This window comes from Taudactylus pleione, unplaced genomic scaffold (assembly GCF_031769625.1).
Source record: "Taudactylus pleione unplaced genomic scaffold, aTauple2 ptg000762l, whole genome shotgun sequence".
Classification (NCBI taxonomy): domain Eukaryota; kingdom Metazoa; phylum Chordata; class Amphibia; order Anura; family Myobatrachidae; genus Taudactylus; species Taudactylus pleione.
The window spans coordinates 3,690,802-3,762,890 of record NW_028285164.1 but is presented as its reverse complement, the minus strand read 5'-3'; the positions used below and the strand labels follow the sequence as shown (position 1 = coordinate 3,762,890).

Genomic DNA, 72,089 nt, shown 5'->3' with positions numbered 1-72,089 from the left:
GTCTGTCATTTCTCCTGGGACAAATGCTGCACTCACGCTCTCATCCCCTGTTTGACTTAGACAGGGGAAAGCAGAAGTGACTCCACATTTTTTCATCCCATGCTTCACTTCCTTCAGCAGTTTCTACCTATATGTGTCTATTTTATATGTATTACGATCTCATTAAATGTTATGTTTGATACTGGTTCATTTCTATACTAAGTACATGTACCAGATAATCTGATAAGTGATCCATAACCTTTTTTGTGGGTATATAACACTACATAATTACACTACATAATTACACTACATAATTGATTGTTTCTGCTGATTAAAATGTGATCAGATAGATTTTATCAAAAAGTATCCCACTTGCCTGGCATGGTCGTTTCAGATACGACCATACCAGACTGGGCTTTCCCTGAGACAGTCATATCTGATACGACCAGTCAGGAAAGCTCTGTGGGCGGCTGCTGGAAAATAATTTTCTAGCAGCCGCCAATCACAGAGGAACCTCCTGGTCCCTCTGCACACTGTCCCTCCCCTTGGGCCGGCCGATCACTTCTAGCAGTGATCGGACAGCCCAACGAAGGCGCACCCACCCCCGACAGCAGCCCGGCGGCTGCTGGCAGTGCAGAGAAGGCAGCACTGATAGCGCTGTCCTTCTCTCCCTCCCCCTCCGGAGAGCAGCCACCAACAGGGCAGAGAAGGCAGCGCTGATAGCACTGTCCGTCTCACTCCTCCGGAGCTAGCAGCAGCCTGGCAGCTAATGGCAGAGCAGCCGCCGGGCAGAGAAGGACAGCGCTATCAGCGCTGTCCTCTCTCTCTCTCCACCCCACCGCCCTGTTAGCGGCTCCCGAGCAGCTGCAAATAGTAGAGGGAGCAGCCGCTGGCCAAAGAGCCAGCCCCTTCTCTCCCTCCTCCATTTTTGCAAGCCCCACCCCATTTATATATATAAACAGCAAAGCCCTAGATGTATGTGTATATATATTATATATATTATTTATATATATATATATATATATATACATATAAATACATACACACACACATACTGTATATATATGTGTGTGTGTATATATATATATATATGTATATATATAAAATGTGTGTGTGTATGTATGTATGTATATATATATATATATATACACGTGTGATCTATACACATGGATATATACATATACTGTGTATATACAGTATGTATATATATGTATGTATGTATATATATATATATATACGTGTATGCGCGCATATATATATATATATATACACATAGTGTGTGTGGAGCCCCAACCGATGTCAAACAATCGACTGTTTCTATTGATGGTTGAATCTATCGGCCATCGATGGTACAGCTGTCAATAACCAGAATTACAGTTTACCATAAAAATTAAAATTTTTATGGTATATGGTGTTTAAAAAAAAAAATTGCATTGAAATAGTTTTAAAAAGATGTTCTAGACCTAATTCAATCATAAAAAAAAAACGACAATTTTGGAGCGGTTTTGGAAAAAAAATTTGTCAGTTAAGTGCTTAAATACTTTCATTCACATTTGACATAGGACATAGGGCCTGATTCAGAGCCGCTCGTAAGCGGCTGCTCGTTCGCTCCGAGCGATGTTTGCCCAACTGCGCATGCGTACAGATCGTTATACGCATGCGCAAACCAGTCAGTGCGGTCGAAATTCATGTGCTCGCAAAATAGCGAATGCCTGATAATTTGAGTGACAGGAGGAGGCGTATGTGGGTGGTAACGGGGGAAGGTGCTTGAAAACGGGGAGTGGAGATCCGAACGCAGGTGTGCTTAAAGGTCAAAACAGGCGTTTTATGGGTGTACATAATTAAAACAGCAGCGTCATTGACCACATCACTGGGTTATTTTATAGCCAGAACTGCTCGCAAAATTGTGGTAGCAAAAACCAACCGCAAGAATAGCGAGCAGTTCATACCCTGGTCGATGTACTCGATTAATCTAATAAATAGCGGACATGAAGTAGGATGCGAGCGGCCAGGGGGCGTATTTTTTCAAAAAACGACCGCAAGTTTTGTTAGCTCGTTCAGACCTGGAGGCGTGAACAGACCGCAAAGAGCGAACGGTTGATTTAAATAGCCACCCCTATTTTCTGGACGAGCGAGCGCTAATTGCGTCTGGCTCTGAATCAGGCCCATAGATCTCAAGGTTGCAATATGTTGATATAATTAGCAAATGTAATTTATGCTTGAAATTGTTTACTGTAAATAAGCATCACGAGTGCTATCTCAGATTCTTACTCATTAGGTGTGTGTTTATTTTAGGGGTGTGCACCGGCCACTTTTCGTGTTTTGTGTTTTGGTTTTGGATCTGGATCTTTCTTCATGTTTTGGATCTGGATTGGTTTTGCCAAAACCACCCTTCCGTGTTTTGGGTTCTGGGTTTTGTGTTTTGGATCTGTATTTTTTTGAAAAAAAGCATAAAAACAGCTAAAATCACAGAATTTGTAGGTTTTTCTGCTCTTATGCTATTATTAACCTCAATAACCTTAATTTCCACTCATTTCCAGTCTATTCTGAACACCTCACACCTCACAATAGTGTTTTTATGTCCAAAAGGTTGCACCGAGGTAGCTGGATGACTATGCTAAGCGACACGAGTGGGCGGCACAAACACGTGACCCATCTAGGCGTGATACTGCAGTGGCAGACAGGATGGCAGTTAGAAAAACTAGGCCCCAAACTGTACATAATGCAAAGAAAAAAAAGAGGTGCAAGATGGAATTGTCCTTGGGCCCTCCCACCCACCCTTATGTTGTATAAACAGGACATGCACACTTTAACAAACCAATCATTTCAGCGCCAGGGTCTGCCACACAACTGTGGCTGAAATGATTGGTTTGTTTGGGCCCCCACAAAATAAGCTGGCAATTAATGTGTCCCTGCACAAACTGGCTCTACGGAGGCAAGATGTCATCCTCATCCTCCTCATCCACAGATTCCTCACCCTCTTCATTGTGTACATCCTCATCCTCACAAAGTATTAACTCGTCCCCACTTGAATTCACCACCACAGGTCCCTCTGTACGTTCTGGAGGCTGGTCTCCCTGGAAGAGCTGATAATTCATTTTGATGAACATCATCTTCTCCACATTCTGTGGAAGCAACCTCCTATGCCTTTCGCTGACAAGGCTCCCGGCTGCACTAAACACTCTTTCGGAGTACACACTGGAGGGGGGGCAACTCAGGTAAAATAGAGCCAGTTTGTACAGGGGCCTCCAAATTGCCTCTTTTTCCTGCCAGTACAGGTATGGACTGTCTGACATGCCTACTTGGATGCTGTCACCGATGTAATCCTCCACCATTCTGTCAATGGTGACAGTATCATATGCAGTGACAGTAGACATGTCAGAAATTGTTGCCAGGTCCTTCAGTCCGGACCAGATGTCAAAACTTGGTCCTGCCTGCCCTGCATCACCGCCAGCTTGTTGCTTAGGATACCTAAGTTTTTTCCTGGCAGCCCCAGTTGCAGGAGAAAATGAAGAAGGAGCTGTTGACGTGTCACGTTCCGCTTCAGCTGACAGTGTGTTCACCAGCAGGTCTTTGCACCTCTGCAGGCTTGTGTCGGCCGGAAAGAGAGACACCACATAGGCTTTAAACCTAGGATCGAGCACGGTGGCCAAAATGTAGTGGTCTGATTTCAACAGATTGACCACCCTGGAATCCTGGCAAAGCGAATGAAGGGCTTCATCCACAAGTCCCACATGCCGAGCGGAATCGCTCCGTCTTAGCTCCTCCTTCACTTTCTCCAGCTGCTTCTGCAAAAGCCTGATGAGGGGAATGACCTGACTCAAGCTGGCAGTGTCTGAACTGACTTCACGTGTGGCAAGTTTGAAGGGCTGGAGAACCTTGCACAACACGGAAATCATTCTCCACTGCGCTTTAGTCAGGTGCATACCCCCTCCTTTGCCTATGTCATAGGTGGATGTATAGGCTTGAATGGCCTTTTGCTGCTCCTCCATCCTCTGAAGCATATAGAGGGTTGAGTTCCACCGCGTCACAACCTCTTGCTTCAGGTGATGGCGGGGCAGGTTCAAGAGTGTTTGCTGGTGCTCCAGTCTTCGGCACGCAGTCGCTGAATGGCGAAAGTGGCCTGAAGTTTTTCGGGCCACCCAAAGCGTCTCCTGCACGCCCTTGTCGCTTTTCCAAAAATTCTGCACCACCAAGTTTATTGTGTGAGCAAAACATGGGACGTGTGGAATTTGCCCAGATGTAATGCCCGCACAATATTGGTGGCGTTGTCAGATATCACAAATCCCCAGGAGAGTCTAAGTGGGGTAAGCCACTGGGCGATGATTTCCCTCAGTTTCTCTAAGAGGTTGTCGGCGGTGTGCCTCTTACTGAAACCGGTGATACACAGCGTAGCCTGCCTTGGAACGAGCTGGTGTTTCTGAGATGCTACGACTGGTGATGCTGCTGCTGTTGCTGCGTAAGGTGATACATCTACCCAGTGGGCTGTCACAGTCATATAGTCCTTAGTCTGCCCTGTTCCACTTGTCCACATGTCCGTGGTTAAGTGGACATTGGGTACAACGGCATTTTTCAGGACACTGAGGACACTTTTTCTGACGTTTCTGTACAGTCTCGGTATCGCCTGCCTAGTGAAGTGGAATCTAGACGGGATTTGGAACCGGGGACACACTACCTCCATCAATTGTCTAAATCCCACTGCACTAATGGCGGATACCGGACGCACGTCTAACACCAACATAGCAGTCAAGGCCTCAGTTATACGTTTTGCTTCAGGATGACTGCTGTCGTACTTCATCCTCCTCGCTAAGGACTGTTGGAGGGTCAATTGTTTAGTAAAAGTAGTGGTGTTCCTACTTCCTCTCTGGGATGATGAACGACTCCCAGCAGCAGCAACAGCAGCAGCGCCAGCAGGAGGCGTAGCAATGCAGGATCCTCCAGAGGAATCCGGGATAGGAGAGTCAGTCATGCCAGTGACATGGCCTGCAGGACTACTTCCGATCCTGACTAAGGAGGAAATTGACGAGGAGGGAGTTGATGGTGTGGTTTGCAGGCACTTGGATACAACAGGACAACGGGATTTAGGTGTCCCTGGACTGCTTACGGTCTTAGCCAAAGTTTCTGAACTTGACAGTAACTTATTATGAACGCGCTGCAGGTGCCGTATAAGGGAGGATGTTCCTAGGTGGTTAACGTCCCTACCCCTACTTATTCCACCTTTACATAAGGTGCATATGGCAAGACAGTTGTTGTCCGGATTTGGATAGAAATATTGCCAGACCAAAGAGGTGGAATGTTTGGTCTTCTGCCCAGGCATGACCGTGATGGGCTTTTTCATCCCACGGACAACAACTGTCTCCCCCGGAGCCTGATTTAAACAAACCACATCACCATCAGAATCCTCCTCGCCAACTTCCTCCTCAGCGCCAGCTACACCAGTATCCTCATCCTGTTGTACTTCAACAGTGACATCTTCAATTTGCATATCAGCAAGTGGACTGTGGGTGCTCCTTTCAGCACTTGCAGGGGGCGGCAAATGGTGGAGAGAGCCACCTCTTCCCGTCCAGTGCTGGGAAGGTCAGGCATCGCAACCACCACCACACTTGGACTCTCCTTGGGCATTTGTGATATCTTCTTAGAAAGCACAGTTCTTCGCTGTGCTTTTGCCAGCTTAACTCTTTTGATTTTTTTAGTGGGAGGAGGGCTTCCATCGTCATGTGAAGCTGAACCACTAGTCATGAACATACTAGGGATCGACCTTAGCCGTTCCTTGCCACTCCGTGTCGTAAATGGCATATTGGCAAGTTTACATTTCTCTTCAGCTGATTTAAATGTTTTTTTCAAGGTCATTTTGCTGAACTTTGTCATTTGGGATTGTATGTGCCCTCTATTATGACATTGGGCATCGGCCTTGGCAGACGACGTTGATGGCATGTTATTGTCTATGTCATGACTAGTGGCAGCAGCTTCAGCACTAGGAGGAAGTGGTTCTTGATCTTTCTCTATTTTATTTTTATCGGAGAAAGTTTGGTCCTCCATTTATGTTATATCGATTTGATATATACGTGCGGCTAAACACAGAAAATATTTCTTTATTTTTGCTGGAGAGTAGTGCACTTTGTGGGTTACACCAGCCTTTAAGAAATGAGCCAGCCGGCTCTTTACTTATGGGACACAGGCGCACGCTTGGCGCTGCTCCTTTGTTGATGCACGTGCGGCTACTGCGCACACAATTCACAAACACAGAAAATAATTTTGTTTTTGGTTTGGACTGGAGTGTACTTTCGGGGGTTACAGCAACCTTTAACGGTCAAGCCAGCCGGCCCTTTACTTATGACACAGGCGCACGCTTGGCACTACTTTGTTGATGCACGTGCGGCTACTGCGCACACAATTCACAAACACAGAAAAAAAAATTTTTTTTGGTTTGGACTGGAGTGTACTTTGGGGGTTATAGCACCCTTTAACGGTCAAGTCAGCCGGCCCTTTACTTATGACACAGGCGCACACTTGGCACTACTTTGTTGATGCACGTGCGGCTACTGCGCACACAATTCACAAACACAGAAAATAATTTTTATTTTGGTTTGGACTGGAGTGTACTTTGGGGGTTACAGCACCCTTTAATGGTCAAGCCAGCCGGCCCTTTACTTATGACACAGGCGCACGCTTGGCACTACTTTGTTGATGCACATGCGGCTACTCCGCACACAATTCACAAACACAGAAAATATATATTTTTTTGCTTTGGACTGGAGTGTACTTTGGGGGTTACAGCACCCTTTAACGGTCAAGCCAGCCGGTCCTTTACTTATGACACAGGCGCACGCTTGGCACTACTTTGTTGATGCACGTGCGGCTACTGCGCACACAATTCACAAACACAGAAAATATTTTTTTTTTGGTTTGGACTGGAGTGTACTTTGGGGGTTACAGCACCCTTTAACGGTCAAGCCAGCCGGCCCTTTACTTATGACACAGGCGCACGATTGGCACTACTTTGTTGATGCACGTGCGGCTACTGCGCACACAATTCACAAACACAGAAAATAATGTTTTTTTTGGTTTGGACAGGAGTGTACTTTGGGGGTTACAGCACCCTTTAACGGTCAAGCCAGCCGGCCCTTTACTTATGACACAGGCGTACGCTTGGCACTACTTTGTTGATGCACGTGCGGCTACTGCGCACACAATTCACAAACACAGAAAATAATTTTTTTTTTGGTTTGGAATGGAGTGTACTTTGGGGGTTACAGCACCCTTTAACGGTCAAGCCAGCCGGCCCTTTACTTATGACACAGGCGCACGCTTGGCACTACTTTGTTGATGCACGTGCGGCTACTGCGCACACAATTCACAAACACAGAAAATAATTTTTTTTTTGGTTTGGACTGGAGTGTACTTTGGGGGTTACAGCACCCTTTAACGGTCAAGCCAGCCGGCCCTTTACTTATGACACAGGCGCACGCTTGGCACTACTTTGTTGATGCACGTGCGGCTACTGCGCACACAATTCACAAACACAGAAAATAATTTTTTTTGGTTTGGACTGGAGTGTACTTTGGGGGTTACAGCACCCTTTAACGGTCAAGCCAGCTGGCCCTTTACTTATGACACAGGCGCACGCTTGGCACTACTTTGTTGATGCACGTGCGGCTACTGCGCACACAATTCACAAACACAGAAAATATTTTTTTTTTTGGTTTGGACTGGAGTGTACTTTGGGGGTTACAGCACCCTTTAACGGTCAAGCCAGCCTGCCCTTTACTTATGACACAGGCGCACGCTTGGCACTACTTTGTTGATGCACGTGCGGCTACTGCGCACACAATTCACAAACACAGAAAATATTTTTTTTTTTGGTTTGGACTGGAGTGTACTTTGGAGGTTACAGCACCCTTTAACGGTCAAGCCAGCTGGCCCTTTACTTATGACACAGGCGCACGCTTAGCACTACTTTGTTGATGCACGTGCGGCTACTGCGCACACAATTCACAAACACAGAAAATAATTTTTTTTTTGGTTTGGACTGGAGTGTACTTTGGGGGTTACAGCACCCTTTAACGGTCAAGCCTGCCGGCCCTTTACTTATGACACAGGCGCACGCTTGGCACTACTTTGTTGATGCACGTGCGGCTACTGCGCACACAATTCACAAACACAGAAAATATATATTTTTTTGCTTTGGACTGGAGTGTACTTTGGGGGTTACAGCACCCTTTAACGGTGAAGCCAGCCTGCCCTTTACTTATGACACAGGCGCACGCTTGGCACTACTTTGTTGATGCACGTGCGGCTACTGCGCACACAATTCACAAACACAGAAAATTATTTTTTTTTTGGTTTGGAATGGAGTGTACTTTGGGGGTTACAGCACCCTTTAACGGTGAAGCCAGCCGGCCCTTTACTTATGACACAGGCGCACGCTTGGCACTACTTTGTTGATGCACGTGCGGCTACTGCGCACACAATTCACAAACACAGAAAATTATTTATTTTTTGGTTTGGACTGGAGTGTACTTTGGGGGTTACAGCACCCTTTAACGGTGAAGCCAGCCGGCCCTTTACTTATGACACAGGCGCACGCTTGGCACTACTTTGTTGATGCACGTGCGGCTACTGCGCACACAATTCACAAACACACAAAAAATATTATTTTTTTAGCACTTGGGGGGAGCACCCCTGATGGACAGAGCACCCCCTGGACAACACTACAGCACCCCTTTAGGACTGGGACACTGCACAGGACTTTGGAGTGGACACAGCCCCTATGGAGAACTGACGGCACAACACAGTCCAGCCAGCCCCTATGGAATTTGAAGTAGTGGACACAGCCCCTATTAACAACAGCAGCACAGCACAACACAGCCAGCCCCTATGGACTTTGAAGTAGTGGACAACAGCAGCACAGCGCAGCACAGCACAGCACAACACTACTCTGCACTACACTACACAGCCCAGCCAGCCCTAACTCCCACCCTCCCTCTTCACTGTCCACAGCCGAGTGAGAAAATGGCGCCGACGTGGGTACCTTATATAGGTTCCAAAACCCGCGAGACTCGGAAGGCGGGATGATGACGTGTTGCCTCGATTTCAGATCCGAGTCAGGCGGGAAAAGTCGAGCCTGACTCGGATCTGCCTCGGATCGGAGGGGCTCGGGGGGGTTCGGATTTCTGAAATCCGAACCCGCTCACTCCTAGTTTATTTATAAACATGCTGATCAGGAACAGAGATCTAACATATTAATATTTTCGCCCTATACAACCGTTTTATATTGTAGTAAATGATGCTTCTTTATAGATTGTGAACATATATAGTGAACCATCTTGCTGTCTCAAATAGAACTATTGGTGGGCAGCAATACATGGTAGTGACAATTCACTCACCCTCAAGAGGAGCATTTTATCTACTACCATTGATCCTGATTGAATAATCTGTTTTTTCCTTTATATTTATCATGTGTTGTAGTACAACGCGCTTACTTCTGAATTCCGAATAACAAGGCAAACTATCCTGCTGTCATCACTAGAATCATCTGTCTATAGTAATACATGGAGGTAAAAATTTACTCACCTTAAATAGGAGCATACTATTTACTACCACCTAACCCTGATTGGACGAACTTTTGTCTTTTATACATATGTATGTTATGTGATTTATACTCTACCCTTAGGGGAGAATTTCTTTTAAAAGGTTCTATATTAAACGTTACGTTTTATTAATATCAATAACATCACCATTTCGGATTTCAATATGTATCTTGTGTAAGCGTGCCCCAGCAAAGTCATATTTGTCCATTTTCTTTTACACTCTGCAAAAGTATCTCTAAAACATCTATAACATCTATGACTGGCATGGGCACTATAACCAGCAATGAAGTCCTGAGGGTATTTTTAACTACCCAATGAGCCAATCAGGATGCACGGTTAGGACAGGCCCCCTAATGCACATATTAAGCTGCAGATGTAAGCAGGGAGGCGGAGACTGCAGTAGAAGAGTGTCCTATACCGGCAGGCAGTGAGGCCGCTGTGTCATACAGTGGCCCTGATTCAGAGCCGGACGCTATTTGCAGTCAATAGTTCACAAAAAAGGGGGTGGCTATTTAAATGAACCGTTCGCTCTTTGCGGTCTGTTCACGTCTCTATGTCTGAACAAGCGAACAAAACTTGCGGTCGTAATTTTGAAAAATACGCCCCCTGGCCGCTCGCACCATGCGTCATGTCCGCTATTTATTTGATTAATCGAGTACATCGAACAGCGTATGAACTGCTCGCTATTCTTGGGGTTGGTGTTTCCTACCACAATCTTGCGAGCAGTTCTGACTATAAAATAACCCAGTGACGTGGTCAATGACACTGCTGTATTAATTATGCACACCCATAAAACGCCCGCTTTGACCTTTAAGCACGCCTGCGTTCTGATCTCCACTCCCCGTTTTCAAGCACCTTCCCCTGTTACCACCCACATACGCCTCATTCTGTCACTCAAAATAGCAGGCATTCGCTATTTAGCGAACAAACGATTTTCGGCCACACTGACTGGTTCGCGCATGCGTATTACAATCCGTACGCATGCGCAGATGTGCGAACATCGGTCATAATGAACGAGCGGCCGCTTACAAGCGGCTCTGAATGAAGCCCAGTGTCCCTGTCAGAAGCAATGGTCAGGACCAAAATATGTGCTTGTGTGTGTGTTTTAATTGGTTATATATAAATATAAGATTATCTGCTACAGTATGTGTATTTGTAACATTTTTCTGGAGTAAATTTCAGTTATATTAATGAATGTATTATGTATATGTGTGTTCAGCCTTTTATTAAAAAAAAAAAACATTTTGTACATACTGTAAAAGTTTTTTTAAAGTAAATTATGAAGAGGTTAGTAGTAATATTTAAAGGCCCCCATACAGCAGAGATTGATTGCAACAATCGTGCAATTTGCAATCGATTGTGTATAAAAATCATTCCCTTTTTCAATCGATTGCAAAATTGCCACAATCGATTGAAAAAGGGAAAGATTTTTATACACAATCAATTGCAAATTGCACGATTGTTGCAATCAATCTCTGATGTATGGGGGCCTTTAGATGCATTTGGCTTTACACAATGACACAATTTCACTCCTTTACAGTGGGAAATTAGAGTTAATATTGCATTCCTTATACATTGCTTAATTAACTTCAAACCACCTTATAATACTTTACTTAAACTAATAAATAAAGACACGGACACATTACAGCTTGGTTAAAGGTCACAGCTTTTATTTATTATTAAATGATTAACCTAAATGAGGTGGCCAGGAGATGCTGGAAACTCAGGGCCTGATTCAGACCCACTCGCAAGGCTGCGTTCGCATGTAGCCGTCCGATTTTCGCAATCTGTGCATGCACATAAGACGCCGTGCGCGTGCGTGAACCAGTCACTGCGATCGGGAACCTTTCCACGCTGTACATAGACGCCTGAGATGCCTGAGCGTCAAAACGCTGTTTCAGGGGCATGCATAATTAAGACGCAGCATCATAGTACATGTCACATGGCTGTATTAAACACTGCAGCCTTCGCAGTGCTTGCTGTAGGGTATGGTCAACCACAAGTGCTGTGTATGGGTCCGATGTTACTCCATGTTACCGATTGTTGCATACACTTCCTGGAGATGACGTGTGTTACAAAGGAAATGTGGGCGCCTAAATACATAACGCGATCGCATGCAAAGACATAGTGGGCGTACTAATGTCTTGCTGTGCGATCGCGGGATTTGCATTCTTTGGCAGCTTTCGGCTGTGTGCGAACACATCTAGTGAGCGGATCTGAATCAGACCCTTAGTTCTAGCCTCCTATCTCTGAAACACTCAGGGAATTACTTAAAAGTCCCCCCTATAGACACACTTATAATGGGAAGGACTCGGGGCCTAATTCAGACCCGCTCGCGAACGGGTCGATGGTGCCCGAATGCGCATGCGCACTACGGAGGGAGCTCCGTCGTGCGCATGCGCGAGACCCGGCGAGCGACGAGGAATACGTCGCTCGGGGTCTCGCACCAAAGGGGGCATGCTGTCGATGGTGACTGACAGCACGCCCCCTTTGGTGGGTGTGGCTGCCAGACGGAGGCGTTCCCATGGAACGCCTACCGTCTGGGGCCGGCCCCACTGACATCACAGATGCAGCTACTCTGACATCACAGATGCAGCTACTACTTTGAATGCATCGTGCAATGTATATGCATACCATGTTTTCAGATTAAGGTACACGCTCGAGCGGCTTGAGATCGCCAGATTTGTCCAACTGAGAATCAGGCCCTTTGTATTTTCGGATAACAGATCCTATACATGTGCAAGATGTACTGAACATTTGCAGTTATTTATGTTAACGGATTAAAATTAAACATCAAACTCATCAAGCGTCATATAAATAAAAATGTTAAAAAAGGAAATTGCGCTGTAATAAGTACATACATACCTCGGGAGGATAAGTTGTTATATCAAAACATACAGAAGTGTCGTCATCCACCATGGCCGAAGTCGCACCAAACAGTCACTCTCAGTGTGTCAGGCCCTGTGCGACTCAGCCGCGCCGAGCGTCTTATTGGATCAAAATGCACGTCTTGATCGCACTAATAAATGAACTTGATATGACAAAACTATTTTCCTAGATCACACAGATTAATTTAATGTGCGACTTTTGTACATCTGTCTGCGACTGAGCCTGAATCTGTATACAAAGTGCAGAGATGCAGCGGCCGCAGCTTTTTTTTCGCAACAATTTCCATTGAGCTTCACCTGCGACATTTCACGAGTTTAGAGCTAATTCCTGTGCGGTCAAAGTCGCAGTCCAGCATCTCTAGTGCACTGTGCGTGGTGTCTCATTGTGTCTGCGATGCGAATAGCATACAAATTTTAAGGATTAATTCACTACTTCAGAGAATGGACAAGAGTGTGATGTCAAAATGAGCGTCACTGTGGATGCTATTAATGTTATGAGTATCATGATTCTTTTCCCATTTCCTCCTCTCCACATCTACTAATTCTACTGCATGGATTTCTACATTACGTGATCTTTCTTATACACATAGGGCTCTATTTATTAACATTATTTTTACTAAAATAAAGTGAAAAAGGGTGTTTTCACACCCTTTTCACATTATTTTAGTATCACCTATAGTTACTATAGGACAATTGGAGTAGAATTCGTAAAATTCTACTCCAACCCCTAAGTATCACTTATTTTTAGTAAAGCAGATCGCATTTCCCATAACTGTAATGGGAAATGTGATCCAAGCAAAGTTACTAAAAATAAATGTGAAAAAAATATCGGGGAAAGCCCTGTGATAATAACGCCACCTGGAGGTGGCGTTATCCAGGGTCTCCCCCTGTTACCAGCCTCCTGCCCTGCTCTAATGGGGAGAGCAGAGCCGGGAGTCGGTCCCTGTAATCAGCTGTGTGGTCTAAATAGACCGCAAGCTGATTACTGTAAAAAAAAGAAAAAAAAAATAATTAAAAAAAAAATTTACTTACCTGACTCCAGGGACCGGTGATCGGACCTCCGGTGATGACTTCCCTCCGGTCAGCTGGTCTCCCACAGTGCACTGCTGCCCGGTCATCAGGTGGTCGGGCCCCAGTGCAGTATGGGAGATCACCTGACCGGAGGAATGGAGAACATCACCGGAGGCCCGGGGAAGGCAGGTAAGTGTAAGTAAGGGAGAGGGGGGTCGCGGGGGGGAGGGGGGGTCACAGGGGGTTCTCGGTCGCGGGGGCGGGGCTTAGCATGGGGCGGGGCTTAGCGCCGGAAGGGGGTTAGCAGCGGCGGCCGGTCGGCACATGCTCGGGCACTTAATCACGGTATTTTTTGCGAAAATACCGTGATAAGGCTTCGAAGGGGATTCGCAGGGACAGAGTTTTATCGCAAGCTCTGTCCCTTCAAGGGATTTGTAGTAAATCCCTGTGATATTGCCTGAATTTGCAATGCGAATTCAGTCGGTAATATCACACTACAATCTGCATTACCAATGCGGATTGTAGTAAATAGAGCCCTTAATCATTTATTCACAATGGCACTAACTGTTATATTCTGTCTACTGTACTGGATGAAACATTATAAGATTAGCATATGTTGATAACACCCTGAATAGCAGGAGGTCCTTCTGGATCAACAGTGTATTCTGGGCCTGATTCAGTCCCGGTCGCAAGCACTGTGCGCTCGCAACCGGGTCGATGGTGGACCAGTGCGCATGGTCGCAACAAAGGGGGCGAGCTGTCGATGTTGAGTGACAGCACGCCCCCTTAGGTGGGCGTGCCGGGGACGTGGCTGCCCAGACGGAGGTGTTCCCATGGGAACGCTTACCGTCTGGGGCCAGCCCCACTGACAACACAAGTGATGTCAGTGGGAGTGCTCTCGGCTCTGATAGAGCCGAGAGCACTCCAGGGCTTGCGGCAACGAACCCTACCACAAGGGTCTCGTCGCAAGCCCGATGGTCTTGACCATCGCGACCATCTCTTTGGCCGCTCGCTATAGCTGTGGGCCGCTCTAAAAAAAGAGAAGGACGGCCCTGATTCAGAGCGAGCGCTCTGTCAGAGCGTCCGGCTCTGAATCAGGGCCTCTGTTCATTCTATCTACTAATTGTGACAGGGTCAGCATAGTTCCACATGAAGTGAATGTGGAATGTCCAGATATCCTAGGTTTGGCAGAGCAAAGGCATTATGATTGTGTAAATGTCCAGTTCAGGTGTTGCCTCAATCAGTGCCTGGAAAGGCAGCTGATTACAGACACCTGTAAGAAGCTGGTTTAAGAGCTGCAGAGACACTGGGGAAACTGACAGTGAAATAGTCACCCAGCTTATAGGCCCGAGGGTGACTAGTGTTAGGGTTCCTGGACCTGCGAGTCCACTGAAGACATATTGCTGTATTGGAAGACTTTGTATGACATTTTGCCTGTGAAACTGCCATATCCTGTGTACCTGCCTGTGTTGAGCAATAAAAGCTACTGATGGATTTTACCCGGTCTATGTGATTCTTGTCACATTTGGCGCCCAACGTGGGGCCTTGCTGGATACTGCTACGCAGCAAGAGCCCAGATACAGTGACCGGATCCACCCACAGAAGCTTACTACATCTGATGACATTGGAGCTTTTCTGTGCACCTTTGAATGTACTGCTGCACGTTTAAAATGGCCTGAGGAGGAGTGGGCTGCCAGACTTTCTTCCTGTCTCACAGGGGAACCTCAGAGAGCATATGTTGATTTAAACGTGACTGAGGCAAACTCCTACCGCACTTGAAAAAGGCCATATTAAGCAGAGTTGGAGTAACTGGACCTAGCAAAGCTCATGAGTTTCAGGAATGGCGGCTAAATTCATCTGATGCTCATCTGAAGGGTCCAGCTGGCCAAACTAGCCAGGTGAGTAAGACGTGGTTGCAGCCAGATAAGAACTCTGCTCAGAGTATAGTAGAGGTGGTGGCTTTGGACCATGCTGTGCAAATACTAGATCATGTGGTGCATTTGAGGATCTACAGGCTGATCCTCAAATGTTTCAGGAGTTAGCTGTGGGGATTGAATGATACCTGACTTTTGGGAAGTTAAACAAAGCCAAAGAGGGATTCCAGCCAGTTCCCAAGCCTAGAACCCAGGTCCCAGGTGTTAAAGCCAACAACCCACCTCCAGTGATGTGTTTTAACTGCAGAGAGCCCAGTCATTTGCGCCGGCACTGCCCAAAGCAGGGCGAGCCAATGGACTGTAGGGCTGGAAACACAACTCGGCCAGTTGTCAGCATGGCTGCTGGAAGCACTTCACCGGTGCAAACCACCTTGTTTTGTTTGATGGCGCAAGTGAAAAGCTGGGAGGTCTGGGCCTTAGTGGATACTTGCAGCAAATTAACCATCATCTCTGCCAACCTGGTTTCACCTGGGGCTGATCAGATACTACCCCCGGTAAAGATTATATGTGTACATGGGGATGTAGAAGAATGCCCCAGAGCACACCTCCCAATAGTGATCAAAGGGTGATCCCTGAAGGAGGTAGCTGCAGTAGCCGCCAGGCCACTCTACCCATTGATCCTAGGTCGGGACTTTCCGTTGTTACAAGAGGTGGTTTCTTGGCATGATGACAGCAGAAGGTCCACATCAGAGGTGTCCCAGGAGCCAAGCTCTGCTGTTTCCCAAAGTTTGGTGGCTGTATCTCCCTCCTTGGCCAGTGAGCAACCGGAGAGGAGTGGGATCGAGACACAGTGGGTTCCCAATGTCAAGGAAGTGTCCTTGCAGGACTTTGGCCAGGATCAGCAGAATGATGGGAACTTGATAAATGCATTTGAAAATGTTGTAGAGATAAATGGTAAAGTAATCACGGCTTTACCAGCAGAAGGTGTACCATACTTTGCATTGAAAAATTATTTGTTATATTGTGTAACCTATTTGCAGGGTGAGAGAGTAGACCAATTGTTGGTTCCCCGGAAACATGAGCAGTTGGTGTTAAGGGTGGCTCATACACACCGGTTAGGTGTCCTTTAGGGGGAGGAGAAAACTCTCCAGCATATTCAGTTAAGATTCTTCTGGCCTGGCATTCATGCAGCAGTAAAAAAGTATTGTCAGGAATGTCCAGTGTGTCAGAAGACAGCACCCCAGCCAGGGTTTCGGGCACCCTTGGTTCCCCTCCCTGTCATTTCTGTACCTTTTGAGAGAATTGGTATGGATCTGATAGGGCCGGTGGAAAAATCTGCTTGTGGGCATCAATACATATTAGTGGTGGTAGATTATGCGACTAGGTACTTGGAGGCCATCCCACTTCATAACATGGAACATAGCACTATTGCCCGGGAATTGTTGATGCTATATACCTGTTTAGGAATACCAAAGGAGGTCTTAACGGAGCAAGGTACCCCTTTTGATGAAAGATATGTGCCAACTGTTAAAGGTGGCTAGGATTACCACCTCAGTTTACCAGCTGCAAACAGATAGGCTTGTTGATGTTATGGCTCAGCACTAGCAATGGGGAATTGTCCTGCACAGCCTTGAGGGCTGGAATATCTTGGCTGGATGCGGCTGTGCAGTTGCCTTGAAGGCTGGAGGTGTTAGGACAGAATGTGGCTTATGAGCCAATTGGTTGTGATGCAGGCTTTGGGCCGGTAGCAGCCTCTAGGCTGGATGGGCCTCTGGGCCAGTAAGTTGTGATGCAGCCTTTGAGGCGGTTGCAGCCTCTGGGCTAAATGTGACCCGTGGGCCAGTAAGTTGTGATGTGGCCTTTGGGTCGGTAGCAGCCTCTGGGCTGGTTGAGGCCTGCGGGCCAATAAGTTGTGATGCAGCCTTTGGGCTGGTAGCAGCCTCTGCACTGAGTTGCTGCCTTGGCAGGATGCGGCCCCTGGGCCGAGATACAGTCACTAAGGGGTGATTGCAGCCTTGAGGGCTGAAAGACTTGACTGGAAGATTCTGAGGTGCGCACAGTGTCGCTGAGATGACACCAGTGGTTGTACACAGGGTTGCATACACAGGACACTTAGGTGTACTTAATGCCGCCAAGATGACACCAGCGGTTGTACACAGGGTTGCATACCCAGGATGCTGAGGTGCACTTTATGCCGCCAGAATGACACAAGCGACAGTACACAGGATTGCGTTCTCTGATGTGTGGCCTGTGCCACCAGGTACACGAGCCACTGGACACTGGGTTGCACTCTCTGGACTCTGAGTGGTTCTATGCCACCTGGATGACACAAACAGCAAAGGCAGGACTGTAGATCGCGCCGCCAAGATGACACAAACGGCAGGTGGTGCAAGTGCAGACCGTGCACACCGTGCCGCCTAGATAACACAAACAACAGGTGAAGCAAATGCAGACCATGCTGCCTAGATGACACAAACGGCAGGAACAATGGAGATTGCTTGATACTGGAAACTTAACTGTGAACAGGAGACCAAATGACAACTGGAAACACGTGAAATGCTATCACTGGCATGGAGTGAAGGGCTGGCTGGAATTTAACAGAAACAGGGCCCAACCAGAGCAAGCCTTCCTAATGACAGACTAGGGTGCATCTGGGCTGTGCACAGACAGGAGAATCAATTAGTGTGCACCTGATACTGCACCCAGACAGGCAGTAATTAGTGCAGTGCCTCAGTAGCAACTAAGAATGAAAACTGCAAACAATATGATCTGCTAACTGCAGATCCTAACAGTACCCCCCCTTTGACAAGGGGTTAAGGAACCCCTAAACCCTGGTTTGTCTGGAAAGTCCAAGAAGAATCTTCTCTTCAGGGCAGGAGCATGCAAAGATCTTTCTGGAACCCAAGAACACTCCTCTGGTCCATACCCTTTCCAGTGAACCAGAAACTGAAGATGTCCACAATAAAATCTAGAGTCCTGAATCTTCTCCACCACAAACTCTTGGCGCCCCTGGACGAGGGCTGACTGGATGCCTAGAAGTGAACCTGGAGGAAAAGAACACTGGCTTAAGGAGAAAACAATGAAATGTGCTATTGATCCTAAGTGTCTTTGGTAACTTCAGCCTGAATACTATGGGTTTAATCAGAGCAATGATGCGAAACGGGATGATAAATTTAGGTCCCAACTTCTGTGACTTCTGGTGCAAATTGATGTTCTTGGAAGACAGCCATACTAAATCACTGACTCTGAAATCACAAGGTCTCCAATGTTTGTCCGCCCGCACCTTGGACTGACCAGACGACTGAAGGAGAGCATGGCATACCTTCTTCCATACTGACTGTAGCCTTGAAACAGAAGATGAGGAATGAGTTCCAGTAGTTGAAGCTTCAAATGAATTACTCCGAGGACATATCCCATAGGTGCAATAAAAAGGAGAGACGAAGGAAGCAGAGTGGCAGGAGTTGTTGTATGCAAACTCCGCAAAGGGCAGAACCCAATTGTCTTGGCATTTGGAAATGAAACAGTGGAGGAACTGTTCCAAAGACTGATTGGCCTGCTCCGTCTGACCATTGGACTGTGGATGATAGCCAGAGGACAAGCTGATGTTGATACCCAGATCGGCACAGAAGCATCTCCAAAACTGGGCAACGAACTGTGTACCACGGTCTGAGATGATATCCACTGGAAGTCCATGGAGCCTGAAGATATGGTGAAGAAATAGTGTTGACAACTCCTTAGCAGATGGTAATTTGCCCAAGGGAATAAAGTGCATAATTTTTTAGAATCGATCCACAACAGTCCAGATGACAGAACAATGTGAAGACACCAGTAGGTTGACAACAAAGTCCATAGCAATATCTGCTACACCACTGTCGATGAATGCAGGGACGGAGACCTGCGTTTTGGATAGGTGAATAACTGCGTGGATCAGGACAGAATTTTCCGGGGAGATGGATGCAAGGCCTAGATGAACCTCCCCAAGTTCACATAGACCTTGCCTTTTCCCGACTTCAGAGGGCAAAGCTAGGCCACATGACCTTTACCTCCACAGTAGAGACATAAGCCCAACGAACGGGTCTCCTACGTTTCTCCTCAGGAGGAAGGCAAAATGCTCCCAGCTGCATGGGTTCATCGAAGTCGGATGGCGTTGTCCATAATGGAGACCAATGGGTTTGAGGAAGTAACTTCTTCTCCAATCTGCGTTCCTGGAGCCGTCGATCAACACGAATGTCCACGCTCATGTGGTCTTCCAGAGAACTTGGGGCATGATACTGGACCAGGATATCCTTAATTTCATCTGATAAGCCCCAATGGAATTCACTACACCAGGCTGGATCATTCCATCCTGAATCAACAGCCCATTTTGGAGCTCCGTGCAGTAATTTTCTGGAGCTCTACTCTCCTGTTTTAGGGATATGAGACTTGCCTCCGCCAAAGCTGCTTTATCTGGGTCATCGTAAAGTAACCCTAAAGCAGTGAAGAATGCATCCACTGTCAGCAGAGTCGGACTAGACGAAGGAAGCCCGAAGGCCCAAGTTTGTGGATATCCCTGAAGCAGAGAAATAACAATGCCTACTCGCTGGGTCTTGGAACCCGAAGATTTGGGCCGGAGCTTGAAATAGAGCTTACAGCTCTCTTTAAAGTTCAAGAAATCCTTTCCGGATTCTGGAGAACCGATCCGGAAGATTTTGTTTGGGTTCCACTATAATGGAAGCAGAGGCACCATGAGTTTCCTCCACTCGGAGAGACAGCTCCTGCACTTTTTGTGTCAACATCTTGATCTGGCCAGCCAGGATCTGAGCTGGATTCTGAACGGGGTCTATGATGAGAAGTCACAACCCCTGAGGATATATAATTTGTGACCAGTGATAATATTATGGCTCAGCACTAGCAACAGGGAATTGTCCTGCACAGCCTTGAGGGCTGGAATATCTTGGCTGTATGTGGCCGTGTAGTTGCCTTGAGGGCTAGAGGTGTTAGGACAGAATGTGGCTTATGAGCCAAATGATTGTGATGTGGCCTTTGGGCCGGTAGCAGCTTCTTGGCTGGATGGGCTTGTGGGCCAGTAAGTTGTGATGCGGCCTTTGGGCTGGTTACAGCCTCTGGGCTAAATGTGGCCTGTGGGCCAGTAAGTTTTGATGCGGCCTTGGGCCAGTAGCAGCCTCTGGGCTGGTTGAGGCCTGTGGGCCAATAAGTATTGATGCGGCCTTTGGGCCGGTAGCAGCCTCTGGGCTGAGTTGCTGCCTTGGCAGGATGCGGCCGCTGGGCCGAGATACAGTCACTAAGGGGTGTAGCAGCCTTTGGGCTGAGTGCAGCATTGAGGGCTGAAAGACTTGGCTGGAAGATGCTGAGGTGCGCACAGTGTCGCCGAGATGATACCAGCGATTGTACACAGGGTTGCGTACACAGGACGCTGAGGTGCGCTTTATGCTGCCAGAAAGACACAAGCGACAGTACAGAGGATTGTGTACTCTGATGTGCGGCCTGTGCCGCCGGGTTGACATGAGCCACAGGACGCTGGGTTGTGCACTTTAGACTCTGAGTGCGTTCTATGCCGCCTGGATGACACAAACGGCAAAGGCAGGAATGTAGATCATGCCGCCTAGATGACACAAACGGCAGGTGGTGCAAGTGCGGACCATGCCGCCAAGATGACACAATTGCCAGGAACAATGGAGCTGGCTTGATACTGGAAACTCGACTGCGAGCAGGAGACCAAACAACAACCGGAAACACGTGAAACGCTATCATCGGCATAGAGTGAAGGGCTGGCTGGAATTTAACAGAACCAGGGAACAACCAGAGCAAGCCTCCCTAATGACAGACTAGTGTGCACCTGGACTGTGCACAGACAGGAGAATCAATTAGTGTGCACCTGACACTGCACCCAGACAGGCAGTAATTAGTGCAGTGCCTCAGAAGCAACTAAAGCTGCCCAAACATCAGCGACTGATTGTCACGATCGATGGGAAATGCTGGCGTTTATATTCATATACCGGTATATGTTTTTTACACCTCAGTGTCATATATATATTTTTAAGCTATTAAATTTCATTTAAATGTTTTTATTTTTTGAATATAAATTTTTTTACATATATAAATGAATTAGTGTTCTTCATCATAGAGCCATAGCTGATTATAAAGACTCAAAGAAACAGTTAAAAATGTCAACCAATCAGCAGCTTATATATGAAGTATTTAAGAAGGCTATGACTGCTGTAAGACCATACCTCAGTTGGTCGGCTGAAAGTGACACGCAGGTGGAACGCAGAAACGGGACGCCTGTTAACCAACATCCGATGGCTAGCAGCACGTGGTAGCGGTGAAGCACTACCCGCATGCCCTCGTCCAGGACCTGTGGAGGGGCCATGTCACGGGAGCGGAGGTCCCTTTGCGCTGAGACTTGGTGCCACCATTGGCCGGTTGATCAGCCGGAGAGTTGAGCCAGCAGTACACAGTCCGCCCAATTGAGCAGTGTGGAGTCCGGCTCTTGAGTGCTAAGAAGCCACAACACCGGCATATCATATGTGAAAGCCAAGGTACCGACTTTTATGGAAACATCCTCCCTTATACAGTATTAGGTAGAGGAAGCTACAAATTTGTATGCATGTACCTTGCATTTATTAACTGCTGGCTTATAACACATTGTCTTACTAACAAATTGCTGAACTGTGCTATTGAAAATAAGCTGCTTTATTAACAACTTCACTGCTGCCACTAAAATCTACGGATGAACTGTCTGAATTAAGGACCTCATTCAGAGGCGGTCGTTAGTTGCAAGCGGTCGCACTGAATCAGGGCAGCCCCTTGCATCCTGAACGACTGCCTCCTTGTCGATCGCTAAGCTGTGGGTTAACACCCACAGCTCTAGCGACCAACATGGGTGATGGTCACGATGGTCAAGACCATCGCGACCATCGGGGCTTACGACCAGACCCTAAGGTTGGGTCTGGGCACTCGTAAGCCCCAGGGAGCTTCCTGCTCTGAACGAGCAGGAAGCTGCCCATTGACATCAGCAATGATGTCAGTGGGGCCACCCCCAAACGGCAAGCGTTCCGGCGGGAATGCCTCAGTTTGGGCAGGCACGCCCCCTGCCCGCCTCCCGAACGGGGTGAGCTGTCACTCACCATCGACAGTTCACCGTCTGCTGTGAGACCCCTAGCGACGGAGCGTCCGTCGCTAGCTGGGTCTCGCCCATGCGCACGACGGAGCTGGCTCCGTCGTGCGCATGCCCAGTGGGGCAACATCGAGTCGGTTGCGAGCGCTCAGCGCTTGCGACCGACTCTGAATGACCCCCAAAGTGTGCTTTGTCACCATAATCATTGCACATGACATTATTAGGAATTAATTCCAATTGAATGAGTATATGTATTGTTTGTTGTTGCCAATTACTTTTATCCAAAGAAACGATTTTCCACTTGTATTTTATATGTTTATATGATATTGATTGAAGTAAAAATACTTTAAATCAGCAGCTGGTTATAGGCACCTTTACTAAAAAAAATTTATTAGTATACATACATCTGTGGAGGATCCAGATCCACATTGTACGGGCAGCCCAGACCAGCCTACACTATATTATATACATATTATCGCGTTATTTAGAAGCGATCACTTGTTTGTTTAGGTTACTAAAAGGGGAATAAGTTACTGCTCTGCTGAATACAATGTTACCATAAATTATAGGCACATCCTTTACCCCAATCCTAAGCATAGCTACAACACTATACAGCGCAATCTGAGAGGCCGCGTTGTATGGCACATTAGTTTTATAATCATTTTGCGCTGTAGACTTCAAGCATTTCATCCTAAACACAGTTTTTTTTATTTTATTTTATTTATGCTTATCAACATTGTTTTACATTTATTGCACATACATTTTGATTATTAATATACTGGATTATAGTATGTTTTTATATATTGCATGATCACATTTTCATCAATGAAAATAGCGTTAACATGAAAAGCATAATTGATTTCATATATTTATGTATAAAAAAAATTATAAAATGTGATTGTATACTTAATGCATACTTGCCAACAATCAGCTCCCTCCTTCCGGAGGACATTTATAGCACATTGGGGGTGGATCCGGGGGTGGGGCTGCACGATCGCATCATCGTGGCCCCACCCGCTCTTCACAATGCCATTATTTTGGGGGGGAGCTGGGGAGGGTTGGTGGCTGCCGGGAGCCTTGCTTGCCTTTCAGGGGGGCCAGTAGTAGCACCCGATATTCGGGAGGCCCCCACCAAATCAGGAGGGTAGGCAAGCCTGACTAAATGGATAACATATGAAAAAAAACATTCCTCTCAGTCTCTCATACAGCACCAGTTGATATTATCACATTTGCAGAGGAATACATACGAATTACCGGCGGTCCCCTGGCCAGCGTTTGGAATCCCGACACCAGGAGGCCGGCAGAGGAGGAAATCCCGATCGTCTAAGGTAAGTATGCACTAACCTAATTCTAACCCCCTAACCCTCCTTTAGGGTGCCTAACTCTAACCTTCCCCCCCAGTGCCTAACCCTAATCCCCCCTCTAAGTGCCTAAACCTAACCCCCCCCCTTCCCTGCCGCCTAAACCTAAGTCCCCCTGGGGGGTGCCTAAGCCTAACCCTCCCTACCTCTAGCCTAACCATAACCTCCGGGGGGGGTGCCTAACCCTAAGTACCCCCCGGGAGCCCTAAACCTAACCTACCCCCCCGCGGCTGTCCGCAGCGGCGCCCGGCATCACTTCGATCGGGATGCCGGGCACCGGTCTCCCGGCGTCTGTAAAATGACAGGCGTATACATCTAGACGCCGGTCATTTCGCCCTTGCCGGGAAATGACAGTCGGAAAGCCGGCTGTCGGTATAATGTCAACCGGCTTCCCGATTGCATCCCTTTGCAGATATTGCTATTTGCAATTTCTGACTAAAATGATTTAGAGGCCTATTCATCAGACAATATTTTCCACATGGTTTAAGGAACATAGGGCCTGATTCAGACCCGCTCGCGAGCAGTGAGCGCTCGCAAGCGGGTCGATGTTGCCCAAGTGCACATGCGCACGACGGAGGAGGCTCCGTGGTGCGCATGCGCGAGACCCGAATAAAGACGGCCAAGCAGTCGTTATGGGTCTCACACCAAAGGGGGCGTGCTGTCGATGGTGATTGACAGTACGCCCCCTTTTGTGGGTGTGCCGGGGGCGTGGCTGCCCAGATGGAGGCGTTCCCATGGGAACGCCTACCGTCAGGGGCCGGCCCCACTCTGATAGAGCCAAAAGCACTCCAGGGCTTGCGGCAGCGAGACCCTACCGCAAGGGTCTCGTCGCAAGCCCGATGGTCACGATGGACTTGACCATCGCGACCATCTTCCTGGCCGCTCGCTATAGCTGTGGGTGGTCACCCACAGCTATGCGGCCAGGAGGCCGCGCCAAAAAGTAAGAGGGACGGCCCTGATTCAGAGCGAGCGCTCTGTCAGAGCGTCCGGCTCTGAATCAGGGCCATAGACATTAATCATTGCTACAAAGCAGGAGATATCACTCATATTTCCTGCAAACAGCAGAGTCCCAATTCAGAGCGCTGTCCTCATACATATGGGAACATAATTTTATCAATCACTTTTTGGAGCTTAACTGAGAGTACTAACACCATCCGCTAGGCCACACTCCTGCAAGGAGATCCGTAATGTGAATAGTGATCCAATATAAACTACTGCCACCATTAAGTTGTGGTGAAAGCATAGGAATCATGCAAAGGCGGCTTTTCGGAGCAGCTGTCCCGGCACTGAAGCAATACAGAATTGCTCCTGTAGTTTGGTTTGTGCCGTTGCAAATCACGGTGAGCTAGATTCCTGCAGTAACTATTAATAATGAATATGTCCCTTTGTCCTCTCTATAGATGATAAAGCAGACAGCACCCCCTAGAGGTTGTGGCTGGATGTGGCTCACAAGGAACAATTTTATTTGCAGGTGTCCAAATTTAATGGCATTTAAATGTGACATTTAAGATAAGTTGCAAAAGCCTGCAGACATTTCTGACCATTCACTGCTTATTGTCCAAACCCACCGCCCAATAGAACTCTAGAGCCTTAATACAATATTTCTAATTTTTTTCAGAGGAATGATCATCAGCTTGCTCCAGCTTTTTGATAAGAGGCCCATTGGTGCCCTTTAGAATCTTGTAAAACTTGCTCTTGTCACCGTCACCCCAAGACCTAATAAAATCATAAAGTGCCCTCATCTTCTCCTCGGGGGTCGGCTTGCTGCGCACAGTATTACAGGCCTCATTTGTTAGAAGATTCTCTCTTTTGAGTCTATCCAGAAGTGGCTCTACCAGGGGCACACCATGGATCAGATCTACCCGATGTTTATCTACAAAGTGTGCCTCAGTCAGAGAATTACCTGTAATCATACAGACACACACACATTATATATATATATATTGGAGTACAGCGAAAAAAATACATAAGCCACTCTAACAAAAAAAAAGACACTTTCTAAACACGTCATATTACAGATATGGATAAAACTTATCTTCGATGAGACAAGGGCTCTGCATGCACAAACAGATCCAGAGAGGAAGAGTTTGGGACTTTGAAAACTGGTTTAGATCAAATGAAAGATCAGAGGTCTGGAAAATAAGAATTCTGCCAATGTGAAATTTCCTAAATCAGACTAGCAAGAGATGGAATTCTGAGGGTTATTAATTTGCTCAGGGTAACAGAGGCTGTGCAAAGGTAACACAGCTGAAGGCCCCTGGTCATCACTGGAGCACAGGAGCTTCTCACACGCCAAAAGCATCTATAAAACGCATAGAGATGTCCCCGGCCATCACTGGAGCACAGGAGCTTCTCACACGCCAAAAGCATCTATAAAACGCATAGAGATGCCCCCGGCCATTAATGGAGCACAGGAGTTTCTCACAAGCCAAAAGCATCTATAAAATGCATAGAGATGTCCCCGGCCATCACTGGAGCACAGGAGCTTCTCACACGCCAAAAGCATCTATAAAACGCATAGAGATGTCCCCGGTCATCACTGGAGCACAGGAGCTTCTCACACGCCAAAAGCATCTATAAAACGCATAGAGATGTCCCCGGCCATCACTGGAGCACAGGAGCTTCTCTCAAGCCAAAAGCATCTATAAAATGCGTAGAGATACCCCCAGGCCATCACTGGAGCACAGGAGCTTCTCACACGCCAAAAGCATCTATAAAACGCATAGAGATGCCCCCGGCCATCACTGGAGCACAGGAGCTTCTCACACGCCAAAAGCATCTATAAAACGCATAGAGATGTCCCCGGCCATCACTGGAGCACAGGAGCTTCTCACAAGCCAAAAGCATCTATAAAACACATAGAGATGTCCCCGGCCATCACGGGAGCACAGGAGCTTCTCACAAGCCAAAAGCATCTATAAAACGCATAGAGATGTCCCCGGCCATCACTGGAGCACAGGAGCTTCTCACATGCCAAAAGCATCTATAAAACGCACAGAGATGTCCCCGGCCGTCACTGGAGCACAGGAGCTTCTCACACGCCAAAAGCATCTATAAACGCATAGAGATGCCCCCGGCCATCACTGGAGCACAGGAGCTTCTCACAAGCCAAAAGCATCTATAAAATGCGTAGAGATACCCCCCGGCCATCACTGGAGCACAGGAGCTTCTCACACGCCAAAAGCATCTATAAAACGCGTAGAGATACCCCCCGACCATCACTGGAGCACAGGAGCTTCTCACACGCCAAAAGCATCTATAAAACGCATAGAGATGCCCCCGGCCATCACTGGAGCACAGGAGCTTCTCACACGCCAAAAGCATCTATAAAACGCATAGAGATGTCCCCGGCCATCACTGGAGCACAGGAGCTTCTCACACGCCAAAAGCATCTATAAAACGCATAGAGATGTCCCCGGCCATCACTGGAGCACAGGAGCTTCTCACACGCCAAAAGCATCTATAAAACGCATAGAGATGTCCCCGGCCATCACTGGAGCACAGGAGCTTCTCACACGCCAAAAGCATCTATAAAACGCATAGAGATGCCCCCGGCCATCACTGGAGCACAGGAGCTTCTCACATGCCAAAAGCATCTATAAAATGCATAGAGATGTCCCCAGCCAGCACTGGAGCACAGGAGCTTCTCACACGCCAAAAGCATCTATAAAATGCATAGAGTTGTCCCCGGCCATCACTGGAGCACAGGAGCTTCTCACAAGCTAAAAGCATCTATAAAACGCATAGAGATACCCCCCGGCCATCACTGGAGCACAGGAGCTTCTCACGAGCCAAAAGCATCTATAACACGCATAGAGATGCCCCCGGCCATCACTGGAGCACAGGAGCTTCTCACACGCCAAAAGCATCTATAAAATGCGTAGAGATACCCCCCGGCCATCACTGGAGCACAGGAGCTTCTCACAAGCCAAACGCATCTATAAAACGCGTAGAGATACCCCCCGGCCATCACTGGAGCTTCTCACAAGACAAGAGCATCTATAAAATACATAGAACAACAGCCCTTAAGGGAATGTCACAAGGTGAAATAAATGGGAGGCCAGCATTTGAGGTGATACACAGCAGCTCATGTGTAACAGGACACAGATACAGTGTAAGGAGAACGTTATACCACAACATGTAACATACCTTTCATGTGGGTAAAATGCTGTGTCAATTCTCGTAAATCCCCTAGAAAGCAAAATATTTAGCATTAGTGAATATTACAGGGTGATCCCTATAGAATATGTACATTAATGATAATGTAAAGTCCACTATAGCAACATTTTAAAATTTTTCAATAAAACAATTTTCAACCACTGAGCTATATACAGTATTTACATTGTACGGTTCAATGCGCATCAGCTTAATTTTTCTCTCTGTGCCCACTTCCACCCAGTGATAAAGCTAAAGGCCCAGAGACCCCGACCTGAGCCCCCTGACACCCCTCTCCCCATTACTATCACTGACCACAGATGCCATCAGAGCTACCAGACGCTTCTCACCCACTGAATTACTTTGGTATTGGAGACTCTCACAGGAATGATGGAGAGTGAGGTCACAGACTCTGGTTCCAATGTACAGAGCTCCTATGTCTGCTAAATAGACGTTCCCAGGCTCTAGAGATGTCACCCTACAGTATTTATCTATAGTGACCAACAATAGAAAGAAAAATATGTTTCTGCATCCTGCACGCAGCCCTTCACCTACAGTACTTTGCTTTCACACGGGCTTTATACCATTGATTGAAGAGGCATATTTCAGTTGCAAAATTGTTATACTCATATTAGGGATGAGCGAATTCGGATTTAAGGAATCTGAAGGCAAAATGTCAGCATCCCGCTGTCGGATCTCGCGGGTTTTGGATTCTATAAAAGGTCCCCGCGTCGGCTCCATTTTTCACTCCAGCTGTGGACAGTGAATGGGGAGGGTGGGAGTTATGGCTGGCTGGGCTGTGTTGTGCTGTGCTGCTGTTGTCCATATGGGCTGTGGGCCTGATTCAGAGCTGGACGCTCTTTTTTTTGAGAGCCGGCCTCCTGGCCGCTCGCTAAGCTGTGGGTGACCACCCACAGCTTTTGCGAGCGGCCAGGTGATGGTCACGATGGTCGCGACCATCAGGCTTGCGATGAGATCCTTGTGGTAGGGTCTCGTCCATCGCAAACCCCAGTGAGCTTCCGGCTCTAATAGAGCCGGAAGCTCACTACTGAGTCCGCCCCCAAATGGCAGGCGTTCCTTCAGGAACGCCTCCATTTGGCCAGCCACCCCTCTGCCCGCCTCCAAAACGGGGTGAGCTGTCAATCGCAATCAACAGCCGCTCCGTTTTGGTGCGAGACCCGTAGTGACGGAGCGCCCGTCGCTGGCCGGGTCTCGCGCATGCGCAGTGGGGGACCATCGACCCGCTTGCGAGTGCTGTGCGTGAATCAGGTCCAGTGTCCACTCCAAAGTCCATAGGGCTGTGTTGTGCTGCTGTTGTCCATAGGGGCTGTCTGGGCTGTGTTCTGCAGTCAATTGTCCATAGGGGCTATGTCCACTCCAAAGTCTATAGGGGTTGGCTGGCTCGGCTGTATTGTGCAGGGTCCCATAAAGGCTGTAGTCCTAAAGGGGTGCTGTAGTGTTGTCCAGGGGGTGATCTGTCCATCAGGGGTGCTCCCCCCCAAATGCAACATTTTTTAAATATTTTTCTGTTTGTGAATTGTGTGCGCTGTAGCCGCACGTTCATCAACAAAGTAGTGCCAAGTGTGCGCCTGTGTCATAAATCAAGGGCCAGCTGGCTCGTCTGTTAAAGGGTGGTGTAACCTTCAAAGTGCACTCCAAAAAAATAAAAAATAAATTTTTTGTGTGTTTGCGAATTGTGTGCACTGTAGCTGCCCATGCATCAACAAAGTAGCAGTGCCAAGTGTGCGCCTGTGTCATAAGTCAAGGGCCGGTTTGGACATCTGGTCCGAACTGAAGGACCTGCCAACAATTTCTGACATGTCTACTGTCACTGCATATGATACTGTCACCGTTGACAGAATGGTGGAGGATTACATCGGTGACAGCATCCAAGTAGGCATGTCAGACAGTCCGTACCTGTACTGGCAGGAAAAAGAGGCAATTTGGAGGCCCCTGTACAAACTGGCTCTATTTTAACTAAGTTGCCTCCCCCTCCAGTGTGTACTCTGAAAGAGTTTTTAGTGCAGCCGAGAACCTTGTCAGCAAAAGGTGTAGGAGGTTGCTTCCACAAAGTGTGATGATGTTCATCAAAATTAATTATCAACTCTTCCAGGAAGACCAGCCTCCAGAAAGAACAGAGGGACCTGTGGTGGTGGATTCCAGCGGGGATGAACTAATACTCTGTGAGGATGAGGACAACACTGAAGAGGGTGAGGAATCGGTGGATGAGGAGGATGAGGACGACATCTTGCCTCTGTAGAGCCAGTTTGTGCAGGGACAGATTAATTGCCAGCTTATTTTCTGGGGGCCCAAACTAACCAATCATTTCAGCCACAGTTGTGTGGCAGACCCTGGCGCTGAAATGATTGGTTTGTTAAAGTGTTCATGTCCTGTTTATACAACATAAGCGTGAGTGGGAGGGCCCAAGAACAATTCCATCTTGCACCTCTTTTTTTTCTTTGCAGATCCTGTCTGCCACTGCAGTGTCACTCCTAGATGAGCCACGTGTTTGTGCCGCCCACTTGTGTCGCTTAGCATAGTCATCCAGCTACCTCGGTGCAACCTTTTGGCCTAAAAACAATATTGTGAGGTGTAAAGTGTTCAGAATAGACTGGAAATTAATGTTATTGAGGTTAATAATAGCGTAGGAACAAAAAAAAAAAAATTCTGTGATTTTAGCAGTTTTTATGCTTTTTTCCCAAAAAATACAGATCCAAAACACAAAACCAAGAAACCAAAACACAGAAGGGTGGTTTTGGCAAAACCAATCCAGATCAAAAACACGAAGAAAGATCCAGATCCAAAACACGAAGAGTGACCGGTGCACACCCCTAACTCATATCCAGTAAACATGTCATAGAGGGGATTCATTTATTTATATATCCCACGCACATAACAGAGAAAATATTTGGCCTTCACATCAGTCCCTGTCCCAGTGGAGCTTACAATCTATATTCCCTGCCACTTGGAAATCAATGCAAATATGAGGAGAACATGCAAACTCCACACACTTACGGTCATGGTGGGAATTGAATCCAAGACCTAAGTGCTGTGAGGCAGTAATGCTAGCCACTAGGCCATCTATGGGCTAAAAGCAGAGATGTGCAGGTTCAGTTTAGTGAAAAACGAACACACCCGAATGTAGGGGGTTCCGAGTGGAATGAAGTCCCAGTTCGGAATCACTTTGGGGTTCTGTGTAGTGCTGAGTCTTGCAGTTTGGAACTTGGATTTAAAACTGGATCTCGTGTGTTTCAGATTGCATTTAAGTCCCACCCTCATGATTTCAGGTGCTGTGAGGTGGTCAAAATTCACTGGAAATTATTGATGTTAATTGTACTAAACGAACAAAAACAGGTCCACATTAAATAGATATGTGCGTGCCCGGTTTACAGAAAGCCGACAACAACCGAATTTAGGAGTTCTGAGTTGAACAGTCCCATTTCAGATCATGTTTTTAGTTCCGAGTCGAACAGAGGCCCTGATTCAGAGCCGGACGCTCTGACTGACAGAGCGCTCGCTCTGAATCAGGGCCGTCCTTCTTAATTTTTAGAGCGGCCTCCTGGCTGCTTGTATAGCTGTGGGTGACCACCCACAGCTATAGCGAGCGGCCAGGAAGATGGTCGCGATGGTCAAGTCCATCGTGACCATCGGGCTTGCGATGATACCCTTGTGGTAGGGTCTCGTTGCCGCAAGCCCTGCAGTGCTTTTGGCTCTATCAGAGCCAGAGAATTTGGAGTTGTATTAGCATATGGGCAAATTAGAAAGGTGTTCTGAGGTGATGTAGTTGACATCCCAAATGCCGGCATCGCCATGGTAAGTAGCGGGGTTAGGGGGGGTTAAGGGGAGGGTTAGGGGCAGTGGCGTAAACAGGGCATGCCGGCCGCAGTCCAGGTCCGGTAAAGTCACTAGTGTAGTGCGGACCGCAGTGAGTGCAGTCCACACTACACAGTAACACACACCGCTGCCAGCACTGGGTAGTACACTGGTAGTACCCAGCGGCGGTGTGTGTGTTTAAGCAGCCAATGAGAGTCAGACAGACTCTTATTGGCTGATGTGCCCACTGCCAGACCCTGGCTGGAGCTCACTCATGAGCTCCTCCTTCCAGCTCCCGTATTGGGTGATGGGAGGGGACGTCATGACATCTCTCCCATAGTACCGAGCGGGAGGACGGAGGAGAGGACAGCGGCAGGTGCAGCAGGAGTGGGGATTCAGGTAAGTGGTTTTTGTCTGTATGGTAGTCATGTTATACATGTAAGGGGCACTACTGGCCAGGGGCAATGTATAGCAATACTGTAACACTACCGGAGGCACTGTATAGGGGGAACTACTACTGGGGGTACTGTATCAGGGGCACTGTATAAGGGGCACTACTGGGGGCACTGCATAGGGAGGACCAACACTGGGGGCACTGTATAATGGGGACTATAAAAGGGGCACTACTGGGAGCACTGCATAGGGGGACCACTCCTGGGGGCATTGTATAAGAGATACTGCATAGGGAGGAACTACTGGGGGCCTACATAAGAGGGACCACTACTGGGGGCACTGCATAGGAGGGCACTGTATCAGGGGCACTACATAAGGGGGACCACTACTGGGGGCACTGAATAGGGGGACTGTATAAGGGGCACTATCGGGGTCAATGCATAGGGGGGCTCTGTATAAGTGGCATTACTGGGGGCACTGCATAAGGGGGACTACTGGAGGCACTGTATAAAGGGCACTACTAGGGGCACAGAATAAGGGTGCACTACCAGGAGCACTGCTACTGGGGACATTGCATAAGGGGCACTACTACTGGGGGCATTAAGGTGCATATGGAACAAAAAGGAATCTTCCCAGAGTGACAAGAAATGGGGGGGTTATGTTGACACGCCCTAATTTTTTTCAGTTGCGACGCCCCTTGTGGCACGTGGACACACCAACTTTTCGGTGACGAGCACAGATGGGGTGGAGGCCCATTTTTAATTTTTCCCTGGGCTCCAAATATGCCACTAGTTAGGGGGAGTATTAGGGTTCAGGCACTGGAGGGAGGGTTAGGTTTAGGGTGCGGGGAGGGAGAGTTAGGATTAGGGAGAGGGGAAGGGTTAGGATACTTACCGACAGGTGTCGATATCCTAACCCTGCCGGCATCGGGATTCTGACTACTGGGATCCCGAGTGCCGGCATCCCATACCCAACTGGTTCTGAGGAGTACATATGGGAATCTATTCTATGGGCATGTGGTGTCCCTTTCATTTAATGTATTGATCTAATTTATTACAGACATTAATGGTAATAGTGGCCCTTTATCAGGTTAGAGGGCTGCACATGAAGTTGTGCCCGGTTGCCCATCAGTGGATATTATGTTGGTGGAGCAGTAACTTATACACCACTGCTACCCATGAGGTCATTATTGCTGGGAGAGCACCTAAGTACGTTTAAAGATCAATTTTTAGCTGGAAAATTTTGCTCAGTTTCTACATGCAACAAATGAGCTACTTTAAAAAAATATACTTTATATGGCGATTATTACACATTATTGCTGTCATTGTTGTTTTATTGTGATGGTTTATTTTCTTTCCTTTCTGTTTAATTAATTTATCACATTTCACAGAATAATTATCTACATTGGTGTTTTTCCACAGTAGATGGAATATACAGTAGAGCTAATTGTGTAACATTGTATTATAGACACATTTAGGGGACAGTACGGTATATATGTTACCTTTAGTGAGTTTTCCTTTCCAAACTGGATCAGGATTGTCCTTCCCCTCCGGTAACACGGACAATGTAATTTCCTCTGCAATTCCTTTCACATTAATCTCTATGAAGGGACAATTCTCTAGTTCTGTATGGATTTTAAGATGTAGACTCTAGAGATACAATGAAATTTGATTCTTAATAGAGTACCCTTGCCACATAATCACCCCATGGGCCCACCTATTTGGGGTGTTTCCTGAACATTTGGGAACTCTGGGCAGTAGAGGAGATCAGGGAATTCCTTTTTGAAAAACATAAACATCTTTGGACTTTATTACACCAGAGAAGCGGATTCTGGTTTGGGGGTTTATTTACTAAAGTGAGCGACTTTAGAAGTGGAGCTGTTGCCCATAGCAACCAATCAGATTCTACTTAACATTTAACTAGCACCTTCTAGCACACTTGCCTACCCTCCCGATTTGGCCGGGAGCCTCCCAAAAATTGGGTGCCACTCCCGGCCCCCTGTAAAGGCAGGCAAGCCTCCTGGCAGCTGCCAACCCCTCCTGCCTCACCCCTCCACCTCCCCCGCAATCATATGAGAATCCCCCGCAGCAGGATGGGAAGGAGGCGGTGAATCGCGTCATTTTGGCCCTGCCCCTTGCTTCACAATGCCGGGATTCTCGTCATTGTGTAAAGGGGGTGGGGCCAAAATGATGCGATTGCGTGACCATGCCCCCATTCAGTCCACAAATGATGGCCACGCCCCCCAATTATACAGTTCTGGCTGCCCCTCCCGAAAGGGGCAGCCAGAATGTTGGTATCTCCTGCCTTCTAGAAGATAATAGCTATTATTCATATTTACTAAAATGACTACTGTTCATTATGGTCATTGTTCTGTCTGGTACCATTTGTCATCTAAGGAACATATCAGAGGGGGGGAGGGGATGTGGAGGGTATACAGATTACAACAGATAATTCCGAATCATTCTGTGACTTGGAATGCAGTCACTTTCACAGTAAATTGATAAAAGGACCACATTTTTAATAGACATAGAAAGAAGATATTAGAAGCATGGGGTAAATTTACTAACATTTGATTTTTGTCGATTTGGTGTTTTTCTGTCATTTGGGTGTGATTTTGCAAATCAGAGGTTCACTAAAGGACAATTTGACTGCAATTCGCAGGTGAAACATGACTTAACACACCAATTCGGCACAAAACACCAAACGACCAAACATTATATCACGTACAAGGAGTCAAATACAAATCATGAATGTACTGAAATTGTGTTTGTCAAATCAATAAAAATCACACCAAAATTGCAGCACAATACACAGAATAAAAAGATCTGCCTGTGAGCTGAGTGTTTGACTGAATCACTGAACAGATCGATATGATCTGTGCAGGCTTTAGTGTTAAAAGGTATAAAGAAACAGGTAACCTGCACAGATCGATATGATCTGTGCAGGCTTTAGTGTTAAAAGGTATAAAGAAACAGGTAACCTTGAATTCCACTGTAAAGAATAATATTAATTCTATATTTTATACTATCATCCATGCAACCACCGCCACCAGGGTGCAGGGAAGAGCTGGTAAATCCTCAGGAGGGGGAACCTCATTTTATTTTTGGGGTCCCCACTTTCTGAGGATTTGCAGCCTTGGGCTGACCAGTTTGGGGCTGGTTTACATTATGGCAGGGGGGACCCCAGGCTGTTAGTCTCCTTGCTATTGTGTAAGCCCCCAGCTGGTTGAGCCCGGTGCTGGTTACTGGAAAATAGGGATACCCCATGCTGGTTTTCGTTCCAGTACCAGACCTGGCTCAGAGATCCGGAGCTGTTTTTGTTTTTGGGGGGGACCGCACGCAATAGGTTTTTTTTACATGATCCCTTTATTTAATCCTTTTAACACAAAAGCCTGCACAGATAATACAGGTTGAGTCTCCCATATCCAAAATGCTTGGGACCAGGGGTATTTTGGATAATGGAGACACATGTTTGTAACTTTAGATATTACTGCTCCCACAGGCTGCATAGCCGGAGGCTGCCATAGTCTGTGTTAAGATTCAAAGTGTTCTGATTATAAGTGTAAATACAATTTGATAACTAAGTCGGAGTTACGCTGGAGTTAAACTGGAGGAAAACGAAACTCAAAACCAGAACACTTTCTGAACAACAAGAAGCAACTTACTTATGTGAATGAACAAAATCAACATCTACTGCTGTATCCAGGCAACTACTTACTGCACTCACTGCTTGGACACTGCAAGTGCTCCCCTGTCTGTGTGCTGCTCTTGTTGATTGATCTTTGTTGAACAGAACACTTTGGACTGGATCAGCTCGGGTACATTGTAATTTTGTCCTCATTCATTTTGTATTGCCTTTTCCAATTGTGTCACATCTATCCACATTAATCATTTGTTTATAAACTAATTCCTGCACCCACTACTCACATACCTCTCCTTTATATATCACTTTTGGAGCTGCGCTCATACATTAGCAGCACTGTTCTTTACATGTATTTTTGAACATTTAACAACTTTAATCCACACTGACTCTATATCTCACTGTCTCTACATCACACAGCCTCCACTCCAGTTTACATCTCAATTATTACCTTGTCCACAGCATGAACACCCTTACTTCACACAACCCCCATATTCTATGTCCACATAATCCTCTACTTTATCCGTCCCTCTCTTCCCCCTCCTGTTTCCTCCACTTGCTGTTCTTCCTTTTTTCTCTCATCAGTCTGCTTCCAACCCTCTGCTTCTTTCCCCCACTTCTCCTATACCTCCACTCTCAACCACCTCCCTCCATGGTCTTGTTACCCCACTACTAAGCCCCATTCCCTCCTCGTTCTGTCTGTCACCTCCAGGGCTGCCAAGAGAAATTCTGGGCCCGGGTACTGCAACATCCTGTGGGACCACATCATGTATGGCTGCACCCATTTGTGAGTGGGTCTAGCATGTGAGATGCACCCACTCACAGGAGCATGGCATAGCACCCAGCAGCTGGAACTAAAGTAGTCACTACTGTATTAGGATGGCGGGACAGTCCCATAATAGCTGCATTTCTTGTCAGGCTGTATATAGATGCTAAAATGTAACACACAAATTAAAGTGCTTCTACTTTACTTTGTACATCTCTCATGTAAATAACACAAACAATCTATTTTCTATCATAGAGATAGATGTATGAAGGACTTAATTTTTACATAACATCAGGTCGTCTTATACACACACATTCCGCAGCACACATCCTAACCCACTGCTCCATGCTCCTTCTTCACTATCTACCCCTCTGTGTCGCCCCTGTCTGTCTGCCCTTCCCCTTTAGAATGTAAGCTCTCACGAGCAGGGCCCTCATCCTCACGTGCTTCTCCTCCCCCTACTTATAGTATAATTTACTCCTAACTCCCTACAATGGCACCTACCACCTGGTTGCTCATGTCCTGCTGCTTGTGTTTTGCAGCTGAGTTTATAACCTTGTCCTTGTCCTGCATTGTTTTGTATTACTATTAACTGTTTTTCTTGTGTGCTCATTTATGTACTGTGTAAGGCGCTGCGGAACCTTTGTGGCGCCATATAAATAAAGGATAATAATAATAATAATAATTCCGTATTTTGGAATATTTGCATATCATAATGAAATATCTTGGGAATGGGACCCAAATATACACACAGAATGCATTTATGTGTTATATACACCTTATACACACAGCCTGCAGGTCATTGTATACAATATTTTCAATAATTTTGCGGCTCAAGCAAAGTTTGTGTACAGAAATGAAATTAATTTATGTTTCATATACACCTTATACACACACAGCCTGAAGGTAATTTTATAAAATATTTTTAATAAGTTATGCCTTAGACAAAGTTTGTGTACATTGAACCATCAAAAATCAAAGGTTTCATTATCTCAGTCATGGCAAAATAATTCCGTATTTCGGAATATTCTGTATTTCAAAATATTTGGATATGGGAAACTCAACCTGTACTGATCTGTGCAGACCTTTGAATCTGCTGCCAACTGTCAGTGGATTCATGCTTTGATTGGTCTGCAAAAGTTATTGTAAGTGGAGCAAATTGACTGATCTCGCACACAACAGAAATCGTATCACTATCGAATGTAAATAGTCAGTCAAATACGCTGATAAGTAAATTTGGGTTTTTAGATCATAAAACATTCTGGTGATGTCAAACATGATTTCTAGTAACTCTTAAAAAATTTATCATCACTACCATCAAAATGCAGTGTACGAGGTTTTGCTATAAAATAACGAGACTGTGATTCCACCTAGTAAACAAAGTAGTCAGAACCGGTTCTAACTGCATATGTAGTAACCTTGAACTTGTCTGAACCTCCATGACAAGCAGCAACACTCTATGACGTTCAGTTGATTGCGAGTCACCATTTAATTTGGTTGTGTTTTCTGTAGAGTGCCAAAAAAATGCTACGTTTAAAAGTTGAACAACGTGTCGTTTTGAAAATTTTTGTAAATTTTTTTTCGATATCAAGGGTGTAATTTTGCAAGAATGGGTTCCAGAAGGCACAACAGGTAACCAGCGTTATTATAAGGAAGTTTTGAAAAAGCTGAGAGAAAGAATCAGAACGAAACGGCCGCAACTGTGGAAAAGTGGTTCCATTCTTCACCAGGACAACGCGCCCGCTCACACAGCACTTTCTGTGACCGACAATCACATTACTACACTTACACATCCTCCATACTCGCCCGATTTAGCACCTTGCGACTTTTATCTTTTCCCAAAAGTTAAGTCAGTGCTTAAAGGGGCACATTCTGAATCAGTTGATGCTGTAAAGAAGAAAACGGCAGATATGTTGAAACAACTAACAGAAATTGATTTGCTCCATGTCTTCCACCAGTGCAAAACAAGACTACAGCGATGTATTAGTGCCAATGGGGAGTATATTGAAGGGGGCAAACATTCAATTTGTAATACCAATAAATAAAGATGAGTCATTTAATCAGTCTCGTTATTTAATAGACATACCTCATATGCTTGTATATGTGTGATGTTACCTCATCGGACAAATCCAGATCTGGTTTTCCACTGATTGTATAATTCATTTTAGTACTATGCAGTGAGATTTTGGTGTGGTGAGGTTTGTCAACCCTCTTAAAGTCTTTTTTCAGTTCATCAAGTCTCTGGGTGAGGTGGAAACAATAACAGAAATGATTTATAAAGCAAATATAACACAATACTTCTGCAACACGCAAGACAAAACCAGGTCATAACAGAGGCTGGGGGTGAATGTAACAGCCTGTGATGCTGTAACATCTGCATTTTCCGTTGAGATGAAAACCCCCATAGGCAGCAAAGGCCAAACCACCAGACAACTGGTTATAAAATGAGAATCAACGAAAGTCACCAAATGTAATACTTGTTTGCCCTTGCAAACGATTGTTTGACAGTTAATTGTTTTTTGGAGGATACACTACAAGTACACTACAAGTAGTTTTCTTCCTGGTCCCCTTCTGGGATGAAGATCCACTTACAGCAACAGCAGCAGCAACAGGCATAGTCATCAAGGATCCTTCTAAGTATTCACGGACAGGAGGGGAGTCAATCATGCTTCGAATAACAACATTGGATGCAGCAGGACTACTCCCGATGACGAATGAGGATGTTGATGATAAAGGTGTTGGTGTTGTAGATCGAAGGCGCTTGGATCCCACAGAGAGGGAGCAGGTAAGTGAACTTGTTACGTTTTGAGTTTTGGAACTTGGCGACATACACTTTGATATTTGATGAATGTGCTCCAAGTGACAAAACAAGGAGGAGGTTCCTAGGTGGTTTAGGTCCTTCCCTCTACTCACTCTTGCTTGGCAATGGATACATATGGCTTGACAACTGTTGTCCGGATTGGGGCTGAAATAATTCCACACGTGAGTAGTGGATTTTTATGTCTTTTGCCCCAGCATGACAACAATGGGCTTTGGCATTTTCAATCCATGGGCAACAGCTGTTACCTTACTTACACAAAGGACATCCACGGCATCAACATCCTCTTCACCAACATCTTCATCATCAATATCTTCATCATCAACATCCTCATCATGCTTAGCGCCTTCAAATGCCAAAATATCCTCCTCCATGTGCAATTCCACAGAAGCATCCTTACTGACTACGTCTGCAAGATGTTGACTGCCCTTACCCACATTTACAGAGGGCACACAAATGTTGGAACTTGGAGGATCCTCCAGTACATTAGTATTTAGGTCTGGCTCACACATGGCAACCGAGGACATACTTGCACTCTCCTCAGGAAAATTGTGATTTCGATTTCTCAGGGCACACAGTTGGTTTTTCCAGAGCTGTTTAACTCATCTTAACAACTTTCAATTTTTTAATGGTACCACCACCACTACTACTACAAGCAGAAGGGCTATCAGAATCAGAACCAGCAATCATCATAAATAAAGGCCAAGGACTTATCCTTTCCTTGCCACTTTGTGTAGTGAATGGCATATTGCCAATTTTTTTTTATCTAAAGGCAACTTGCCTTTCAATATTTTTTTCTTAACTTCAGTATAAGTAGCTTTACCATATCGATGGCATGGCCCTGGGGCATGGACCTTCATAGAGGACGAGGAAGTCGACGGCCTTGCACTGCTGGCGGCAGCTACAATATGTGGTTCTTGGCCTTGCTCTCCTGTCATGCGACAGCCCTCCATATTTTCTGTGGTCTTGAAGCAGTGTCACAAGCACCAATAGTGTAGCCAAGGTGTGGTTACAAAATACACACACTTAAATAAAATAAATTAAATAAATTGACAATATATATATATATATATTTTTTTTTTGACGGTCCAGAATTTGGGCCCAGAGCACCGATTGATGATGACTGGAGTCGGGCAGCACTAGGTTGCGTTTCTGTATCTTGTGCGGCTAAGCCTAACACGCAGACACACATGGAAAATAAATTGACAATATATTTTTTTTGACGGTCCAGAATTTGGGCCCAGAGCACCGATTGATGACGACTGGAGTCGGGCAGCACTAGGTTGCGTTTCTGTATCTTGTGCGGCTAAGCCTAACACGCAGACACACATGGAATATAAATTGACAATATATTTTTTTTGACGGTCCAGAATTTGGGCCCAGAGCACCGATTGATGACGACTGGAGTCGGGCAGCACTAGGTTATGTTGCTGTATCTTGTGCGGCTAAGCCTAACACACACACACACAGAAAATAAATTGACAATATATAAATATATTTTTTTTGATGGTCCAGAATTTGGGGCAGAGCACCGATTGATGATGACTGGAGTCGGGCAGCACTAGGTTGCATTGCTGTATCTTATGCAGCTAAGCCTAACACACACACACACAGAAGATAAATTGACAATATTTTTTTTTGACGGTCCAGAATTTGGGCCCAGAGCACCGATTGATGACGACTGGAGTCGGGCAGCACTAGGTTGCATTGCTGTATCTTATGCGGCTAAGCCTATTATGCACACACACACAGAAAATGCATTGACAATATATATATATATATATATATATATATATATAATTATTTATTTATTTTTTTTTTTTATTTTTTTTTTTTTAGGGTGTCCAAAATTTGGGCCCAGATGGACACAGCAGACAGCACAGCACCAGCCCAGATGGACACAGCAGACAGCACAGCACCAGCCCAGGTGGACACAGCAGACAGCACAGCACCAGCCCAGATAGATCAGCAACAGCCCAGATGGACACAGCACTGCACCAGCCCAGATGGATCAGCACCAGCCCAGTTGGATGCAGCAGACAGCACAGCACCAGCCCATATGGACACAGCAGACAGCACAGCAGTGACAGCACCAGATGGATCAGCACCAGCCCATATGGACACAGCAGACAGCACAGCAGTGACAGCACCAGATGGATCAGCAGGGCACCAGCCCAGGACACAGCAGACAGCACCAGCACAGCACGAGCACCAACACCAGCACCTCTCTGAGCCCTACACTACCCACCCTTCCTGTTCAGTCTCCACAGCTGGAGTGAGATGACATCTGCCGCGTGGTCCCTTATACACTACATAGATCATAGAGGCAGAAAGCTTGCAAGCCACGAGCCTCTTGTTAAATGACACAGACAGCACAGTAACCCTGTGCAGCTATGTTGCTGATAAATGTGGCTAACGTGCACACACACAAAAAAAACACATTGATTGATTGAATTAATTTTGGGGGGGCACTTGGGAGGCACCAGCCTCTTGATAAACAACACAGGCAGCACAGTACCCCTGCTCACCTACGTTGATGATAAGTGTGACTAACACGCACACACAAAAAATTGTTGGGTTTTTTTTTTCACACTGGGGGGGAAGCACCCCTGAATGAGGCAGCAGCCCCTTGATAAATGAGACACAGGCAGCACAGAACCCCTGCGCACCTACATTGCTGATAAGTGTGGCTAACAGGCGCGCACAAAAAATTGTTTTTATTTTTTTCACACTGGAGGTGAAGGGCACCCCTGAATTAGGCAGCAGCCCCTTGATAAATGATACAGACAACACTCCTAATGCAGCTACGTTGTGGATAAGTGCGGATTGTTAACACACACACACGAAAAAAAATATTTTTTATTTACATTTTTTGGGGGCACTTGGGGGGAAGGACCCCTGAATTAGGCAGCAGCCCCTTGATAAATGACACAGGCAACACACCTAGTGCAGCTACATTGCGGATAAGTGCTGATTGTTAACACACACACACAGGAAAAAGAGAAAAATTATTTGAATTTTTGGAGGGCCCTTGGGGGAGGAGGAGCCCTGAATTAGGCAGTAGCCCCTCGATAAAATGACACAGGCAACACCCCTAGTGCAGCTATGTTGCGGAATAGTGCGGATTGTTAACACGCACACACACAGGAAAAAAACATATTTTTTATTTTTTGGGGGGCACACCTGATCGAGGGAGCAGCCCCTTGATAAATGACACAGGCAGCACCCCTGCGCACCTACATTGCTGATAATAAGTGTGGCTAATGCACAAACAGAAATAAAAAATATATATTTTTATTTTTTTGGACAGAGCACCCCCTGGATAACACAACAGAACATCCAGCCAGCCCCTATGGACAATAGCCAGTCAGCCCCTATGGACTACAGCCAGATCCTATGGACAGGACAACAGTCAACTAGCCCCTATTTGGATTATGGACAACAGCCAGCCAGTCCTTATGGACAACAGCCAGCCAGCCCCTATGGACAGGACAACCTCACAACAGCCAGCCAGCCCCTATATGGACAACAGCCAGCCCCTATGGACATTAAGCAGCCAGCCCCTGAGTGACAATACAACTGTAGCCAGTCCCTATGCACAGCAGCACAGCTCCCTTATCCCTCCCTCTTCACTCTCCACAGCCGTAATGAAAAATGGCGGTGATCGCAGGACCTTTTATACAATCCAAAACCCATGAAAATCTGACAGCAGGATGATGATGTTTTGCCTCGTTTTGAGTCAGGCGGGAAAACCCGAGCCGGCTCGGATCTGACTTGGATCCCCTAAGTTCGGGTGGGTTTGGATCTCTGAGATCTGAACCCGCTCATCTCTAGTTTAAACCAGCCAACCCTGCTCCCTACCCAGCTTGAAACCCCACTGTTAAGCAACTTGGGATGAGGCATTTTCACTCATCTCATGCGAGCCATCTACCACATCCAAGAACATCCAGGCACTGATAATCATCAGTGGCCTCCCTTTCCAAGTTCTGTGGTTTTCCTTTCTTTTAACTTTTTTCCTAAGTTTATGGTACCACTTGATTTCGTTGCATTCTATACTTGTACTTGATGCTCATCCTTGGGTACCATATCAGGCATTAAAAACTGGAAGTTACTTTTCCCAGAATCTTTTGGTTCAAACCAAGAACAGCTTCTTCTTTGTTTATTTTTGACAGATTAAAGGTTTCTCTTGCTTAAACCTCTTAAAGACACACCCATTGGCCAATTTCTGCTTTACCTTTCAACCTTGAAGTATTGTATTGGCTATTGGCATACTTCACTGGCAAATTCTTATCTTTCAAAGAGCCACCCTCATCCTGATAGTCACCAGCATCACAATTTCCAGACTTTGGCCTACTGTTATCATATCATATAACGGGCACTACCACCCTCAGATTCCAGACTCTCATGTCCAGGTAAGATACTTGAATCTTTGCTCCATTGATTCACAAACATTATCTCACGGGTTTGATGGCTATCTGCCACTTCATTAAAGCATAGCTCTCTTGGATTTTCTTGTGCATCTGCTTTTAGAGCCTTGAAAATATGATGAACTTCCACACGTTCCACCAGTACAGGCTGAAGTTCACTCTCCACAGAGGTTTTTATATTTAAGTACTGATTAGCTGGGCTACTTGCTTCAAGCTTTGTAATGTGAGCCAACTTCACTTCCCCACAGACAAAATCAGCAGCAGTGCAAGTTCCATCCTGCATGCATGAAGGCATTGTTTCAGATATATGAATTACTCTTCACAAGACTGCCAGTATTAACTTTCTTTAAGGTTCTGCTGTCCACAGCAAAACTGTGTGATTGAGTCACATTCATATCACTCTGAACACACGGCAACAAGAGAGTCTCATCCTTTGAAGCCATCACTATCTCTGTAGACTTCTGTACATCCTGTACCTTTGCCTCACAGTTCATACGGTCACCATCTGTATTTGTCAATTCTTTGGCATCAACTTTAGACACAGTTTGGTTATCTGGATCTGTAACTCTTTGTGTGGACTTCACATCCTCAACTATTACTGTAAGCTGAAAGACACTGCAAGGTACTTCACCCCCTTTTGGAAGACAGTCTTTCAGAAAATTTCCCAACTTTGATACTTTTGTCCCTTCTTGGGCACTGTGAAGATGAGGACATCTTCCTTGTCAAATTGCTTCTGACAAACATCATTCTTCTGGGACATCTTGCTCGTTCAAGCATCTCAATGCTCGTCCACTGATCATCACACAAGACACTTGGCACTGGTAGCAGATCATTCTTCATGCCAGCCTCTTCAGATCAACCTGTAGTAATTGCTGCTTGTGTTTATGTACTTCTGTTACACTGGGTTCAGGGAACACATCAGACGTCATTTTAGGTCCAGAATCCAATCTCAGAGTGTCATCCAGCTTTTTTCCTCTTCTGATTTTCCCAATACCATGTGGAACTTTTTATGAGTTGCAAACAGCTGCTCTTCCAGCTACTGTAGGCAATTTTAACCATGGTGTCTTCCAATTTGCACTCTGCTTTATGCAGAATTTCCTCCAGAAATAAAGTCCTTTCTGTCAGACATTCTGAAACTACTGTGGCAGCAACCAAGTTGGATTGGAGTGTCTGTATTTGCTCCCTAAAGTTTGCCTCAAGACGGACAACCTCCTTTGCCTCACGCTCTTTCTGCAGCATCTGGAGACATTTCTCCCTTTCTTCTGAACATTCACAAAGCTTCTCAGACAGAGAATTTCTCTCTAACTCACACTCTGCAAGTCTTGCTTTTGTGGAGACCACTAGAAAGTCTTTTTCTTCTAACATCATAGTTAGAGCCGCCACTTTCACTTGTGTGCACTCTGCGTCACTCTGGTGTCCCTTAACACATTCTTTTAATTCTTCCTCTTTCTGCTGAAGGACTGCATACTTTTCATGCAATTCAACAATGTCTTGCTCTAATACGTCATTCTTTGCAAGCAGCACATCATTATCATACTTTGTAATACATTTGAATGCTTCAGCCTCCTCAAGGTATTCAGGCATAGTTGTCAATTTGAGGTCTCTCTCTTTAAGAGCCTCAATTTCCAGCTCTCTCTCATCTTGCTCATGTTTAAGTGACATTTTCAAAGAGGACAATTCACTGAACAACTTTTCTTCAACTTGCTTATGTACAAACATTTCTTCAGCTTCCTCTCCACGTCACTTATTTGAGCATAACAATATGTCAGTCTATCATGCATCCAGTGCCAGATTAATGTTGACAAGGGCCTGGAGCTGATATTTATGAAGGGCCTATTGTGTGCTGCTGCAAGGGGTGTGACCAGCACTGTCGGATTTACCAAGCTACAGAACGTGAATCTTATAGTAGTCTACATTTTGCATGCAGATGCACCCGCAGTCTCACATAGAATATAGGCATGCAGCATATCATTTTAATCAGCATAAGCTGTTTGTGCATCCTATTTGAATTGCTTTGTGAATAAGATGCATTTTAATGGGAAAAAAGTTGCATGCAAAAGATGCTCGGCACTATCAAGTGCTGTTTAACGCTCAAAGAGGCTAGAAGAATGTGGACATATCTGTAATACAGAAAGCATCTCAGTGTCCGCCATATAATACAGAGAGCATTTTAGTGACTGTTATATAATACAGAAAGCATTACAGTGACCGCCAAATAATACACCAAGCATCCAAGTGACTGCTAATACACAGCTACACACCATGGCTCCTCCATTGGGATAAATCATACAACAAGCTGCTGGCAGTTATATATACGTATACAGGGGCAAATGCAGGATCTCTAAAGGGGGGGTTTCCACGTCACACCACTAAACTGGGCATGACCACCATGCAAGGGGGTGTGGGTATATTTATGGCTAATTCTAGGGCACATCCACATGAAATATGATGCCTTAAGCTAGGTATCCACTAAAGCAACTTGAGTGGCTGAACGGCAGCCGGCTGACCAAGTGGGCAATTTGGTAAGTGATGCATACTTACCAAAGGGCCGCTCGATGTCTGAAAAAACAACACAACTTGGTGGGCATTTAAATTTGCCCGCCCAGTTGTGATGCAGGGGCGGATCTAGACTTTTCTTGTAGGTGGGGGGGTTCCTCCCATTTTCAGGCAATAACCTTACGTCATCGCTTTGTGTATCCATTCCTGTCTCCATCTATTTATCTTTTTGCTTCTTCTTTCCTTTTTTTCCCCTTTCATTTTCAATTTTACACTCTGCTCCTTTGTTATTATGTGACATGTATGCTGTGTGCATGGCTGCAGTAAGAAGGCCCCCCACATGAAATTACCAAACATAAGGGCTTTGCATAAAAGAAAGAAAAAAACACTTAGGCCCCAGCATGAAATAAAAACAACAAACACATTCGCTACCACATGAGAAAAAACCCATAAAAACTTAAATAAAAAATTTCGATCAATATCCATCACACTTACTGTCAGCCTGATTCTGTGAGCTTGTGGTGGGCTGCTGTGGCATCCTTAATTTGGCTGCTTGGCATTGGTGGCTAGTGCAGACTCAGGGGGAGCAGTGACAGTCCTCTCCTCTGAGCAGTCCTCTCCTGGCACTAAGCAGTCAGTGCCAAGGAATCCCTGAATGGTTCCTTGAATGTAATGCAATGCATTCACTGCCATAGCGCAGCCTCCGCCTTCCTCCACTCCAGAAAGCGCCACATTGAAGCTCAATCTTGGGACAGTGAGTCAGGGCAGACTGTGTGTGGGCCGCAGCTGATGCCTGTGCCTGCCCCCTTAGTCCTCTCCTCCTCTGAGCAGCCTCAGTGACAGGCTGTTAGACAGAGAGGCAGGCGGATCACTCAGTGATGTGGGGGGAAGGGCTTGAAGTGGCAACCACGGGTGCCTCCACAGCTCACCCCGGCCGTCTCCGTCTGCCCTGCCTGGAGCTGCACTGCTGCCTGCAGGATAAACAGGTGGGCGGGGTTGAGGCTGTTTGTTACGAGGGGCATTCGCACTTCTCACCCCGACACACCGCCCCCGCCCGATCCGCCACTGTTGTGATGTCAGTATGGGTGGTTCCTACGGCTAGTGCGTGGGTTGTCAGTGGGTCACCTGTACACAAAGGCAGAGATACCAATATATATGCAGGATATATCGGCATCGTCTGTGTTGCAGAGCCGACCTGATATGTCTGTGAACAACGTCGTTCACAGACATATCGTCTGTACAGACCCGCAAATGCACTTTGCTATATGTTATTTGCTGGCTGCACGAATGGCATATTGCATAGTGTGTACCAGCATCACACTCACAAGGCAGGAATGAGGCTTAAATGGGCAGTACCTGTATTTTATTTTTTTTATATAGATAAAAGGGACTCACTTGATTCTTCCCCAGTGCAGGTCCCACTTCGCCCTGCACCCCCAGCACTGGGTAAACTAGCAGGCACTGTTTCTGCTCACCTCTTCTCTTGGGTTTCCACTTCATGCACACACTCTCCTACAGAGGGTCCCTGGAACTCTTCTTACAAGCCAGTTCATCTGCTCCTATCCCTCCTGCACTTCTCAATGCTCGACGACTCCTCCCTATCCCATTCATTGCCTCCCTGCCACAGATGTGTCACTGCAGGGTCCCGTCTGCACCGAGTAACAACACTATGCTTTGCTCCATTGATGACCAGGGGGGCGGAGCTTCAGCCAGTCCGGGGGCGGAGCTTTGGACGATCCGGGGGCGGAGCTTCGAACGGTCCGGGGGCGGAGCAACGGGTGGCCCCGAGGGTAGGCAAGGTTTCAGGTGGCCGGGGACTCCAGGGTAGGGTAGCCAGGACTCCAGGAGGTTAATGATCGGAGTAGTGACAGGAAGAAAAAAAAATGCCTGTCATCACTGCTTGCTCTACAGAGGATGCTGAGGGCCTATTTTCATGGGGAGGCCTGGAGCTGGAGCTCCACCCGCCCCATTGCTAATCCGGCCCTGATACAGCAGTAGGGATGTAGACAGTGGCTATACTGCTATGTAAGTGTGTAAGGATATACATCATTATGCTCTCATACAGCATTAGAGATGTAGACAGTGGCTATACTGCTATGTAAGTGTGTAAGGATACACATCGTGAAGCTCTCATACAGCAGTAAGGATGTAGACAGTGGCTATACTGCTATGTAAGCATGTAAGGATACACATCATTAAGCTCTCATACAGCAGTAGGGATGTAGACAGTGGCTATACTGCTATTTAAGCGTGTAAGGATACACATGATTATGCTCTCATACAGCAGTAGAGATGTAGACAGTGGCTATACTGCTATGTAAGCATGTAAGGATACACATCATGAAGCTCTCATACAGCAGTAGGAATGTAGACAGTGGCTATACTGCTATGTTAGCGTGTAAGGATACACATCATTATGCTCTCTTAAAGCAGTAGGGATGTAGACAGTGGCTATACTGCTATGTAAGCATGTAAGGATATACATCATTAAGCTCTCATATAGCAGTAGAGATTTAGGGCCTGATTCAGACCCACTCGCGAGCGGCTGTCCGCTCGCAAGTGGGTTGATGTTCTGCACTGAGCATGCGCACGACGGAGGGAGCTCCGTCGTGCGCATGCGTCAGACGCGTCGAGCGAAGGACTTTCCTTCGCTCGTTGTGTCTGACCAAAGGGGGCGTGCTGTTGATGTTGATTAACAGCACGCCCCCTTTGGTGGGCGTGCCGGGGGCATGCCTCCCTGACGGGGGCGTTCCCAAGGGAACGCCTACCGTCAGAAGCCGGCCCACTGACATCACTAGTCAGTGGGAGTGATTTTGGCTCTGATAGAGCCAAAATCACTCGGGCCTTGCGGTTGAAAACCTCAACTGCAGGCTCCGGCTCGCAGTTTCGATGGTCGCGATGGTCAAGACCATCGCGGCCATCAAACTGCACGCTCGTATAGGCTGTGGGTGGTGACCCACAGCTATACGAGCGTCCAGGAGGACGCTCCATAGTTATGGAGGACGGCCCTCATTCAGAGCGTGCGCTCTGCTCAGAGCGTACGGCTCTGAATGAGGGCCTTAGACAGTGGCTATACTGTTATGTAAGAATGTAGTGATACACATCATTAAGCTCTCATACAGCAGTAGGGATATAGGCCCTCATTCAGAGCCGCTCGTTAGCGGCAGTACGCTCGTTCCGAGCGATGTTTGCACATCTGCGCATGCGTATGGTTTTTAGTACGCATGCGCGAACCAGTCAGTGCGGCCAAAAATCGTTTGTACGCTATATAGCGAGTGCCTGCTATTTTGAGTGACAGAATGAGGCGTATGTGGGTGGTAACAGGGGAAGGTGCTTGAAAATGGGGAGTGGAGATCCGAACGCAGGCGTGCTTAAAGGTCAAAACGGGCATTTTATGGGTGTGTATATTTAAAACAGCAGCGTCAGTGACCACGTCACTTGGTTATTTTAGAGCCAGAACTGCTCGCAAATTTGTGGTAGCAAACACCAACCACAAGAATAGCGAGCAGTTCATACTCTGGTCGATGTACTCGATTAATCTAATAAATAGCGGACATGACGTATGGTGCGAGCGCCAAGGGGGCGTTTTTAACAAATAAACGAGCGTATGTTTTGCTCGCTCGTTCAGACTTAGAGGTGTGAACAGACTGCAATGTGCGTACGGATCATTTGAATAGCCACCCCTTGTTTTTAAACGAACGACCGCAAATAGCGAACGGCTCTGAATCAGGCCCATAGACAGTGGCTATACTGCTATTTAAGCATGTAAGGATACACATCATTAAGCTCTCATACAGCAGTAGGGATGTAGACATTGGCTATACTGCTATTGAAGCGTGTAAGGATATACATCATTAAGCTCTCATACAGCAGTAGGGATGTAGACAGTGGCTATGCTGCTATGTAAGCGTGTAAGGATACACATCATTATGCTCTCATACAGCAGTAGAGATGTAGACTGTAGCTATACTGCTATGTAAGCGTGTAAGGATACACATCATTGCTCCCACAGGCTGCATAGCCGGAGGCTGCCATAGTCTGTGTTAAGATTCAAAGTGTTCTGATTATAAGTGTAAATACAATTTGATAACTAAGTCGGAGTTACGCTGCAGATCTTATTTGTCATATGCGCACCATGCAAAGACTGATGTGACTTCTTCTCTGCATTCCACAGGTAAATTACAACTACTGCTCCCATCAGATGCTGTTTTAGTGATTGCCTCAGCACAGTTTTGAAAATTTATACTGGGTAAATTACAACTACTGCTCCCATCAGATGCTGTTTTAGTGATTGCCTCAGCACAGTTTTGAAAATTTATACTGGGTAAATTACAACTACTGCTCCCATCAGATGCTGTTTTAGTGATTGCCTCAGCACAGTTTTGAAAATTTATACTGGGTAAATTACAACTACTGCTCCCATCAGATGCTGTTTTAGTGATTGCCTCAGCACAGTTTTGAAAATTTATACTGGGTAAATTACAACTACTGCTCCCATCAGATGCTGTTTTAGTGATTGCCTCAGCACAGTTTTGAAAATTTATACTGGGTAAATTACAACTACTGCTCCCATCAGATGCTGTTTTAGTGATTGCCTCAGCACAGTTTTGAAAATTTATACTGGGTAAATTACAACTACTGCTCCCATCAGATGCTGTTTTAGTGATTGCCTCAGCACAGTTTTGAAAATTTATACTGGGTAAATTACAACTACTGCTATACTAAGAGCAATTTATCTAAAGGAAGTTAGGAATGTATTGTGAATCTGTGTTGGCCTCCCCCTTCTCACAAATTGTTTATCTTAGACTTTATTGCATCCCAATTTAGTGTGTGTTAGAGCTTTTGGGGTGGGGTCCCAATCAGTGAGCACAGAGACACATGTTTGTAACTTTAGATATTACTGCTCCCACAGGCTGCATAGCCGGAGGCTGCCATAGTCTGTGTTAAGATTCAAAGTGTTCTGATTATAAGTGTAAATACAATTTGATAACTAAGTCGGAGTTACGCTGCAGTTAAACTGGAGGAAAACGAAACTCAAAACCAGAACACTTTCTGAACAACAAGAAGCAACTTACTTATGTGAATGAACAAAATCAACATCTACTGCTGTATCCAGGCAACTACTTACTGCACTCACTGCTTGGACACTGCAAGTGCTCCCCTGTCTGTGTGCTGCTCTTGTTGATTGATCTTTGTTGAACAGAACACTTTGGACTGGATCAGCTCGGGTACATTGTAATTTTGTCCTCATTCATTTTGTATTGCCTTTTCCAATTGTGTCACATCTATCCACATTAATCATTTGTTTATAAACTAATTCCTGCACCCACTACTCACATACCTCTCCTTTATATATCACTTTTGGAGCTGCGCTCATACATTAGCAGCACTGTTCTTTACATGTATTTTTGAACATTTAACAACTTTAATCCACACTGACTCTATATCTCACTGTCTCTACATCACACAGCCTCCACTCCAGTTTACATCTCAATTATTACCTTGTCCACAGCATGAACACCCTTACTTCACACAACCCCCATATTCTATGTCCACATAATCCTCTACTTTATCCGTCCCTCTCTTCCCCCTCCTGTTTCCTCCACTTGCTGTTCTTCCTTTTTTTCTCTCATCAGTCTGCTTCCAACCCTCTGCTTCTTTCCCCCACTTCTCCTATACCTCCACTCTCAACCACCTCCCTCCATGGTCTTGTTACCCCACTACTAAGCCCCATTCCCTCCTCGTTCTGTCTGTCACCTCCAGGGCTGCCAAGAGAAATTCTGGGCCCGGGTACTGCAACATCCTGTGGGACCACATCATGTATGGCTGCACCCATTTGTGAGTGGGTCTAGCATGTGAGATGCACCCACTCACAGGAGCATGGCATAGCACCCAGCAGCTGGAACTAAAGTAGTCACTACTGTATTAGGATGGCGGGACAGTCCCATAATAGCTGCATTTCTTGTCAGGCTGTATATAGATGCTAAAATGTAACACACAAATTAAAGTGCTTCTACTTTACTTTGTACATCTCTCATGTAAATAACACAAACAATCTATTTTCTATCATAGAGATAGATGTATGAAGGACTTAATTTTTACATAACATCAGGTCGTCTTATACACACACATTCCGCAGCACATATCCTAACCCACTGCTCCATGCTCCTTCTTCACTATCTACCCCTCTGTGTCGCCCCTGTCTGTCTGCCCTTCCCCTTTAGAATGTAAGCTCTCACGAGCAGGGCCCTCATCCTCAAGTGCTTCTCCTCCCCCTACTTATAGTATAATTTACTCCTAACTCCCTACAATGGCACCTACCACCTGGTTGCTCATGTCCTGCTGCTTGTGTTTTGCAGCTGAGTTTATAACCTTGTCCTTGTCCTGCATTGTTTTGTATTACTATTAACTGTTTTTCTTGTGTGCTCATTTATGTACTGTGTAAGGCGCTGCGGAACCTTTGTGGCGCCATATAAATAAAGGATAATAATAATAATAATAATAATTATGCTTTCATACAGCAGTAGGGATATAGGCCCTCATTCAGAGCCGTACGCTCTGAGCAGAGCGCACGCTCTGAATGAGGGCCGGCCTCCATTTTCATGGAGCGTCCTCCTGGACGCTCGTATAGCTGTGGGTCACCACCCACAGGCTATACGAGCATGCATTGTGATGGTCGCGATTGTCGAGACCATCGCCACCATCGAATTTGCGAGCCGGAGCCTGCGGTTGAGGTTTTCAACCGCAGGCTCCGGAGTGATTTTGGCTCTATCAGAGCCAAAATCACTCCCACTGACATCACTAGTGATGTCAGTGGGCCGGCTTCTGACGGGAGGCGTTCCCGTGGGAACGCCCCCGTCAGGGAGGCACGCCCCCGGCACGCCCACCAAAGGGGGTGTGCTGTCAATCAACATTGACAGCACGCCCCCTTTGATCGAACACAACGAGCGAAGGACTTTCCTTCGCTCGTCACGTCTGGCGCATGCGCACGACGGAGCTCCCTCCGTCGTGCGCATGCTCTGTCCATAACATCGACCCACTTGCGAGCGGACAGCCGCTCGCGAGTGGGTCTGAATCAGGCCCATAGACAGTGGTTATACTGCTATGTAATCGTGTAAGGATACACATCATTAAGCTCTCATACAGCAGTAGGGATGTAGACAGTGGCTATACTGCTATGTAAGTGTGTAAGGATACACATCGTGAAGCTCTCATACAGCAGTAGGGATGTAGACATTGGCTATACTGCTATGTAAGTGTGTAAGGATACACATCATTATGCTCTCATACAGCAGTAGGGATGTAGATTGTGGCTATACAGCTATGTAAGTGTGTAAGGACACACCTCGTGAAGCTCTCATACAGCAGGTGGGATGTAGACATTGGTTATACTGCTATGTAAGTGTGTAGGGATACACATCATTAAGCTCTCATACAGCAGTAGGGATGTAGATTGTGGCTATACTGCTATGTAAGTGTGTAAGGATACACATCGAGAAGCTCTCATACAGCAGTAGGGATGTAGATGATGGCTATAATGCTATGTAAGCATGTAAGGATACACATCATTATGCTCTCATACAGCAGTAGGGATGAAGACAATGCTATACTGCTATTTAAGCGTGTAAGGATACACATCATTATGCTCTCATACAGCAGTAGAGATGTAGACAGTGGCTATACTGCTATGTAAGCATGTAAGGATACACATCATGAAGCTCTCATACAGCAGTAGGAATGTAGACAATGGCTATACTGCTATGTAAGCGTGTAAGGATACACATCATTATGCTCTCTTAAAGCAGTAGGGATGTAGACAGTGGCTATACTGCTATGTAAGTGTGTAAGGATACACATCATTATGCTCTCATATAGCAGTAGAGATTTAGGGCCTGATTCAGACCCACTCGCGAGCGGCTGTCCGCTAGCAAGTGGGTTGATGTTCTGCACTGAGCATGCGCACGACGGAGGGAGCTCCGTCGTGCGCATGCGTCAGACGCGTCGAGCGAAGGACTTTCCTTCGCTCGTTGTGTCTGACCAAAGGGGGTGTGCTGTCGATGTTGATTGACAGCACGCCCCCTTTGGTGGGCGTGCCAGGGGCGTGCCTCCCTGACGGGGGCGTTCCCAAGGGAACGCCTACCGTCAGAAGCCGGCCCACTGACATCACTAGTGATGTCAGTGGGAGTGATTTTGGCTCTGATAGAGCCAAAATCACTCCGGGCCATGCTGTTGAAAACCTCAACTGCAGGCTCCTGCTCGCAGTTTCGATGGTCGCGATGGTCAAGACCATCGCGGCCATCAAACTGCACGATCGTATAGGCTGTGGGTGGTGACCCCCAGCTATACGAGCGTCCAGGAGGATGCTCCATAGTTATGGAGGACGGCCCTCATTCAGAGCGTGCGCTCTGCTCAGAGCGTACGGCTCTGAATGAGGGCCTTAGACAGTGGCTATACTGTTATGTAAGAATGTAGTGATACACATCATTAAGCTCTCATACAGCAGTAGGGATATAGACAGTGGCTATCCTGCTATGTAAGCGTGTAAGGATACACATCATTAAGCTCTCATACAGCAGTATGGATGTAGACATTGGCTATACTGCTATTGAAGCGTGTAAGGATATACATCATTATGCTCTCATACAGCAGTAGGGATGTAGACAGTGGCTATACTGCTATGTAAGCGTGTAAGGATACACATCATTAAGCTCTCATACGGCAGTAGGGATGTAGACAGTGGTTATACAGCTATGTAAGCGTGTAAGGATATACATCAATAAGCTCTCATACAGCAGTAGAGATATAGACAGTGGCTATACTGCTATGTAAGCGTGTAAGGATACACATCATTAAGCTCTCATACAGCAGTAGTGATGTAGACAGTGGCTATACTATTATGTAAGCGTGTAAGGATACACATCATTAAGCTCTCATACAGCAGTAGTGATGTAGACAGTGGCTATACTATTATGTAAGCGTGTAAGGATACACATCATGAAGCTCTCATACAGCAGTAGGGATGTAGACATTGGCTATACTGCTATGTAAGTGTGTAAGGATAAACATAATTAAGCTCTCATACAGCAGTAGGGATGTAGACAGTGGCTATACTGCCTGTAAGTGTGTAAGGATACACATCATTAAGCTCTCATACAGCAGTAGTGATGTAGACAGTGGCTATACTATTATGTAAGCGTGTAAGGATACACATCATTAAGCTCTCATACAGCAGTAGTGATGTAGACAGTGGCTATACTATTATGTAAGCGTGTAAGGATACACATCATGAAGCTCTCATACAGCAGTAGGGATGTAGACATTGGCTATACTGCTATGTAAGTGTGTAAGGATAAACATAATTAAGCTCTCATACAGCAGTAGGGATGTAGACAGTGGCTATACTGCCTGTAAGTGTGTAAGGATACACATCATTAAGCTCTCATACAGCAGTAGGGATGTAGACAATGACTATACTGCTATGTAAGCGTGTAAGGATACACATCATTATGTTCTCATACAACAGTAGAGATGTAGACAGTGGCTATACTGCAATGTAAGCGTGTAAGGATACACATCATTAAGCTCTGATAAAGCAGTAGGGATGTAGACAGTGGCTATACTGCAATGTAAGCGTGTAAGGATACACATCATTATGCTCTCATACAGCAGTAGGGATGTAGACAATGGCTATACTGCTATGCAAGCGTGTAAGGATACACATCATTATGCTCTCATACAGCAGTAGGGATGTAGACAGTGGCAATACTGCTATGTAAGCATGTAAGGGTAAACATCATTATGCTCTCATACAGCAGTAAGGATGTAGACAGTGGCTATACTGCTATGTAAGCGTGTAAGGATACACATCATTAAGCTCTCATACAGCAGTAGGGATGTAGACAGTGGCTATACTGCTATGTAAGCGTGTAAGGGTAAACATCATTATGCTCTCATACAGCAGTAGGGATGTAGACAGTGGCTATACTGCTATGTAAGTGTGTAAGGATTCACATCATTAAGCTCTAATACAGTAGTAGGGTTGTAGACAGTGGCTATACTGCTATGTAAGCGTGTAAGGATATACATCATTAAGCTCTCATACAGCAGGTGGGAGGTAGACAGTGGCTATACTGCTATGTAAGCGTGTAAGGAAACACATCATTGAGCTCTCATACAGCAGTAGGGATGTAGACATTGGCTATACTGCTATGTAAGCGTGTAAGGATTCACATCTTTAAGCTCTCATACAGCAGTAGAGATGTAGGCAATGGCTATACTGCTATGTAAGTGTGTAAGGATTCACATCATTGAGCTCTCATACAGCAGTAGGGATGTAGACATTGGCTATACTGCTATGTAAGCGTGTAAGGATTCACATGTTTAAGCTCTCATACAGCAGTAGGGATGTAGACAGTGGCTATACTGCTATGTAAACGTGTAAGGATACACATCATTAAGCTCTCATACAACAGTAGGGATGTAGACAGTGGCTATACTGCTATGTAAGCATGTAAGGATACACATCATTATGCTCTCATACAGCAGTAGAGAAGTAGACAGTGGCTATACAGCTATATAAGCCTGTAAGTATACACATCATGAAGAACTCATACAGCAGTAGGGATGTAGACAGTGGCTATACTGCTATGTAAACGTGTAAGGATACACATCATTAAGCTCTCATACAACAGTAGGGATGTAGACAGCGGCTATACTGCTATGTCAGCATGTAAGGATACAAATCATTATGCTCTCATACAGCAGTAGGGATGTAGACAGTTGCTATACTGCTATGTAAGCGTGTAAGGATAAACATCATTATGCTCTCATACAGCAGTAGGGATGTAGACAGTGCCTATACTGCTGTGTAAGGATATACATCATTATGCTCTCATACAGCAGTAGGGATGTAGACAGTGGCTATACTGCTATGTAAGCGTGTAAGGATTCATATCATTAAGCTCTAATACAGCAGTAGGGTTGTAGACAGTGGCTATACAGCTATGTAAGCATGTAAGGATTCATATCATTAAGCTCTAATACAGCAGTAGGGATGTAGACAGTGGCTATACTGCTATGTAAGCGTGCAAGGATACACATCATTAAGCTCTCATTCAGCAGTAGGGATGTAGACAGTGGATATACTGCTATTTAAGCGTGTAAGGATACACATCATTAAGCTCTCATACAGCAGTAGAGATGTAGACAGTGGCTATACTGCTATGTAAGCGTGCAAGGATACACATCATTAAGCTCTCATTCAGCAGTAGGGATGTAGACAGTGGATATACTGCTATTTAAGCGTGCAAGGATACACATCATTAAGCTCTCATTCAGCAGTAGAGATGTAGACCGTGGCTATACTGTGATGTAAGCGTGTAAGGATACACATCATTATGCTCTCATTCAGCAGTAGAGATGTAGACAGTGGCTATACTGCTATGTAAGCGTGTAAGGTTATACATCATTAAGCTCATACAGCAGTAGAGATGTAGACAGTGGCTATACTGCTATGTAAGCGTGTAATGAAACACATCATTATGCTCTCATACAGCAGTAGGGATGTAGACAGTGGCTATACTGCTATGTAACCATGTAAGGATACACATCATTAAGCTCTCATACAGCAGTAGGGATGTAGACAGTGGCTATACTGCTATGTAAGCGTGTAAGGATACACATCATTATGCTCTCATACAGCAGTAGGGATGTAGACAGTGGCTATACTGCTATGTAAGTGTGTAAGGATATATGCCACCCTTCATAGAAACGCCACCCTTTAAGGATATAAATGTCTTCGAGCTGGTGGAAAACAACGTCCTGTATATTTTAAATTATCAGTATACAGTTGGATTTTGTCCCATTAAACTTATAACTTGCTTCTGCAAAAGAAACACAATTGTTAATATTTCTTATTGAAGTTTAAAATAACTTTGAATATAACCACAGATCACTGTTAGATAAGGAACGAGTCATCTGTAAGAACAAAAAAATTGCAGATTATTCATCAAATATTGTAAACTGTGATTTTTTTTTTTTAATATTACCCTTTTTTTTAAAAAGCACTAAGTAGATATAGCGTATATACTAAAAAGTATATTTCACAACATTCTTTTATTAGTACCCTGGCTGAGGTACAAAATAAACCTATGATGTAAGAATACAGACACAGTCACATGCTCTGAGATAGTTAAAGCATTTCTTTGAAACAAAACTTTTTTTTTTCTTCTCCTCGGTGCAGTTTCTCGATCTGGGAGGGGTACACAGAGAGAGTGATACTCACACTGACGTACAAAGTACACAGACAGACAGTTTCTCACTCTGAAAATATTGAAAGAACAAGTTAAACAGTTTGTCTTTACAAAAGTTTACAATCCTGTTCTGTACATAGGAAGTATATAGGATGATATTTATTAAACCCCTCTAATATAGATGAAGTATCTACACTCTTCTCATATCAGTCCTAATACTCCACAGAAACAGCATTCTCTTCCTATACAATCATTATAATCCCTAGGTTTTCAAGACACATCCCTTCTTGATTGACATCCTACTTATATAATCATTCTTACACTGTGCACTTTTCTTATTCTACCTCCATTCTTAGCAAACTAATCTGCTCCTTTGGTTTTCAGTATCATCTGTATGCAGACAATACTCAAATTCTCCCTATTCTCCCCAGATTTGTCACTAACTGCGCTCATCTGTGTCACTGTATATCTCTCCACCATTACATCTTGGAATGTCATCTTGCCACCTCAAAATTAATATATATACAACAGAATTTATTATATATTTACCAGCCAATAATAGTTACCATCTTGATATTTCTATAACTTGACAACTCGACAATCAACCCTACTTCACAAGCTCGCTGCCTAGCTGTCATCCTTGACTATAAACTGTCCTTTGTTCCTCACATTCAATCTGTCTCTAAATCCTGTTACATACATCTAAAAAACATAGCCAGAATTCCACCATATCTTACCCAAGACAATTCAACACATTTAACACATGCAGTTATTATTTCCAGCATTGACTATTGTAATAGTCTCCTTACTGGTTTGGTATAACGTAGCATTAAACATTTGGCTTATGGTCATTAATAACATCAACACTATTTATCTCAAAAATCACATTTCTCTAAAAATTAGCTGTTTCCAAACTTTCTCTATTGGTTTATGTATCAATGATAATGTAATAAATCTATAAGCCTTTATAGTTCTCTTGCTTTTGTAAACCTGGGCCTGATTCAGAGCCGGACGCTATGACCAGAGCGCTCGCTCTGAATCAGGGCCCTCCTACCTCAACTTGGAGCGGCCTCTTGGACGCTCGCATAGCTGTGGGTTACCTCCCACAGCTATAGCGAGCGTCCATGATGATGGTCGCGATGGTCAAGACCATTGTGACCATCGGGCTTGCGACGAGACCCTGCGGTAGGGTCTCGCTGCCGCAAGCCCTGGAGTGATTTTGGCTCTATCAGAGCCAAAATCACTCCCACTGACATCACTACTGATTTCAGTGGGGCCAGCCCCAGACCGGCCGGCCCCAGATGGTAGGAGTTCCCAACGCCTCCATCTGGCAGCCACTCCCCCGGCATGCCCACCAAAGGGGGCGTGCTGTCACTCACTATCAACAGCACGTCCCCTTTGGTGCGAGACCCCGAGCGACGGCTACCCCGTCGCTCGCCGGGTCTCGCGCATGCGCACAACGGAGCTCCCTCCGTCGTGTGCATGCGCATTAGGGCACCATTGACCCGCTTGCAAGCATCCTGCGCTCACGAGCGGGTCTGAATCAGGCCCTCTGTCTTTTGTCTGGGACATTCTGAACTTCTAAGCACTCTTTCCCACTTGGCTTCAATAAAGTAAAATAGCTTGTACTGTTTTTCAGATACTATGACAGCGTTTTGTTTCACAGATACTAAACACTATTTTAAAGATTTTAAGAATATTTGTAAACATTACTGACACAATTATAGAACAGCAATAGCAGCTGCAGCCTGCCATTGTGTTCCCAACAACATACATTTGTTTAACAAAGTGTAGAGTTTAAAGACATGAATTACGCAAGCGCGCAGGCTGATCTCTGCATTTAATTTAGAATTACTTATACCAATTATGTAAACATTACAAATTCACACTTTACGCTGCGCTTTTTATTTCCATCCACTTGAATACACATTTTATCATCTCTTGTCATTTTAACACTCACCATAGAAACGCACATAGTCAGAATAAGCTTCCTATGATCACCTGTTTTTCTCCAAGTAAATACCAGCAGTGCCCCTACCCTGTTTAATTTACCTTTAACCAGGTGTTGTTCCATAATAAGTAACATACTCCAATCAGTATACTTAAGAATTTGTCATTTTATTAATTAATTAAATAGATCAAGCCCTTAACTGGGAGAAATAATGTATTCCCCAGGGTTAATGCAGCAGTCAACAACCATGGACATTGCCTCACAATATTTATACCCTATTACAATATTCATATTATACGCCTCCATATACACCCACTGACATCATCAGATAGACAAAGCTTGCTCTTGCTAGCTCCTCCTTTGCAATCAGAATTGAAACTGAATTCTTTCAAGAGATACTCATTGCTTGCTGTATTCCCATATAATGGGCTCTATTTACTACAATCCGCATATTGAATGCGGATTGTAGTGTGATATTACCGAGTGAATTCGCATTGCGAATTCAGGTAATATCACAGGGATTTACTATAAATCCCTTGCAGGGACAGAGCTTGCGATAAAGCTCTGTCCCTGTGGATCCCATCCGCACTCTAGTCGTGGTATTTTCGGAAAAATACCGCAACTAAGAGTCCGCGCATGCGCCGACCGAACACCGCTACTACCCCCCACCGACGCTAAGCCCCGCCCCCCGGCGCTAAGCCCTGCCCCCGGCGATCACGGACCCCCGCGACCCCCCCTCCCCCCCGCGACCCCCCCTCTCCCTTCATTACACTTACCTGCATCCTCCTGGCCTCCGGTGGTCTTCTCCGGGCTTCCCGATCAGGTGATCTCCCATACTGCACTGGGGCCCGATCACCTGATGACCGGGCCCCAGTGCACTGTGGGAGACCAGCTGACCGGAGAGGAGCCATCACCGGAGCCCCGATCACCGGTCCCTGGATTCAGGTAAGTGAAAAAAAAAATGTTTAATTTTTTTTTTCTTTTTTTTACAGGAATCAGCTTGCGGTCTCTTTAGACCACATAGCTGATTAGACCACATAGCTGATTACTGGTACCGGCTCCCGCCTCTGCTCTCCCCGTTAGAGCAGAGTGGGAGCCCGGTAACCGGGGGAGACCCTGGATAACGCCATCTCCAGGTGGTGTTATTATCACAGGGCTTCCCCCGGTATTTTTTTACAATTTATTTTTAGTAACTTGCACACAGATCACATTTCCCATTACAATTATGGGAAATGCGATCTGCTTTACTAAAAATAAGTGATACTGGGGGTTGGAGTAGAATTTTACTAATTCTACTCCAATTGCCCTGTAATAAATACAGGTGAAACTAAAATAATGTGAAAAGGGTGTGAAAACACCCTTTTTCACTTTATTTTAGTAAAAATAATGTTAATAAATAGAGCCCTTAGTCTGAGTATTTTTCTCAACACAAGGACACATATATGGGCACGCTCTCATTCCCTTTGTTAGATAAACAGTTTCCCTTGGGAGCGGCCTTAAAGACACACACTAATTTCCATTTAAATGTGAGTTTGGACAGAGAAACAAAATGGACATACAAATGCCCTATTATATCTCATGTACTGCTTCATTATACAGCATAAAGCATACGTAAATATGGAATTAGGTAAATTAGTCTTTGACAACCCCCACTACCTCCACTAATACCCCTGCACCCCAATCTCTTCATTAACTACAATCAACCATATTCCCCCCTGTTGAGGATAAAGAAGATCAATGTAGCACAATTGAAAATATGACATATGTAAGATTGATAAGAGTCTAACATATTATCCCCAATCGAAAAAAATCTGTCTGTAGGAACATGTCTAGGTTGAGCATTATTAAATATCTGAATAACAGTATGTAAAACCAGTAGATGCAATTCAACTTCACAATTAACGCCACCCTTTAAGGATATAAATGTCTTCGAGCAGGTGGAAAACAACGTCCTGTATATTTTAAATTATCAGTATATAGTTGGATTTTGTCCCATTAAACTTATAACTTGCTTCTGCAAAAGAAACACAATTGTTAATATTTCTTATTAAAGTTTAAAATAACTTTGAATACAACCACAGATCACTGTTAGATAAGGAACGAGTCATCTGTAAGAACAAAAAAATTGCAGAATAATCATCAAATATTGTAAACTGTGACTTTTTTTTAGAATATTACCCTTTTTTTTAAAAAACACTAAGTAGAAATAGCGTATCTACTAAAAAGTATATTTCATAACCTTCTTTTATTAGTACCCTGGCTGAGGTACAAAATAAACCTATGATGTAAGAATACAGACACAGTCACATGCTCTGAGATAGTTAAAGCATTTCTTTGAAACAAAACTTTTTTTTTTCTTCTCCTCGGTGCAGTTTCTCGATCTGGGAGGGGTACACAGAGAGAGTGATACTCACACTGATGCACAAAGTACACAGACAGACAGTTTCTCACTCTGAAAATATTGAAAGAACAAGTTAAACAGTTTGTCATTACAAAAGTTTACAATCCTGTTCTGAATATAGGAAGTATATAGGATCATATTTATTAGACCCCTCTAATATAGATGAAGTATCTACACTCTTCTCATATCAGTCCTAATACTCCACAGAAACAGCATTCTCTTCCTATACAATCATTATAATCCCTAGGTTTTCAAGACACATCCCTTCTTGATTGACATCCTACTTATATAATCATTCTTACACTGTGCACTTTTCTTATTCTACCTCCATTCTTAGCAAACTAATCTGCTCCTTTGGTTTTCAGTATCATCTGTATGCAGAGGATACTCAAATTCTCCCTATTCTCCCCAGATTTGTCACTAACTGCGCTCATCTGTGTCACTGTATATCTCTCCACCATTACATCTTGGACTGTCATCTTGCCACCTCAAAATTAATATATCCACAACAGAATTAATTATATATTTACTAGCCAATAATAGTTACCATCTTGATATTTCTATAACTTGACAAATCGACAATCAACCCTACTTCACAAGCTCGCTACCTAGCTGTCATCCTTGACTATAAACTGTCCTTTGTTCCTCACATTCAATCTGTCTCTAAATCCTGTTACATACATCTAAAAAACATAGCCAGAATTCCACCATATCTTACCCAAGACAATGCAACACATTTAACACATGCAGTTATTATTTCCAGCATTGACTATTGTAATAGTCTCCTTACTGGTTTGGTATAACGTAGCATTAAACATTTGGCTTATGGTCATTAATAACATCAACACTATTTATCTCAAAAATCACATTTCTCTAAAAATTAGCTGTTTCCAAACTTTCTCTATTGGTTTATGTACCAATGATAATGTAATAAATCTATAAGCCTTTATAGTTCTCTTGCTTTTGTAAACCTGGGCCTGATTCAGAGCCGGACGCTATGACCAGAGCGCTCGCTCTGAATCAGGGCCCTCCTACCTCAACTTGGAGCGGCCTCTTGGACGCTCGCATAGCTGTGGGTTACCACCCACAGCTATAGCGAGCATCCATGATGATGGTCGCGATGGTCAAGCCTCATCAATGCCCCTGCACTCCCCTTTTAGCTGTGTCCCTGCTCCCACTGTTTATTTATTTATTATTTATTACCAGTTATTTATATAGCGCACACATATTCCGCAGCACTTTACAGAGAATATCTTACCATTCACATCAGTCCCTGCCGCAGTGGAGCTTACACTCTATATTCCCTTCACATCAGTCCCTGCCGCAGTGGAGCTTACACTCTATATTCCCTACCACATGCTCACACACATACACACTAGGGTTAATTTGTGTTGGGAGCCAATTCACCTACCAGTATATTTTTGGAGTGTTGGAGGAAACCAGAGTACCCGGAGGAAACCCACGCAGGCACAGGGAGAATATACAAACTCCACACAGTTAGGGCCGTGGTGGGAATTGAACCCATGACCTCAGTGCTGTGAGGCAGTAACGCTAACTATTACACCATCTGTGCTGCCCCCTTTACCCCCTATATACCCATGCACCCCCTCTCTTCTGTGCCCCTGCTCCCACTACCCCCTCTATACCCCTACACCCCATTCACCTCTGTGCCCCTGTTTCCTCTGTTGACCCCGTTTTCTGAGCCCCTGCCCTGCTACCTCCACTAATACCCCTGCACCCCCCTCTCTTCTGTGCCCCTGCTCCTACTACCCCATCTATACCCCTACACCCCTTTTTCTTTGTGCCCATCCCCACTAACTGCCTCATCTATGCCCCTGCACCCCCCTTTCCCCTGTGCCCTTGCCCCTACTACCCCCTCTATACCCTTGCACCTACCTCTCCTCTGTTCCCCTGCCTCATCTATGCCCCCGCCCCTACTACCTCCTCTATACTCCTGCAACCCCCTATCCTCTCTGCTCCTGCCTCCACAACCCTCTATTTCCCTGCACCACCCTATCCTCTGTGCCCCTGCCTCCTCTCTGACTCCCTGTCTTCTGTGCCCCTGCCCCCACCTCCTCCTCTATACCTCTGCACCCCCCTCTCCTGTGTCCCCCAGCCTCCTCTATGTACCCCTCTCCTCTTTGCCCGTCACCACTACCTCCAATATATCCCTTAACCCCCCTATCTTCTGTGTCCCTGCCCCTACTACCCTGTCTATACCCTGTACCCCTCTCCTCTCTATCCCTGACCCCACTATCTCCTCTATGTGCCTGCACTGCCTCTACTCTATGCCCCTACTTCTATGCCCCCCTATCCTCTGTGCCCCTTGCCTTACTGCCTACTCCTCTGAACCTCTGTGCCCCTGCTCCTCTATGGCCTGCTCTGTGTCCCTGCCCCCACTACCTCCTCTATAGCCATGCACCCCCTTCTCCTCTTTGCCCCTGCCTCCATGCCCCATCTCCTCTGTGCCCCTGCCTTTACTGCATACTTCTCTGCACCCCCTCTTCTGTGCCCCTGCTCCCACTACTCCCTCTTTACCCCTACACCCCATCTCCTCTGTACCACTGCCCCCATTAGCTCCTCTATAATCCTGTACCCCCCTCCTCTTTGCCCCTGCCTCCACTACCCCCTCCTCTTTGTCCCTGCCCCATTACAACCTCTATTCCCCTCTGTTCTGTGCCCCTGTTCCTACTACCCTCTCTAAAACCATGTACCACCCTCTGCTCTTTGCCCGTCTCATCTATGCCCCCTCCTGTGCCCCTGCTCCTGCTACCTCCTCTGTACCCCTGCACCCCCTCTCCTCTGTGCTCTTGCGCAAACAAACCTCTATACCCATACACCCCCCTCTCCTCTGTGCCCCTGCCTCCTCTATGGCCCATTGTTTTCTTTGACCCTGCCCCCACTATACCACTGCACTTCTTTGCCTCTGTGCCCCTGCCCCCACTACCTCCTCCTCTGTATATCCCTCTCCTGTGCCCCTGCCTAATCTATGCCCCTGCTCCCCATTTCCTCTGTGCCATACCCTTGCACCCACCTCTCCTGTGCCCCTGCCTCATCTATGCCCCTGCCCCTACTACAGTACTTCCTCTATACCACTGAAACCCCCTTTCCTCTCTGCTTCTGACCCCACAACCCTCTATATCTCTGCACAACCCTATCATCTGTGCCCCTGCCTCCTCTATTGCCCCCTGTCTTCTATGCCCCTGCCTCCACTACCGCCACTATACCCCTGCTTCCCCACTCTCCTTTGCCCCTGCTCCCACAACTTCCTCTATACACCTACACCCCCCTCTCCTCTGTGCACCTGCTACATTATCTTCTCTATATCCCTGCACACCTTCCTCTGTACTACTGTATCCCCCTCCTCTTGTGCCCCTGCCCCTACTACCCCCTCTATCCTCCACTGTTCTGTGCCCCTGTTCCCACTACCCTCTTTATACCCCTGCACCCCCATCTCTGCTGTGCCCCTGCCCCTACTACCTCCTCTATACACCTGCACCCCCTTCTCCCCTGTGCTCCTGCTCACACAACCCTCTATACCCCTGCTCCCCTTCTCCTCTGTGCCCCTGCCTCCTCTATGGCCCCTTTTCTTCTGTGTCCCTGTACCCCCTTGCCACTGTGTCCCTAACCCCACTACCTACTCCTCTGTACACCCCTTCCCCCCACTACCTCCTCTATACCCCTGCACACCCTCTCATCTTTGCTCCTGCCCCCACAACCCTCTATACCCCTGCAGCCCCCTATCCCCTGTGTCCTTGTTGCCTCTATGGCTCCTTACCATTTGTGCCCATGCCCCCACTACCTCCACCTCTGTATACCCCTGCACTCACTTCTCCTCTGTGCACCTGCCCCCACTACCTCCTATATATGCCAGCACCCCCTCTCTTCTGTGCCTCTGCTACCACTACCCCCTCTATACACCAGCACCCCCTCTCTTCTGTGCCCCAGCTCCCACTGCCCCCTCTATAATCTTAAACCCCCTCCTTCTTTGTGCCCTTTCCTCCATTTTCTCCTCTATACTCCTAAACACCCCTCCTCTCTGCCCCTGCCCCTACTATCCCCTCTATACCCTCTCTTATCTTTGCCCATGGTCCTCTATGCCCTCTCCTCTGTGCCCCTGCTCCCATTACCTCTTATGTACTGCCAAACCTACCTATCCTCTGTACCCATGCACTCTCTCTCCTCTGTGCCCCTGCCTCATCTATGGCCCCCTATCTTCTGTGTCCTTGCCCAAACTACCTCCTCTATATGCCAGCACCCCCTCTATATACTGCACCTCTCTCTTCTTTGCCTGTGCCTCCTCTATGACCCCTCTCCTTTATGCCCCTGCTCCAATTACATCTTCTACAGTGCTGCACTTCCCTCTCCTCTGTGCCCATGCACTCCCTCTCCTCTGTGCCCCTGTGTCGTCTATGGCCCCCTCTCTTCTGTGTCCCTGCCCCCACTACCCTCTCTATATGCCAGCACCCCCTCTCTTCTGTGCCCTTGCTCCCACTACACCCTCTATACCCCTACACCCCCACTTCTCTGTGAACCTGCCCACATTAGCTCCTCTATACCCCCGGCACACCATCTCCTCTGTGCCCCTGTCCCTCCTCCCTTATGCCTCTGCTCCCATGCCCCCTCTATACCTCTGCTCCCCCCTTTGTTCTGAGCCCCAGCCTTCACTATGGCCCCCTGTCATCTATACACCTGCAAACCCCCTCCTCCATGGCTAAAGGCAGCATTGCCCCACCCTCTTGGCTGGCTTATATAAGCCAGTGTGAGGAGGCAGTATGGCAGTCCAACAGCCTGGAGGGAGTAAAAAAGAGCTTCTAAAGAAAGAAGATGCCAGAAGTCCTAGTGGGCAGTGGACATGCAAGAGATCTGACACAGGCTGCCACCCACTATGTAAAGAGGTCAACAGAAGCCCTGGGAAGGTGGCAGCTGTGCAAAAGAGCTAATTAGCTGCCACCCCCAGGTGAAGATGCCAGTAGCCCTGGCGGATTGGTGCCCACCAGCTGAAGATGCCGCAGCCCTGGTTGATTGGCACATGCCAGAAGTTTTAGTGGGTAGTGGCCATGAATAGCTGACACAGGCTGCCGCCCACTAGGCGAAGATGCGGGAGCCCGGGTGGGTTGGCGCCCACCAGGCAGAGACACTGAAGCCCTGGCAGATTGGCACCCACCAGGCAAAGATGCCAAAGATCTGGCAGGTTGGCACAAGCCAGGTGAGGACACTAAAGCCCTGGTGGGTTGGCACAAGCCAGGCGAAGACACTGAAGCCCTAGTGGGTTGGCATCCACCAGATGAAAATGCCTAAGCCCTGGCGGGTTAACGCCCACCAGGCAAAAATGATGAAGTCCTGGGGTGGTGGCAGCCATGAAAAAGAGCCACACCCCAGGTGAAGGTGCAGATAAAATAAATTTTATTTAAAAAATCAGTGTCTGTTTATTTTAATATTTCTTTAACAGATGTACTACTGGTACCAGTGGGCACAAAATGCCCCACTTTCTGGTTTTCCAAGTACCACCATGTGGTGGAGGCTTGCTGGGACCTAAAGTTCACCTGCAAAAGAAAATATTCTGTACAATGCACCACATTTCACAATCAACCTGGCACCCACCGCGCAGATGTGCTGGGGATAGCCCCAGGCTATCAGCCTGGGCCTGTGGTGCCTGGAGAGGAGGATCCCTTTATTGGGGGGAGTCCCCAGCTCCTCAGGGATCCTTGTCCTGGGCTGACTAGCATTTAGGGTTAATGCTTTAGCCGGAGGGCCCAGTGATTGGGCTCCCTTGGTTTTGGCATTAGCCCCCCACTAGAAAAAGTCTGGTGCTGGTTCTGGAGAATACGGGGGAACCCTACTCATTTTTTCCCCTATATTTCCAGAACCATGACCAGATCAGAGCCCAGATCAGAGCCCAGTGCTGGTTGCGCAAAGTACAGGGGACCCCTACATCATTTGTCCCCTGTATTTTGGCAACCAGGGCTGGTTCTGACTAGCCAGTGCTGGTTGTGCTAGATACAAGGAACCCCTACGCTGTTTGTCCCCCATATTCTCAGAACCAGGACTGGCCGTGAAAAGCTCGGGGCTGGTTGTGCTTTAGGGGGGACACCATTTTTGTTATTTTACACATTAAATTTTTAACAAAGATACGTAGATGGATCTCACTGATGCGTCTGTGCATCTGTGACTTATTGATTTTATTTTCTCAGGTGCATGCCCAGTATCCATGAGCTCTCTGTCACCCACTGATGCCTGTGTGCACTGCACCGCTGCTGCCACTGCTCCACACTACTACTGCTGTTGATACCCGGCATGCCTACAACCTGCCTCTGCAGCCATCTCTCATGCTGCACCTCCCAACCCAAATTCTGTGTGCTGGCCCCTCTTCCACCTGTGCTAGTGTACCATTTTGCCCTTCTCCCTTGCAGGTGGCCCAGTTTGCTCCTCCAAACATTGATTGTTAAAAATTTTAAAAAAGCAATGAAATTCAATAAGGCTTCTTAGATATGATCTGAAATTTCACAAAACCTATTGAAATTCTGCCACTCAAACCTCAAAAAGCAATGAAATTATGATCATGAAGGCTGACGCCTTAATGGATGGGTTCTTTACGTAATACAGATATGGTATGCCACGAAACCACATGCTTAGTTTAACTGCAGATTCAGCACTCTCACAGAGTGAGATTGCTGTCACTCACAAAATGGTGGAGCTGCTAATTCACAGAATTGTGTGCTCATTGGAATACACACATGCAGTCTATGCAACTGAGGTCTAAGCAGAACATAGAGCTGCGCAGATGGGATAAGAGTATTGTGGATGGGGGTAGAGGACAGAGCGGTGAGTATAGGGCAGACAGATAAGTGTGGAGAGGAGAATATTAAGCACTATAGATGGGGGCGAGCCAAAGTGATGCATATTGGTGGAAAACAGTGGTGCACATGGAGGGACAGAGACTGCATGTGTGTATTCCAATGAGCACACAAATCTGTGAATTAGCAGCTCCACCATTTTGTGAGTGACAGCAATCTCACTCTGTGAGAGTGCTAAATCTGCAGTTAACCACATGGTGTCATGGCATACCATATCTGTATTGCACAAGGACAGCGTCCATTAAGGTGTCAGCCTTAATGATTGTGATTTCATTGCTTTTTAAAGTTTGAGTGGCAGAATTTCAATAGATTTTGTAAAATTTCAGATCATGTCTAAGAAGCCTAAATGGGAAATGTAAAACCGTAAGGTTTTTTGTCTATGGAATATATATATATATATATATATATATATATACACACACATTTGGCAGGGCAGTCACACCTAGCAGGAATTACAGATTCACTCACAAGGGCAGTTTGTTTCCGTTGCATATGTTGCAATTCTAGGGTGTTTTTAGGGAAGCAGAGGGAGGTTTTTGGCAGATTAGCATTTCAGAAGCACTAGACAACCCCTAATGTCCCGTGGCATTCTGGATGTGATCCAGTTACCCTCCCCATGTCCCCAATTTAGGAAATGTAAATGTTGAGTGGTTTGGGATTACACAACTCCTCTCCAGGAAATGGGTTGTTGTTAAAACCAAACTCAATTTGTGAAAGTGAACAGAACAGATACAATAGTACAATATATACGTGAGGCAAACATTCACCTCCCTCTGCTTACTGTCACTAGGGGAAATGGCTCGCACATATGAGAAGATCATTCGGAACACTCTCCAAAACCTGGGAAAAGACAACTTTAAACTTTTTAAAAAGTATTTGAAAAATGGAGATTTTCTAAGTGGAAATCAATTTGCAGCAATCCCCCTGTCGCTGCTGGAGGATGCTGATCCTATAGATGTGGCAGAGCTCATGGTCAACCACTACAAAAAGGAAAAGGCAGTAGATGTCACTTTGAGTGTGCTGAAGGACATGAATCAGCTGGAGCTGGCAGAAAAACTCAGGTCAGTTTATGGGATGATTGTAGATTATACTATAGAGAGCTGTGTACATTAGACACACACACAGACAAAAAATAGGCGCTGGACTATAACCACCTCAGTGGACCAGGATAAATGTAGGGAGTGTGTAGAGGACCAGGGGATTAATTAGTATAAAGCAGCCGTCATAGAGGTGGAGGAATCTGGACCCTCCCAACAATTACCAAGAAATCGAAAGCACAGATAGACAGGCGCTAAAGATACTAATATTTAATAAGAAGACCACAGTAAATAGTAAATTAGACACTCAAAAAATTAATAAAAATACATATAGGATAGGAAATGCTAAAATGACATAATAATGGGATAATGAAAATAAAAATAAAAAATAAAGAATAAAAATATATATATAAATAGATTAGAGAATTGCTTCAACTAAGACAATAAAAAATGAATAGGAAAATAAAAGCAATATTTGTTGTAATTGCATACAATCTGCACCAAGCAGAGAATAATAAACCTGCAAGATAAATTGTAAATATGTAGCAACAATGGCAGTGTATAGTGGCTTGCATATAAACAATCACAAATAACATTAAAGGTGTTGATGTTTACATAGCTCTTAGATGGTCCGTGTAGACATATATATATTAATGTCTCTCACACATCTGAGACTGTAGGAGAATGTTAATTAGTACACCATAATAAAGGTATTCCAGCCTATGTGGCACAACGGATTTTTAGGGGGACTGTTGATGTCCAGTGATATTCTGAAAAAAAGTTAGAATATAGATTGAGCCCTTAGGAGCTGGGCTTATAGATTGTTCATCTAGGAGCATTGGCTGTTTCTAACATTTGAAGCCACTCCTAATACGTGTAGACCGCACAGCTGCAGACAGCTCTGTTCAATATATCAGAGAATAAAAATGTAAAAAATTTTTTTAGAATAGTGCACATTCAAGCATGCATGCTTTATAGGATCTGTCACTCACGATCCAGTTGTGACCATAAGTCATACCGTACTCCCCACTTATCTTTCACATGCGGTGGCCTCACAGTAATCCACGCAGGAGAGGTATCGGCTCCGGTGCAATCACCCGTCGGTGTGCAGCGTGCAGCGTTATTGTTCTTCCTCCGTGTAAAGTGGTCAGTGTAGAGTGGTCAGTGACTCACTTGCCCGGCTTGCGGTCTCACGTCCCGTCCTTCTCTCTACGCGCTTCTCCGCCTTAGAAACATCGGCGGCTTCTTCAGGAGACAGAGTACTA

At 45.9% G+C, this 72,089-nt stretch overlaps 2 protein-coding genes across 2 annotated transcripts in view; one reads left to right on the top strand and one right to left on the bottom strand.

Annotated features, from left to right (window-relative positions):
* Positions 1-25,093: 25,093 nt before the first annotated feature.
* On the bottom strand, positions 25,094-44,126 carry LOC148476926 (NACHT, LRR and PYD domains-containing protein 1b allele 2-like). The gene is made up of 5 exons (XM_088457526.1): positions 43,787-44,126; positions 38,702-38,886; positions 33,683-33,830; positions 27,970-28,011; positions 25,094-25,723 (listed from the first exon to the last, which is right to left on the bottom strand). Exons 1-5 carry the CDS (start codon positions 44,124-44,126, stop codon positions 25,425-25,427), a joined length of 1,014 nt encoding a protein of 337 aa, XP_088313652.1. The 3' UTR covers positions 25,094-25,424.
* A 26,323-nt stretch (positions 44,127-70,449) lies between these two features.
* Positions 70,450-72,089, top strand: part of LOC148476925 (apoptosis-associated speck-like protein containing a CARD) — an 8,846-nt gene continuing 7,206 nt past the window's right edge. Inside the window, exon 1 of the mRNA XM_088457519.1 lies at positions 70,450-70,848. Coding sequence (XP_088313645.1) covers positions 70,583-70,848 — 266 coding nt within the window. The 5' untranslated portion in view covers positions 70,450-70,582. The remainder of the gene's footprint in view (positions 70,849-72,089) is intronic.

Excerpts from the sequence above, each read along its gene's own strand:
- LOC148476926 (XM_088457526.1), bottom strand. The coding sequence starts at position 44,126 with ATGCCTTCATGCATGCAGGATGGAACTTGCACTGCTGCTGATTTTGTC. Across the intron at positions 38,887-43,786 it reads GAGTCTGGAATCTGAGGGTG|AAGTATTGTGTTATATTTGC; the intron begins GTAGTGCCCGTT and ends TGCGTGTTGCAG. Across the intron at positions 25,724-27,969 it reads GCATTTTACCCACATGAAAG|GTAATTCTCTGACTGAGGCA; the intron begins GTATGTTACATG and ends GTATGATTACAG.